General features: G+C 48.3%; 1 protein-coding gene across 1 annotated transcript; it reads right to left on the bottom strand.

Moving 5' to 3' along the window:
- Positions 1-3,498: 3,498 nt before the first annotated feature.
- On the bottom strand, positions 3,499-34,252 carry VDAC1 (voltage dependent anion channel 1). The gene is made up of 9 exons (XM_083181448.1): positions 34,104-34,252; positions 17,883-17,952; positions 16,417-16,466; positions 15,625-15,777; positions 15,473-15,525; positions 10,132-10,359; positions 9,520-9,670; positions 7,836-7,893; positions 3,499-4,503 (listed from the first exon to the last, which is right to left on the bottom strand). The coding sequence occupies exons 2-9, from the start codon at positions 17,947-17,949 to the stop codon at positions 4,412-4,414; spliced, it is 852 nt and encodes a 283-aa protein (XP_083037574.1). The 5' UTR covers positions 17,950-17,952; positions 34,104-34,252; the 3' UTR covers positions 3,499-4,411.
- Positions 34,253-55,944: the final 21,692 nt, after the last annotated feature.

Genomic DNA, 55,944 nt, shown 5'->3' with positions numbered 1-55,944 from the left:
GATTTATTCCAAAATGGAATACATTAGTTTTTTCCCTTCAAAATCCCACACACAATACCCTATAATGACAACATGAAAAAAGTTTTTTGGGAAGATTTTTTGCAAAATATTTTTAAAATCAAAAACTAAGAAAATCACATTCACATAAGTATTTTGCAGGACAAAATGAATTTATTTCATTTTAGAATAAGGCTGTAACAAAAAAAAAAGTGGAAAAAGTGAAGCGATGTGAATACTTTCCGAATGCACTGTGTGTGACCCTTTCGGTGGTATCTCCGGAAATTTTCTTGGACATACCACACTGCTAGTGCAGGCTCTCCCGGAAGATTTCCGGGCATAAAACGGACATCTAGGTGTGTGACAGTGGTGCACCATGTGGCAGCACCACCCACATGGCCGCCCCCAATCGCCAGAACACCTGAGTACCTGAATGTCTGAAAGCCTGGCGGGGGGAGGCTTAAGAGGGCCAATGGCAGCACCATGGGAGCAGGTGCAGCCACAGAAGAGCAGTGGTAACCCCTTCAGTGGTGAGTATTTCTGAGGCAGAACAACCCTGTCCTGGGAGGTTTGTCCTGCCCCAGAAAAATCGACCCCTGAAGGGGTTAAATTAAAACAGACTGCGCTAGAATAGACTGATGTTTTTTTTTATGATCAAAAGCTGCAGTAATTGGTAACAAATATTATACATGCGATTTGCAAAAGCGGTCCTCAAGGTACCCTAACATTCCAGTTTTAAAGAATTTCTATGCTTGGCCGGGTGCCGGACAGTTTCCCGACAGTCATTGCCCCGACATCGGGATCCCGACAGTCAAAACTTCGACACTCGGGGTCCCGACGGCCACACCCCCATAGAGGGAGAATAGAATAGGTGGCAAGCGTAGCAAGCCACCGTGCCCGCAGCGAGCCCGCAAGGGGCTTTTTTGAGCTTGCCCTGCAGTCTCAGCCAGTCGGGATCCCGACATCGGGCTAATGACTGTTGCTATACCACCTGCCGGGACCATATACCACACCCGCTTGGCCACAGGTGACTTAGGCCAGGTACACACCAGAACGATCCTGATTGTTAGTAGATCGTTAGCAGATTGTGTGATTTTCGCACGATCTGTTGGAGCACACAATCTGCTAAAATCTGCTAACGATCTGCATCCAATCTGATCCCAATCCGATCTGAGTCTGTATCCAGTTGAATGGATCTTTTACAGATCCTCACTGCAGCAGGTAGGATCTGTAAAACGACCAAACGACAGCGGGGACGCGCATCGGATTGGAATCGGATCGGAATTGGACCTAAACATGCCCAATCTACATACAATCTGCATCCAATCGGTCGGAATTGGATCCAGATTAATGGAATTGAGCCCTAATCGTTCTGGTGTGTACCCCCCCTTAATTAGTAACTCAGTCAATTTGATATAAACATCTGTCCTGAGCCATGGATATACATAAAAGCTGTGCCGTTTGGGTGCGTTTGTGTATATGCATACCCATTAGACATCACATTAAAACCACTGAGGAGTGAGGTGAATAGAATAAAACAGATAATCTTGTCACAGCGGCACCTGTTATAAACCAAAGTTATTAGACACTGACAGCAAACAGATCAACAGGATTTTATTGACGTCAATACTTGTAGGTCCACCAAGTGCTGTGATTACTGCAGACACCTTCTTGGCAAACTGTCCACAAGTTCCTAGATAACAGCAGGCAGCAGGATTTGCCGTTTCAAGTACAGTGAGCAACTGTGACATATTAAGGTCAAGTCATCCTAGAACACACCCATCACTCGTCCCAGAAGTTATCAGTGAGTTTAAGATCTGGACTCTGAGCTGGCCATTTGGGTTATCGAATTTACTGTATACCAGTCCAGCATCGCCTTGGAAACATAACAGGTGACATTGTCGTCCTGATAAAAACATTTGCTGTTCCGTAGAACTGTCACAATGTAGGGAGCACAGAGATATCGGGAACATCTCTATACTTCTCGGAGCACAGAGTTATCGGGAACATCTCTATACTTCTCGGAGCACAGAGTTATTGGGAACATCTCTACACTTCTCGGAGCACAGAGTTATTGGGAATATCTCTATACTTCTTGGAGCACAGAGTTATCTGGAACATCTCTATACTTCTTGGCGCACAGAGTTATTGGGAATATCTCTATACTTCTCGGAGCACAGAGTTATCGGGAACATCTCTATACTTCTCGGAGCACAGAGTTATCGGGAACATCTCTATACTTCTCGGAGCACAGAGTTATCGGGAACATCTCTATACTTCTCGGAGCACAGAGTTATCGGGAACATCTCTATACTTCTCGGAGCACAGAGTTATCGGGAACATCTCTATACTTCTCGGAGCACAGAGTTATCGGGAAAATCTCTATACTTCTCGGAGCACAGAGTTATCGGGAACATCTCTATACTTCTCGGAGCACAGAGTTATCGGGAACATCTCTATACTTCTCGGAGCACAGAGTTATTGGGAACATCTCTACACTTCTCGGAGCACAGAGTTATTGGGAATATCTCTATACTTCTTGGAGCACAGAGTTATCTGGAACATCTCTATACTTCTTGGAGCACAGAGTTATTGGGAATATCTCTATACTTCTCGGAGCACAGAGTTATCGGGAACATCTCTATACTTCTCGGAGCACAGAGTTATCGGGAACTTCTCTATACTTCTCGGAGCACAGAGTTATCGGGAACATCTCTATACTTCTCGGAGCACAGAGTTATCGGGAACTTCTCTATACTTCTCAGAGCACAGTGTTACGAGTGTACAGTCAGTTCTTGAAGTCTACATGTTGGCAGCAGGAAAAATGGGCAAGTGCAAGGATCTGAATAGCTTTGACAAGGACCAAATCTAGTTGGCTAGATTACTGGGTCAGAGCTTCTGCAAAACAGCAGGTCCTGTGGAGTATTCACAGGATGCAGTGGTTAGTACCTACCATAAGTGGTCCAAGGAAGCACAAGCCGTGAACAGGCAATGGGGTTATGTCCACCCAAGTCCTCATTGATGTGCGTTGGAAACAAAAAGGCTAGACCACCAGGTCCAATCCCACAGAAGAGCTACTGTATTCTGTAGTGTGAACTTCTGAAACCATTAATGTTGGCTGTGATAGGAAAGTGTCAAAGCTCACAGTGTATCAGTTTGCTGCAACTGGTCAGACTGCCAATGCTGACCCATGTCTATCAGTGAAAGTCCATGCAAAGGGCACATGATTGTCAAACCAGGACCATGGAAGAAGGCGGCTTGATTTAATAAATCACAATTTATTTTACATCATGTGGATGACGGGTGTGTGTCAGCAGGGGTGGTTTCAGAGAGGAGAGGACCATCCCCTCCAACATGTGGACATGGTGGAGTAGAGCGGTGGTGGAGTAGGGTTAGGAAAGGGTGGAGCCAAGATGGGGGCAGGGCCAGTCAGCAGGGGCAGTCTATGGTGACTCTGCATATGCCAGGTTCCTTCACCAGTAAATAATAACACAACGCACCGGAACTTTATTCTGGTTTTATTTTAGTTGACGTTGCATACAGCATATCAGGAAGTCTAGTTTCACAAGATGGAAGACACTACATGGATCGGTCACATTGCTAAAAATATTTTAGAAATGGTGCAGGAAAATAAAACGGGTTGAAGTCTTTTTTTTTGGTGAGTAATGTCTACAAGGTGACGTCACTGTGAGGGCTTGAGAAACAAAATGGCTTCCCTTGCATATATGGCTCTTTAAGCTTTCCTGTAGTGTTTCAGGGAAGGGGTTAACAATGTGCAAAATCGTAAGACGCAAAAAATACCTTAAGATGGTCTATGAGCAACATTTTGATGTCAGACAACTCTCCTGTAAGACTATAACAGTTCATGAAATACTTTGAGACCCTGTATGTGCTCTCAATGGTGGCGCACATGGGTGGAGCGAAGGACCGTAAAATCCTTAAATCACTTTAAATTTAGGATCATGACAAAGATATGCTGAGTAGTAGGCCTATATGCTGTTTGCTCGCTCTTGGAAAGAATTGAATACTCTAAAATATACAACTGCTTTTTTTTTCAATATTTTTTTAGAACTACTGTGGTAAAAAAAAATAAAAAATAAACAAAAAATAAAATAAAAAGGCAATTGTTACCTTCTTGACTAGCACGGTATAACATGAGCAGCTATGAAGTCCAAATTGATCCTGGAATAACAAGATCTGTTCCCTAAAGTTACTCTGTCTGGCATTCGAACGGTAAACTTTAAAGCTTAGCTGATCTTTCCATTTTTTTAATATTCCCTCATTGGAAACACTCGTCATTGACCCAGAAGGTTCTTTGCATCCAGGACACGGAACATAACAAAGGTACACTAGATTCGTAGGATATCTATGCTGCAGAACAACTGGACAATGAGTTGGTGCACAGCGAAACGCGTTATGCTTCAAATTCCAGTCCTAGACCCAGTTTGTGGCCTCCTGCGTTGATGTTCTTGCCATCGAGTAACGTAGATAATGTTAATTTGATACCTGGAAGACATAAATATGGTGTGAAAAAAGCGGGCTACACAGTGGGATGCCCTAGAGATTGTTCATACATGAGCTGGAGAATGGATGAAAGGTATGAAAATGTAAGTACGTACAGGAAGGGTGGCAGTTCGACCCTCGCCCTCCATGCAAAGGGGGTACCTGCTGCGCCGTCTGGGGAGCGGGCAGGGGGGTCCATGCCGGCTTCTGACAGGAGCCTGCAGTGGTGTCCTTGCTGCGCGGGTACCTGCGGCGCTGTGTATAAAGCTATCCACCAGGCTATGCGGAGGCGCGGGAAGCGCTGCCGGGTTTGAAAACACTGGCCGCACGCTGATTGGCTGAGATTCAGCCAATCAGCGTGCGGCCAGTGTTTTCAAAACAGAAGCGCTTCCCGCGCCTCCACATAGCGCTAGTTATTTCTTATTCATTGCAGGGACCCCCTGCTGCCGCCGCCAGATTTATACACAGTGCCGCAGGTACCCGCGCGGCAAGGACACCACTGCAGGCTCCTGTCAGACGCCAGCATGGACCCCCCTGCCCGCTCCCCAGACGGCACAACAGGTACCCCCCACCCCACGGCACCGGGGCGCCCCCACCTCGACTCGCCTGGGGCGCTCCTTGCACCGGACCTGAGTACGTTCAGACAATTATTAATAATCACATGGATTATTTCTTAAAGCATTAACAAAAATAAATATTTCTAAATGCCAGTAAAAGCAAGAAATAAACATTGTAATAAAGGCCATGATCTAAGTTTGCTCGTAATGAGGAAAATTCACAGCGGGGTCCAATGCTGCCGGTCTGCACAGGCGTATCGGCAGTGCAAATGCCTTCTGGGAGTATTACACTAAGCAAGGGGTTCACACACACACACAGCGCCGCAGACCAGAGCATGGGGACGCCAAGTGTTTCCTGGGCGTTCCCACAAAAATGGTGTGCACGCCCTGAAAACCGCTGGGCATCCACATGTGAACGCAGGCACGCCGAAGCCGCCTCGCCTGAACGGTCTGCGTCCAGGTGCTCGCAAATAAAAGTTTGTCTAGGCTGACTTGTACTTTCAAATCGAATGACTGTTCACCCAATCACTGGAGTGTGTACACGTCCATTCACATGCAAATGAGGCAGTATGTTTGCCGATGGGGGACAGCCAATCGCAAGCCCAGCGGGAGGAGTTACCCAGTTTACTAAGCAGCGAATTTACGCTGCATAATAAGCCAATGTGAATCAGGTCCAAAGTTATACTGTAAGCTGAAACGAGTCGGGTAAACTGTGGACAGCAAAAGGGGTCTTCCGGGTTACTGAATTTTGATACCAACATTTGACTTCTAGCTAAGCAGGTTTTGTGTTACCTTTTGTAACTTCTCTACATGTTGTACCTTACAATGACATCCAAGTGGTTTTACGCAACCAATGAAAATCTGTGCGCAGATTATTCACTGTTAATTAAATTGGAATTCAGAGTAAACTGGAAAAAAAAAGTACTTTGAACGGTCTAAATACCTCGGCTGGCCTAATGCACTGGGATAGTGCATTAGGCCACACATGGTGCGTTTTGCCCCTGCGATGCACATTATGTCGCACAGCACAAAAAGAATGCGCAGCCTGTACTTTTTGTACTAGATCGCATCCGTGATCATCGCTCCGTGTATGGGCATTTTAAGACTAATCTATGGAGTTCTTGCACCAGATAAGGGGTCATACAACTTCAATTATGTTTGGTCATGCTCCATAACATTATAGGTATTGCCCAACGGAGATGAATGTTTTTGTTGCATTCCAAATCGGAACGGCATTACGGCCACTAGCTCAACCCTATGAAGAACGACATACATTAGGCCGACAGGGCTTCGGCTGACATGGCTAAATTCACCAGGGTCGGAAGGCCAATACAAGCATTAGGCCGACAATGGGAAGGTCGACATGAGGTTTTCACGGATTTTGTTTTTGAGGTGCCAGGTTCCCGAATAGTGTGCCAAGCGAACTAAGGCACAGTGTCCGACGCATGACGAGCGCATTAATGCGGTACCCTTAGATGGTGTCCATGTCGACTATGTCAACATTTTGGGGGAAAAAAACATGTAAAAAAACCCTTATGTCGACCTAATGCTTGCGTCAATCTTCCGACTGTCAACCATAGCCCTGTCGACCTTCAATGGTCAACCTAATGTATGTCGACTTTCATTGAGTCAACCCTATGACCCATAGCCATCAGAATATGTATAAAACAGCCTACAGGTACGGCGTTCATTGGTCTTTATGGCATGACGCCGTCAAATTGGCCAGCAAATAAATATGGTTACTTTCGGCATATAGGGATCAACGGGTGCTGTCCTTATTGTATTTTCTGGAGGTAAATTCGGCTTGTGCTATGTCTGAGTTGCATGAAAAAAACCTTCAAAAATAAATGTACGTGACAAACGTCTTCAAACTAGGTGACTCTATTATAGTCATTTATGTCAAATCTAAAATGTTTGGATTATCTGTTATATTATTATATTTGTCGCACTTCAAAAGGGAATATGCCCCTGTCTGCCACACTACTAATCCTCCGAGTAGTACACCACACAACAGCGCCCATCCGACCCACTGAGCTGTCTTACCGGCATCTGGGCAGCTTAAAATAACCACCGCGCCGCTGCCCGGTTTATATTTAGCAACTATATTACGCTCCAGTGATCAGCTGATTGCTGGGATTTTGGCAGCTCTTAATGCCAGCGCATTGCCTCTTATTCAGCGGGATTCCAATATAAAACAACACCCCCCCCCCCCCCCCCCCACACTGATGCAGTCAAGCAACAGCTACCATTTAACTTCAATGCAGTAACATCTCTCAATCAAGGGAATACGACTCCTACACACAAAACAACTATATTATACTGTAAGTCGCTTGTCTGGCCTGGCAATAATTTGGAACGGTGTCAGACCCGGGACTTCGCTGGAATAGAGTATTATTAGCATATCGTGCCAATAATTGATCTTTATAGCTGTAGACAACTAGAAAAAAATCTTCTAAATGCTTTAATATTCCTTTCAATGATGAGTACAGGGGAATGTCATGCAGTCACAGGCTTGGGGGGGGGGTGAGGACCAATCTTTGGTAGTGAGTACCCCGATATATGATGACAAACACAACTGGTTTATGCCCCATCAATTGGCACCTTGGACATTAAGGGGTACATTTACTAAAACATTTATGCAACCAATAAAAACATTGTTCACAAACCTACGTGCACCACGGTAATTTGCTATACAATATAACATGTAACCAACGCTCCGCTTTTACCCGCGGACGCGGAGCATTTACGTCAGATAGTTTAGTCAGAAGGTGTCATTACCTGGCTTCAGCGCTTGAGTATATCCTAATCCAATGAGACTGGAGTTATTCACTTTCACCTGCAGAACAAAACCAAACGATGCAATAATTATCCAAAATATGCAAACTCTGGTTTGAAGACCAAGTACATTTACTACACACGGACATTCGGTAGAGTTGAGCGCGGATGCAGAAGGCCCTTTATACCCATTAAGCTCAATCACCTGCAGGAAATGTTATGATACTGGGACGTTATAACCCGGTACTGTCCAAGTTCTGGAACAATGGGAGGGATGTAATGAAGTCAGAGTTTGGCAGCAGTGAGGGATGCCTTGTAATACCCCTTTTACACCAAAAGGCCAGGTTACACCTGGGTTTTTAGACCCGGCTCCAACCTGGGAGCGACCAGCATAATACCGGGTGGGTGATGTCAGCAGAGGCGGATCTTGAGCCGTTGCTTGGAGATGACATCATCTCCAAGCACCTGGAAATCTGCTCATCTGGAGCCCCCGCAACACCTGCTGGGCTGTCCCCAACCTCCGTGCGTGAGGTGAATGTATGCCACACATAGGCATCCAATCACCTCCCGCCCTGGCTCAGCTGCTGTCTGTCCTCCTGACACTCCAAGTCAGGAGGTGTGGGGTCCCATCTGTGTTCAACCGGCAACATTTCCCGTATAGGATTGCTGGGTGTTTGGACCCAAGTGATTTTGAAGTGGCCCATTCTCACTGTGCCCCGGCAATAACCCGGGAAATGTGTCTGGTGTAAAAGGGGTATTTGTGATTGTCCCTTTAAAAAAACCACCAATAAGTATCCTGCATGGCCACCAAATTCGGACTTCATTACATCCTGCCTGATGTGACTGCTTCTAGATCAGTGGTAATCTAAAGGCCCCCCTTACATTAGTCTGACTTGTCCTAAGGACAAGTTCGACCTGATTGCAACACATGCAACTCCTGGGGAGCTGCAGGCGGAGTGAGCAGGGGAAGTAAGGCAGTAGGCGACACAAAAAGAGAGGTCTAAGCCCATCAGTGGCTGCCCATTCATTTGTACGGGCTTTTTTTTTTTTTTTTACGTGCGCCTGCTGCCTGGCTCCCCTGGTGTCCACCGCCGCCCCCCTGCTCCCTCCGCCCAACTCTCCAGCATCCCCCGACCGGCTCCAGGCTGCACATAAGATTCGGTAAATCTTATGCGCCAGTCCAACCTCACGACTCTGATCCGATGTGCACGGGACCGTGCATCGGGTTGGACGGGATGTCTACACATGTGATTTGGGCCGATTTTACGGATCGATTCATCCGAATCGGGTGAATTGTGCCCAAATGGCATAGTGTATGGTGGCATTAAGTGTGGATTCCCATGCAACAAAAGACTAATTTGGAAAATGTTGGCGCTATAGACTTAAATAGAAAAACAATGTAAGTCTCGCTCAAAATGCTGTCACCACTAATGTTAAGAGAACCATCACTGAAGTTTGAGTTAGTTTACAAAGGTTCAAGTCCAGAGCACGGGACCCCCCAAGTCTAGAACAACCCAACCCAACCTGTGAGATTATAAGCCTCACATAACAAGGATAGCGCCACTGTCCCAATTCACTTGGTTTTTATTTTTAGGAGCAAACAGCACATTTTTCTACATTCAGAAGCGACATATTGCGGTGTAAGATGTATAAGGTGCTTCAGTGTATAGAATTGCCTTTTACTTACAGAGAATGATGCGTCTGAATCGATCTGATATTTGGCTGCAATTCCAAAGCGTGTGTTGCTGTTTCCTGCGGTCCACGCCAGGTTGATGGCCGTCTCCAATTTATCATTTACCTTCTGGTATACGGAGCCTCCGAACTCTGTCCCGTCATTCCTGGGGCAACACAATACAAGGCAGTGAAGGAAAGGAAAACCTACTCTACTGTATATGTGAGTCTGCACGCACATGAAGCAGTGGGCTGTAACCACAAAGGTGACCTTATTCTCTACTGAAGTTTAACCTTTGCGGTTAAAGAGGGGATTTATCAAAGCATAGAGAGAGAACGAGGAGAGAAAGTACAAACCAATCAGCTCCTGGTATTTTTCAAACACATCCTGTACAATGACAGGTAATCGATGATTGGTTAGTACTTTATTTCTTTCCAAACCCGAGCAGCTCCTCTTCCCTGCCTGGGGTGTCGCTATCTGCTGTGGTGCTTATAGCACAGTCTGGTCTGCATATTAGCACTGAAATACAGACGAGACTTGTGCAACAAGCACCACAGAGTATGTACATTGCTTATTCATTTAAGTTCTCAAACACCTGGAAATGTATTTAGTATCTGTATTACTTACACGTTGGTGTGTAGCTGGAATTCATCTGTTTTATAACCCACAGCGAAGTTGCTCTGTGAGACCCGTGACTTGGTCGATTCGAAAGTCATTTGGTAGCCGGCTAGCCATCCCTCGTAGCCAAACACCGCCGCTCCTCGTATCGATTGACCGGCGATATCAAAGTCCATATCACAGCCCAAGTTAAGGTGTTCCCGCTTGAATGCGGTCTTAATTTTCGCATTTTTCTTTCTAAAATGTATAGGTAAAAAACACAGATCAGGCTGCTCCTTGGGGTACACAAAACAAAGCGAGTCCTGTAATGCACTGGCAGAAGGTCAGTTCGTGATGATGCCAATTTAACATCCATTCTGTAGAGGACTGTCTTCCAAGCTAACAATGGCCCTTATTCTGGTTCACTCGCAAAGGCAAGGAGGGGGGGGGGGGGGGGGCGATGTAACATGTGCAGAGAGAATTAGATTTGGGTGAGTTATTTTGTTTCTGTGCAGGGAAAATACTGACTGCTTTATTTTTACACTGCAATATAGATCTCACTTTGAAGTAAAACCCCACCCAAATCTAATTCTCTCTGCACAAGTTACATCTGCCCCACCTGCAGTGCACATGGTTTTGTCCATTTGAGAAGGAATTTGCCTTTGCGAGTGAACCAGAATAAACCCCTGTGTGTATTAGGAAAATATGAAATATGGCCAACAAAATGAAATGTCATTAGCGGCTGATAATTGGGCCCGAATGAAGTGAACTTCCCACCCCCACCAGACGCCTGATGCTGCAACAGTAGACTGCATGTGTGCACCAGAAAGATCTATTACCAGCAATGATCATCATGCTAAATATCACCAGACACACAGCTACTCCAAACTGGCACTGATAATAATGATGGGTGCAGTCATGTGCTCTGATAGGGGCAGTCCGCCTTCAAAGAGCTCATCACATGACTATGCATAGTTAAATCCCCACCCACAAAACAAGTGCAACTACGGCTAGCCGTTCCTGCAATTCTGCCTTGGCCCCATTGAGAGAATTCAAGAAAAATAAATGGATGACCAAGGCCAGTGATAAGACACGTCTGCCGACGGGGGTATGTACAAACATGTCTAGTGTTCAGAGAACAATCCCCCTCTAGATGATATAGTGGGGGATTCATCAAAGCTTGGAGTGAGATTTTTTGCACCAACCAATCAGCTCCTAACTTCCCACGTTACAAGCAACGTTTGAAAAATGAAAGGAGACGATTAGCTGGTACTTGATCTCTCTCCAATTTTTGATCAATCTCCTTCATTGTCAATTGCATTTATGTCAATTCCATTATTCATATTGAAAACATAGTCAACATCAGTCAACTCACGTCGACCTTTGCCTGCGTCAACCATTAACATGCTAACCTGTTGACGTTGACTTAGTCCATGTCAACCTTTTTTTTTTGTGTCGACCTAGTGCCTGACAAATTGCTGTCACCACACGAACAACAGGGTTTGTCTTTATAAATCTCCTGGACGCTCATCTCCGTACAGCTGTTGGCCCCAAATTTTGAACGGTCGTTGTTGCAGTCCTTCTGTTCCCCTACTTCACCTCCCTCGCTATCTGCAGTTGTCACCACAAATAAAGCCTAGCTCTGTGAGCAGCAGCAGCGAACACAATGCCAACATAAAATACCGGGCACACAGCCACACTGAGCTGGCGCATGACCACAAGGGTGCCCTTGCAGCACAACTGTGAAAGCCTCTTCCGGAGCGAGAAGAAGCAGATCAGGTGAGATAAAGGGACGGTCGCGGGTGTCAGCAGGTAACATTTCTAGGGGTGACCTTAATGGCGGTGCATAATACTTGTGCCTAACGTAGCCACACGCACTGTGCCTGCCACCAGCTACAATTTACTTTCTAAAATGGACAAGTAAAAGTTCTGCCATAGCAGCCAATCAGATTCGATCATTCATAGGTTCATAGGGTGTATCCAGAAAGCGGACAGCAGAAGTGCACCTGATCCAGCAAGGATCACTCCATCCAACCAGGAAATGGCACAGATCCACCACAAAGGACTTTGCCCTGGTCCTGGGCTGTTTTGTTCCTCATAAATGGGATCCACTTAGTATTTTACAATATACCACCCACCACACAGTGCTAGCAGCCAATGTGTGGGCTAAATAATATGTATACAGTGTAGATGGTAGTAGTACAGCTACAATTTTCCAAAAGCTGGAATCAGTTTCATACAGAGGCTTTTTAAGAGAGTAGGGGGCCTCCGCAGCTTCCTCCGGCCGGGCCCCCTTTCTGCTACCACCAGTACCGTGCTGGTCTGCGCATGTGCACATCTCAGAAAAATATGGCGCGGTGGCCATGTTTCTGGAGATTTCAGCAGCACTGAGGCCGGCATCGCGGGACTCTGGAAGGGAAGTATGAAAAAAAAAATGGGTGCGGTGTGGGCCCCCCCTGGTAATCAGGGGCCCGTGTGCACCATGCACACAGCACCCATTATAAATACACCACTGGTTTTATAATACTCAGACAATTGTATTTCTTAGAAACAAATTAATGCAACCTTAATGTTTACCTTAAACATTAAAATATTCAAATTATATATTATAATGTATATATATATATATATATACATATATACACACACATTATATTATATATATATATATATATATATATATATATATATATATATATATATATACACACACACACACACACACACACACACACACACTCCAAAATCCAGTAATCATCTAGTGTAGGCATGTCCTGTGGCCCTCCAGCTGTTGTGAAAACCACACATCCCAGCATGCCATGCCATCATTTTAGCATTCCCTAATAGCAAAACCTTGGCAAGGCATGATGGGACGTGTAGTCCCCACAACAGCTGGAGGGCCATAGTTTGAATCTAGTGCATACGCAATCTCAGGGGTAGATCTACTAAAGTGTGGGTTTATAGAAGCAGAGATGTTGCCCATAGCAACCTACCAGAATCTAGCTATTTCTTCTAGAACAGTGGTTCTCAACCTAAGTCCTCCAGACCCCCGCACAGTTCACGTCATCTAGGCACAGGGCAGGGGCACAGGTGCACTCATTACTCACTGACACATTTTAAAATATCCCACAGGTGGAGCTAATTATTTCACCTGTGATTCTGTGTGGAAACATGGAAAACGTGCACTGTGTGGGGGTCCTGAGGACCGAGTTTGAGAACCACTGTTCTAGAAGGTGCTAGATAAATCAGTATAATTTGATTGGTTGCTATGGGCAACTTCACTTCTATAATTCAGCACATTAGTGAAGATACCCATTACAGTTCTTATGATGCATATAAATACCATGATCAACCACAGTGGCCGCACACTGACAGCTCACACCGGAAGTGAAGATCTGAGCCGGAGGCACTAGCAATCTGAGTGCAGGGCTATGGAAAGCACAGAATCCTTACATGTGAGCAATTAAGCAGATGAGGCACACAACAGCAGAGACAAATTAAAAATGGGGCAGATGGGACTGCAGCTCCAGGCCTTCACATACCTCCCAACATTTTGCTTCAGCGATTCAGGACTTACCTGTGGCAGTTGGGAGTATGCTATCAATATGATTCTTAGGTAGAATATCCTAGGCCTGGGGTAGCCAACCCTAGTCCTCGAGAGCTACCAACAGTGCATGTTTTGCAGGTCTCCTCACAGAATCACAAGTGAGCTAATTAGCTCCATCTGTGTATCTTTTAAAATGTGTCAGTGATTAATGAGTGCAGCAGCTAGGTTGTCTGGAAAATGTGAACTGTTTGTAGCTCTCGAGGGCTAGGGTTGGCTACCACTGTCCTAGGCCATATAGAGGTTTTTTTTTTTTATTAGAAGTGTTTTTCTTAAGTGTTCTTATATTTATTTTGTCTTCATTCTAGCACCGTGCTCCTTGTGAAATCCTTGCAGTTCCTCCTTCCTGCCTGGGGTGTCGCTGTCTGCTGTGGTGTTTCTACAACAGTCTGGTTTCTATCTCAACATTGAGATGAAACCAGACTGTTCTTGAAGTACCACAGCAGACAGCGACACCCCTGGAAGAAAGGCGGAACTGCAAGGAGCAGGGTGCTAGAATGAAGACTATTTATTTATAAAAAAAATTGAAGACTTCTACAGGAATTAAACAGGAGGAAAACAGAAGACGAACAGTAAACCTAAAATCTACAACTATGGAACTACCAGCAATTCCCACTCTTATACGAGCGGCTTACATTGGGCCAGATGTAATAAGCTTTAAAAGTGATAAAATAGAGAGTGATAAACAGCCATCCAATCAGCTCCTACCTGCCATGTCACAGGCTGTGTTTGAAAAATGCCAGGTAGGAACTAATTGGTTGGTTGTTGATCGCTCTCCATTTGATCACTTTTGAAGCTTAGTGCATCTGGCCCAGTGTCAGTCAACCAAAATACTCTACCGCTGTAAAAATACTACTCTCCAATTCAAGCGGCTGCTTTCTCCACGTTCTGGAGGCTACTTGCTGGCCTCCCCCGCTTACACATTGCAGTGACATACAGTACCACCTTCTTCTCCATTACAGTTGTTTTTCATCATTTCACCTATGGCTTCTGCTCCCCACCCTGGACACTTTCCACAGTTGGACCTTGGTGACCTGGCCTTGAGTATCTCTCCACATGCCCGGCCACCCTAAAACCCTCACCCTTAATCCTAACACCAATTCCCAAACCCTCACCCTTAAGCATCTTGAGTCTTATTAGGGAAAGTGCGCTATAAAAATAAAATTATTACCATTATTACCAACCCAAAATACTAATTCTCTAAATCTAAGGGTATGGGTCATAGGGGTTGACCATTAAATCAAACCCCTAATCCAACTTTATCGCCTATCCCTAATAACCGCAACCTAAAGCAGCAGACTAGATGAGCCAAATGGTTCTTATCTCACCGGCAAATTCTAAGTACAGTAACATGACAGCATGCAAAACTGCATTTCTATGCTCCCAAAAAGATGCATTTGCTCTATTTTTACATGCATACGGCAACAGCGCAAGAGAATACACGTACACACAGTAATGGCCACACCCACATGGCCCTGACCACACCCACACAACACTGGCCACACCTCCGCCGCTTCTGACAACAGACCCTTGATCCTTTTCAGCCCCCCAGGCCCATACCCTTACAAACATTACCTCAAAATGAGGACAATAAAAGGCCTATACCCCAACGTTATGCCCAGAGACTACCTACTGCTATCAGAACGTTAAGCGATAATGACAAAAAATGTCAATAACATATAATCATTTCATGCGCTTATCAACCCAGCAAACACAGATCAGCAAACAAGACTCCTTGCGCAGACATGTAACACAATCACTTCTTACCCAGTGTTAGGAGAGAACGAAGAGTCAAAGGTCAGCTTCAGTCCTTTTGCAAGCTGAACAGAAAAGAGATTGGCCAGTTGCATTTACATTGTTGAGATACAGGCTGGTAATATGCGTTCGAGGTCTGCTAGGCCTCAACTAGGAGCCTTTACCTGATCTTCTACCGTGATCTCTGTGCCTAGTGTGTTATCCGTGTTCCACTTCTCTGTGAAGGTCAGGCCGTATTCCGACCATTTGTATTTGGTTTCCAGGCTGCCAGTGACCTTACTGGTCTCGGCATTCGCAGATCCGGAGCTTGTGAATTCCTGGAAAAAGAGAAAAAATGTAATGGTTATGAACTGACAGAAATAAACAGGTTTCATTACGTAACCTCCTAACTGACCCCCAATGAGGAGCTGCAGCCGCGATCTGTTGGGGACAGGGCCTATCAGATGTGGGCGGGTTTTGATCTAATGTGAGTGTTGCCGGGCTGATTGCTGTGACCTATTTATGTTTTTTTTTCTATTTTACTTTATCTAATCGATTCCCCATCCACCTTGGTCTCTGAATTGGTGGGCCAGATGCACTAAGCTTCAAAAATGAAAAAAAAAATCGGAACTAGCATATTGCCCTCATGGAAGACTATTGGGGGGGGGGGGGGGTATTCAATCTGGGATTCAGACTGTTGGAAAGTAAACAGTCGGAATCCCCGGCCATGTTCATTCCATTCGACATTAACTCAACAGTTGGTATTTTAAGTACTGACTGTCAAGTGTCGGAAAGTCCTCAAATCGGCAAAAACGGGCACAAATTGTAGAAAAACGGTCCTGAATTCACCCATTTCTGACAAAACAGATCCGACTTGTTTTAAAGTCCTATCAACAATAGATCTGGGGACACATCTATACATCCGCCCCACAATGGTTTCTAGTCCGGGATGAGACGGCTGCAGCGTCCACACTTACCAGTCCATTTTCAGATTTTGTTTTCAGATCAAGCTTGATGAAGCCAAAACCTGCAAAATAAAACATCCAATATATGAATGATTAGTAGAATAAAAATCTAAAATACTAACTAAACATAGCACAACACAGTCCTATATAATCACTTATTTCCGAGTAGTCAATAATGAATCTATGGTGGAACAGGGCTATACAGGGAACCACACACTCACATCACATATCAGCAGGATAATATACTACAGAATGGGACCAACGTTCTCCCTCTTCAACTGACTGCGAATAATAATAATAACAATCCGCTATTATAGCTTGTGAAACTACAAGTCCCATCATGCCTTGCCACAGTTTTGTTATTTGGGAATGATAAAACTGTGGCAAGGCATGCTGGGAGGTGTAGTTTCATAACAGCTGGAGGGCCACAGTTTGGACATGAATGCTCTAATCTCAATGGGTCATCTTAAGTGGCAAACACAGGGGTCTCTCTGATGAGAACCTAAGATACCAGAACAGGGAGAAGGTGCCCTTTACCAGGTGCAGTAGTGCCGCATACAATAATAATAAAGGTATAACGGACCGGGGAGTTCATGTGGACTCCTTTCACTTAGAAGCCTCACTGCCTGCTTTATATGAAATAAATTCCCCAAAAATAGGGTGGACGCAGATAACTCTGGTGCCAAATCTGAGGGTGTTTTCAGTAACACCTGCTGCCTCAATGTACTGGTTGCTATGGACAACTCCCCCACTCTTTAGAAGTGGGGATATGGTCATTAAGTTGATCCTAAATGCATTGGTTCGACCACTGAATGTCGACATAGCTAAGGTCAACAGGGTTGGAAGGCTGACACAATCATTAGGTCGACAATCGTAAGGTCAACAATCAAAAGGGGTCGACATGAGTTTTTCACAGGGTTTTTTTTTTTTCGCCGACAGGCGGTATTTCACGCCCTACCACTACGGTGTGATGGGCTAATAATATAGTGTACCGAGCCACTGTGACTGAAGCATGGCGAGGGGACATGGTACACTTTCATGTGTCTATGTCAACTTTGTCGACATTGGAGACAAAAAATGTGGAAAACTTGTCAACCTTCCAATTGTGGACCTAATGATTGGGTTGACCTTTCAACCCTGTAAACATTAGACATGTCGATCTATTTCACGCGTCGACCTTCAGTGGTCAACCCAAGGCCCCATACCCTTAGAAGTCTTGTTACATATTACCCATACATACTGTATAGTATATATTATATATAGTTAGTATTTTGCATTGGCAGCGGAATAACATATTGCTGATTGGGAGGATAAACAGTAATGCAGCACTGCATGTACAGACTAGGGATGTAGGGACAGCGACGCTGGTTTCCATGGAGACCCTTGCACAGCGCATCAGCCCAATCTGTCACCTGGCTTCCTGCCCCCCTCGCATCCATACCACCTCTGTGCCAGCCGCCTGCTGCCAGCTCACTCACCGTATCCTTTGGTGAAAACATCCCGGGCAGATTTTCCTAGATCAGCATAAGTCGGAGGTATTGCCATTTTCTACGGATAGAAGAGGAAAACACATTTAAAATCGCAAACATTAGTTTAAATAAAAAAAATAGACAGAGGGAGAGGTATCAAACCATGGAGAGAGATGAAGTGGAGAGAGATAAAGTATCGGCCAATCAGCTATCGATAGTACCAAACTATGTGATGGATAACCATCCATAGTTTTAGCTAGATGGTCATCCATTTTCTTTGACTGAGTGGCCCTTGGGCCAATCAGAACATAGGGGGGCGGGTCTTTGTGGGTTGTATTGGGGGGCAGAGCTATGTTATGCTCCCGGCACCTTGGGGGAAAAAAATGGAACAAAAAACATTGTTTGCTGTGCCATCGATGGAAGGAAACCATCTGTTTGATGGCAAAAGTATTCATCAGCCATAACCCATCGATTATTTAAAATCATCGATAGTTGATGGCCATCCCTAGCTGGTACTATCTCTACCTCCACAGACTCTTTAGTTTTGTTCCTATCAACTTTTGAAGTTAAAATATACACAAATACTACACATTATTATTCCCTTTCCCCACACCACAACACAGCAGCAGTATAAAGGCTGCTGCCTTGGCTGAGGAGAGCTTGCACTGGGTATATTTTCCTGGCAGAGAACACATTACGAAGTCACATATACAGGACTGATGCAATGAACCACAGGTTAATGGAAATGAAGATGAATCACAGTCAGAGCTACTCTCTCTCCAAGCAGACCTTCATGCAATGGCTTGCTCCACACACAAGGGCTTCTGGGTAATCAGCCATTTTACACGTCAGTCAGTGCTTAGCATACCTGTCACATGAATATATATGTGCATTACAATTTGATGCAATAATAGGCTATGACCGCTCTTTGTATAAATCCACAGCTGCCATAAACAATAAAACAAATTTGAATATTCTTTCTGTTCTTTAATTTAATTTACTTTGACTCCCTTCATCCCTCGATAGACCCCCTCCCTTACTGGCGTATACCTAATCTAGCTTAGTGCGGCATATGCTGAAAGCACAGGCCATCGGAACTCAGGATATAATGCCACATGTCAGGACACCGGCATGTCAAGGAATATTATAGGATTTGTCCTTGGATATATTCCTATTTTTCAGTGCTGTAACAACAGTGTGGTACAAGGCCCAATATATTTTTTTCCAAGGAAAGAGATGCCTTCTGTATTGGTATATCTGCTACAAAGCGGGTTTTATCGCCATCAGTTATTGGCATCTTGGCCTGCCAGATGTATTAAGAATGCAAAATATATCCGATGACACTAATGGCATATGTATTAACATACGATTCGTATCACTAAGGGCAGCTCTTGCAAAAAGAGCAGCCGGGTGATAGGGTATCCGTGGGTCCCTCTCACTGCAGACGGATGCAGGGACTCCCGGGCTCCTCCTCCCTGCACCCGGAAGAGGAAGTTGTGGTTGCTATGGAGGAGGAGGTCACTGGGTCCGGGCAGTACACCTGGAGGCTGTCTGAACAGCAGGTAAGGGAGGCCAGTGCGGACGATGTCGGGGTCACGGTAAGAAGCCCATAGGCTTTTATAAGGTATGGCCTCGGTGGTGAAAACTTGGCGGCCAGCCAAGGATACATTTGAAAGCGGTAAAAAACACCAAAGGGGTATTTTACTGCACTTTTCGTTCAATACATGCCGGGCTGAGGGGTATTGTAGATGGGCTGTTGCTATGGGCAACCAATCAGATTATATTATCCTCCAGAACAGCGGTGGCCAACCAGTGGCTCTTGAGCCAAAAGTGGCTCTTACTCTGTTGTGATGTGGCTCCAACACTGTCAGTCTGCCTTCTCTGACAGGTGCACAGCTGGTCAGAAGAGGCTTCACTATCTGGGAGGGGCATGATTCACTCTGCTCCATGCTCAATGGGGAGAGGCGGAGCTCAGGGCATCCACATGGAGGATGTGGTCTCAAGGTGAGAACTGTGTGGTGGTGGTGATAGTGGTAGGGAGCTACCTACAGAGCTGGGGCAGGGTGGAATGACACATGAAGTAGCTGTAGTGAATAATGGGGGTTATTCTGATTCACTCGGAAAGGCACAGTCACTCTCCAATGGACAAAACCATATGAACTGCAGGTGGGGCAGATGTAACATGTGCAGAGAGAGTTAGATTTGGGTGGGGGGGGGGGGGTGTACTTCAAACTGATATCTATATTGCAGTGTAAAAATAAAGCAGCCAGTATTTACTCTGCACAGAAACAATAAAACACCCAGATCTAACTCCCTCTCTGCACATGTTACATCAGCCCCACCTGCAGTGCATATGGTTTTGTCCATTAGAGAGTGATTGTGCCTTTCCGAGTGAATCAGAATAACCCCCTATGTGATTCGGACGTTTTCAGTGTATTGTGGGAGTTGTTCTGTTCCATGATCGCTGCTGGGGATTTAGCAGAGCCCTCAGTCCTCAGATAGCTGCCACCCAGACAGAGCAAAATCCCGCCCTGTGCCAGCCTGCGAGTAGCTAGTGAGAATCATGCCGACTTGCGTCTAGCTGCAAATCCATTCACAACTCACTCAACATCGAACGATTATCCAAGTATGAGAGTAACCCAGAACCGTCCCTGCCAGTGCGATAGAATCAGGCTGATCAGGGACAAACCTGATGTCACAGACCATTCCTGAAAAGCTAGGGCACGCCTACATTTTCCTGACACTCCCCGAAAATGGTCAGGTGACACACAAATGCCAGCTTCCTACCAATCATCTTGCGAAGCGGCCAGCGATCAGAAAAGCGCTGTTTTTTTTTTTTTTTTTTTTTGCTGAATGGCTATGATCCATTTGCCTGCGCAGTTCAATTATCGCCCATTGTGCGAATTCGCACAGCAGGTCTCAAGCCAGATCCACATAAAATACACATAAACACTTTCTGTGGTTCTAGATTTCAAAAAGTATTTGATGTGGATCTGGCTTGTGTCAGTGTATTTATTTGATGGTGCTTGCATGAAAATGGGGCATGGCCTTGTACCAGCTAGGTTACACCCCATTTTTGTGGCCGCGCATCATATCGGCTCTTTAACTACAGATACTACATACTACTACTCTTTAACTACAGATAACTACAGAGGCTCTTTGTCTCAGACTGGATGGCCACCCCTGTTCTCAAAGGTGCTAAATAAAGAAGTAGAATCTGATTGGTTGCTATGGGCAATAGAACTCCCATCTTAGTAAACACACTCCTGTAGATCACCTGTACCACACCCGTTGATACACGCACACCTCTCAGTACACAAAACGATTGGTATAATGGCCATTTATATTAGAGATGAGCGCCGGGGCCAAAGATTTGGATTCGTCGCCGGGATTTGGATTTGTCAAGCACCGGTGAAAAGATTTGGATTTTGGTACTTGTTTCCTAGCACGGCGCTCACGATTTTCAATCATATGGCAACTTATGCATTGTATCGCATCGCATGCCATATAGCCGCATGCGATGCGATTTTAAATTGTATAAGCACCCTAATGGGTGCTTACAATGTTAAATGCACCCCCACGCCACCCCCATTATGAACGCCAACCCGAAGCGTGGAGAGCGCATCGTTACGCGTCCTCCGACCTTTTCATACCCCCACTATCCATGTCGGCGTGGATTTGTTTTTAGATAGTGTGGCGAGCACAGTGAGCCCGAAGTGTGGCTAGCCCCGCGAGGGGACGCGTATTACTTTACATGTATTCCGCGTCCGCTCGCCACGCTTCGGGCTCGCCACACTATCTAAAATCAACTCCACGCCGACGTGGATAGTGTCGGCGTGGAGTTGATTTTAGAAATCGTATACCATTGTATATGGCATACAATGCGATGGTATACAATTTTAAATTGTATAACATCGGGTGCCATCGCATACCATTGTAACGCTTATGGTATACGATGCGATGGGCGCCGTGCTAGGAAACAAGTACCTGGATTTTTTTCAAGAATGGTCAAAAAAACATCTAAAACCCGGTATTTTTTGCGTGTTTTTTTTTTTGTCACTAGAGTAATATTAACCTCAATAACATTAATTTCACTTTACAGCTCACAAGGTTGTTTTCATTCAATTTAGGCTAAGAGGTCTGCAGCAAGCCGGCTGGTTATTAACACACAGAACTTCTGACAGTATCAGTATGGTGTATTGGGGTGCAGTACACACAATAAAGAGTAAAATTGTTTAACATTTTTACTGTTATTTTTTTGTAATGCGCCGCTTGTATAACACTGCGTGGATGCAGAACAATCACACACGGAACTTATGGTGTAAACTATTAGGGTGCAGTACACACCAATAAAAAAAAAATAGCAGCAAAATTGATCTTTATATTGTATTTTTTTGTTATGGGCGGGGCTTGTATAACACTGCGTGGACCGTGGAGGCAGAACAATCACACACGGAACTTGTTCTGACAGTAGTATATGGTGTATTGCAGTGCAGCACACCACACCACAATGAAAAAAAAGAAAAATAAATTAAAAGCTGACTGACAGCCTGCCTAACACATGAGTCGACCAGTACAATATATAAGCATATAACCCAGCACAAACCCCTCTGCTCTACACTGCACAACACCCCTCTGCTCTACATTACACAATCCCATCTGCACAGCACAACACCCCTCTGCACTGCACAAGTACAACACCCCTCTGCAATGCACCCCTCTGCACAGCAACGTACAGGCCCCAGACCCCTGAACAGCAGAGCTGTGCGCAGCTTGTGGAAGCATGTTTTGAAATGGTGCTGAATTCTCGGGACGCCAAGCTTTAATAGACTCGCCAGATGGTCGCGTTGGGCCACGCTCGAGTTTCGGAAAAAAGCCAGAAACTCGCAAGCACGGCTCGCAGAACGTGGAGCCGGCTGTGTTCGGAGCTGTTCGGATACCGCTCATCTCTAATTTATACAGCCTGAACAGCCCTTGCCTCTATGATCATCATACACAGGAAGAAGGCCCAGTCATTCATGTCATATTATTCATGTAATATTTAAAGAAAAAAAATTGCCCTTTCCACAGGGAATTAAATGGACATATATATGAATATGACAGCATGCCTCAGGCCATGAGATCATGGTCACAAGTACTCACAAACCAGCATCCACGGACTACACCCATTCCCAGTGATGCCAGCCATACCATTCCCACAGGCCACTCACGTATCTGTTTTCAGGACAGTTGGCAGAAATAGATTCATTTATCTACAGTTACACTGGACAAAACTGTGCTGAACGGGTGCGGTATAGAAGATCTACACCAGAGCTGGCCTCAAACAGTCCTCAACATCTACCAACAGTTCACATTTCCCAGACCACCTAGCTGGTGCACAGGTGTAATCATTACTAACTGTCACATGTCCCGGACCACCTAGCTGGTGCACAGGTGTAGTCATTACTAACTGTCAAGTTTCCTAGTCCACCTAGCTGGTGCACAGGTGTAGCCATTACTAACGGTTACATTCCCCAGACGACCTACCTGGTGTTAAGGTGTAGTCATTACTAACTGTCACATTTGTAGACCACCTAGCTGGTGCACAGCTGTAGTCATTACTAACTGTCACATTCCCCAGATCACCTAGCTGGTGCACAGGTGTAGTCATTACTAATGGTCACATTTCCCAGACCTCCTAGCTGGTGCACAGGTGTAGTTATTACTAACGGTCACATGTCCCAGACCTCCTAGCTGGAGCCCTGGTGTAGTCATTACTCACTGTCACATTTCCCAAACCACCTAGCTGGTGCACAGCTGTAGTCATTACTGTCACATTCCCCAGATCACCTAGCTGGTGCACAGGTGTAGTCATTACTAATGGTCACATTTCCCAGATCACCTAGCTGGTGCACTGGTGTAGGCATTACTAATGGTCACATTTCCCAGACCTCCTAGCTGGTGCACAGGTGTAGTTATTACTAACGGTCACATGTCCCAGACCTCCTAGCTGGAGCACTGGTGTAGTCATTACTAATGGTCACATTCCCCAGATCACCTAGCTGGTGCACAGGTGTAGTCATTACTAATAGTCACATTTCCCAGACCTCCTAGCTGGTGCACAGGTGTAGTCATTACTAACTGTCACATTCCCCAGACCTCCTAGCTGGTGCACAGATGTAGTCATTACTAACTGTCACATTCCCCAGACCTCCTAGCTGGTGCACAGATGTAGTCATTACTAACTGTCACATTTCCCAGACCTCCTAGCTGGTGCACAGGTGCAGTTATTACAGTCACATTTTTAAACATGTGCTGCATTAATTCCTAACAGACATTTTATATATTCACAGGTTGTCCGGAAAACATGGACTGTAAGTAGATGGCCAGCCGTGATCTACACTATCCCAATAGACAGTCATTACATCGACTCCATATGGCTGACATTCATTAGGTCAACAGGGTAAAAAGAACATGACCAAAGTCATGCCAATGCTTTCACCATATATACCTTAAGCACCAACTACCTTCTATCTGCTGACCTACTGACAATATCCACCATATTGGATTGACTCGTTGGCCTAGACACTGGATTCCCTCTTGCTGATGTCCTTCAAAAGTATGGAGTCATTGTCTAGGGTTATATCACTCTGTATGTTCACTAACCAATAAACATATGAAACGTATATAGTCGCTGAAATATACACAATATCCAACCAACGGCGGGACATTCCAAGATATTACAGGTCGACACCATGAAGGTCAACATACATCACGTTGACCACTAAAGGTAGACAGGGCTTAGGTGGACACGTGAAATAGGTTGACAGGTCTAAAGTCGACAGGGTCGAAAGGTCACCAGCATTAGCTTGACAATGGGAAGGTCGACAGTCAAAATGTCGACATGAGGTTGTTGGTTTTTTTTGCCGACTTGTGCCAGTAAGAGGCATTTCACAAACTACCATCAAACCACCGCAGCCATGAAACGGAACGCGGAACACTTATACGTTATCCATGTCGATTGTACTCATGTCAACCTTTTGGCTGTCGACCTAATGATTGTGTCGACCTGCCGACCCGGTCAACCTATTTCATGTGTCGACGTTTAGTGGTCGACCTTCATACAGTCGGGAGATTAAAGTCACATCTGCGTACACCTGCACTGCATCATGGGCCATAGAGATAACGTAGCCTATCACATGGGAAAGCCCTACACCGGGTTCTATGCCCAGAACACAGCAGGTACATGCACTGCACTAGGGGATACAGAATAAGTAAGCATTTGTTGGGCTCTCTGGCCCTAAGCAGTGTTCTCCATCAGTGTCACGGCCGCTGGCGCAATGGAGTTAATTTTAACAGCTTTGCTGTTGCTGTCACTCAGCGGCCCGAGGACAGCTGTGCTAGACTCAGACACTGGTTCCCAATGTGCGATTCCTGAAGAACACTGGGTAATGTCAAGGTCTCAGTAGTAATCGTGGGCAAGACAATACTGAATTACTACATTGCAAATGGTATTGAAGGGAAAGTATGCCTTTTTGCAGATGACACAAAGTTATGCAACAGAGTAGGCACACCAGGAGGGGTAAATCAAATGACTGATGATCGAAGTAAACTTGAGAATTGGTCAAGAGCATGGCAACTACAGTTTAATGCTAAAAAATGCAAAATTATGCACTTGGGACTCAAAAACCCAAAGGCTCAATATAGTATCAAGGGTACTATAATGGAAACTACTGAGGAGGAAAGAGATCTAGGAGCCACTATTTCAAGTGACTTAAAGGCAGGAAAGCAATGAGGAAGGCTAGTCAGATGCTTGGTTGCATAGGGAGAGGAATCAGTAGCAGAAAAAAAGACATAATAATGCCACTTTATAGGTCATTGGTTCCTCATCTGGAACACTGTGTCCAGTTCTGAAAGCCATATCTTCAGAAGGATATACATAAATTAGAGACTGTACAAAGAAGGGCAACTAAAATATTGCATGGCCTACATCGCAAAACTTACCTGGATAGACTAAAAGATCTTAACATGTATGGTACTTGTTTCCTAGCACGGCCACAATCGCGGGCATCGTGTACCTTTAAGTTAAGGTACACGATGCACGCGATGGACCCGATTTCCTTTGAAATCAGGTCCATTTTGCCGGCAAAGGGAAAATTGCGGGCATCGCGTCTGTCGCGACCATTAACATTGGCCCCAACGCGATGCCCGCGATTTTGCCATAGGCTTCAATGTTAAGCGTATACCTGTGAAGTTATATGCGTCCCCTTGCGGGGCTCGCTACGCTCGCCACGCTTCGGGCTCGGTGGCTCACTGCGCTCGCCACACTTTATATTCTCAACTCCACGCCGACAAGGATAGTAGGGGAATGAAAAGGTCGGAGGACGCGCACCGCTGCGCTCGCCACGCTTCGGGTTGGCGTCAATCGTGGGGTGGGGTTTACGGTGTAAAATTGGGGGTCTAGGGAATATTTTACATTGAATCCAACGTAAAATCGGGTCCCAGGGACCCTATTCACATTTCATTCAATTAAAAAAATCGGGTCGGTCGCATCGCATGCGATGCGACCGACGCGATTTTTCCGACACGACCACCCCGATGGAAATCGGTGTGGCCGTGCTAGGAAACAAGTACCACATGTATAGTTTGGAGCAGAGAAGGAAAAGGTTTTAACATAGTACAGGAGGGAAATTTTCTTTAAAGGAAAAGAAGTAATAGAACCCGAGGACATGCACTGAAACTGGAGGGAGGTAGGTTCAGGGGAAATGTTAGAAAAAATAACTTCACAGAAAGGGTAGTGGATAAGTGGAATAGCCTCCCATCAGAGGTGGTGGAGACTAATGCTGGCCACACATCAGACCAACTTTCCTCCAACCATCCAACTAGTTGGTTGGATGGAATAAAAACCTGGTACTGGATAGGAGCAAATGTAATTTGTAATTAGGTCAGGGGTTCCCAAACTGTGCGCCTAGGCTCCCTGGGGTGCCTTGGAGCACTTGCAGGGGTGCCTCAGTTTGGTGGTCCAGAACCTATTCAAATTATTTATGGTCAATGTAATAGGCAAAATCAGTGCTTGTGGCTTCCAGTTCTAAAATATGTGGATAAATAGAAGTGAATGTACATAACTGGACCTAAGAATGACATATAAGCACAACATATTTAATTTAATATTGTTTTCTGAAATTCTCAGTAGCAAACTTTGCACCTAGGGGTGCCGTGACAAATATTCTGATAATCTAGGGTGCCGTGATGCAAAAAAGTTTGGGAACCACTTAATTAGGTCATTTTTTTCCCAAATCTGAAAATGGACAACAACTGTCACTCAGACAATGTACTGTAGTTGGATCTATTTGATTTATACAATTTAACTGAATGTTTTTATCCATTCTCCTGAGTTTGTGAGAAAATTGGCATTTTGCCCCCATACAGTACCAGATTTTCGGTCCAACCAACCAACTGGTTGGAGGAAAGTTGGTCTGATGTGTGGCCAGCATTAGAAAGTAGAACAATTTAAACATGCTTGGGATAGGCATATGAATATCCGGTACTCTTTACCTAGAACGGCGCCCGTCGCGGGTACATTTATGTGTGGCCGCGACGCGACCGACGCGATGCCCGCGATTTCCCATTGAAACCCATGTTAAACATGGAAATCGTGTCGGTCGCGTCGCGGCCGGCCATAAATGTACCCGCGATGCCCGCGACGCGATGCTCCCGATTTCCCATAGGAATCAATGTTAAAAGGCGCGATGGACCCGATTTTACTGTTAAATGGCTCAATCCACCCGATTTGGCCATAGGAATCAATGTTAAATGGGCCACAGAGCCCATTAACCCTTAAATGCCCCCCCAAATTTTTAACGCCACCCCACGATCCACGCCAACCCGAAGCGTGGCGAGCGCAGCGAGCCCGCGAGGGGCGGCGGTACGCGTCCTCCGACCTTTTCATGCCCTACTATCCACTAGGGCGTGGTGTGAGAATATAATAGTGTGGCGAGCGCAGCGAGCCACCGAGCCCGAAGCGTGGCGAGCGCAGCGTGCCCCGCGAGGGGACGCGGATACCTTCACAGTTATGCGCGTCCCCTCGCGGGCTTCACAGGTGTCCGTGGCGACGCGGACACCTGTGAAGCCCGCGAGGGGACGCGTCTACCTGTGAAGGTATCCGCGTCCGCTCGCCACGCTTCGGGCACGGTGGCTCGCTGCGCTCGCCACACTATTATATTCTCACACCACGCCCTAGTGGATAGTAGGGCATGAAAAGGTCGGAGGACGCGTACCGCCGCCCCTCGCGGGCTCGCTGCGCTCGCCACGCTTCGGGTTGGCGTGGATCGTGGGGTGGTGTTAAAAATTTGGGGGGACATTTAAGGGTTAATTTGGCCTATTTGGCCCCAAATCGGGTCCATTGAGGCATTTAATAGTAAAATCGCGGTCAATCTGCCGTTTTAACATTGTTCCCTATGGGAAAATCGCGGTGATCGCGGTCATCGCGGGCATCCCGATTTACCCGCGATGCCCGCGATCACCGCGATTTTTACCCCCGACGCCCGCGATTTCAATCGCGGGCGCCGTTCTAGGTAAAGAGTACCGAATATCCTAAGAAATAAGGATTAAAAAGGGTTGAGATTACCTGAAGGATAAAAAAGGGGCAGACTAGATGGGCCAAATGGTTCTTATCTGCCGTCAAATTCTATGTTACTAAGGGGCCGGATTCAATTCAGTTTGGCTATTTTACAGTGATTCTGCATGTTCAATAGAGATGTCCCAGAACTTAAAAGCAGGTGCCATGTTCCCGGAGACCTGTAGACAAACCGCTAAAGAGGGAGGCGACATCACGGACACACACCCCCAGCACCGGAGGTGCATACACACTTACCGATGCAATGTCCTGATTTGTGTTGCATAAACAGATTACAGAGGATGTCACTGACGACGCACAGGAGTGCACATTGTCAGCGCACACTAGATATGATGATTTTGTGGTTTCGACCCATTGGAATCTGCAAAATCATTCATATTATCATCTACTGCAGCGATTGAGAACCTTGGACCTCCAGATGTTGCTGAACTTCATATCCCAGCGTACCCTGCAACAGACTAAGCATGGCCAAAGAGCAAAACTGTAGCAGGGCATGCTGGGATGTGTAGTTCAACAGCTGGTGGGCCAAAAGTTCTTCATCACTGGTCTAGTGTGTACCCAGCATTAGGAGTTGGATGGCGAATACTTTCTCCACTTTACCATTCTCCATGGTAGGTACATCTCCCCCTAAATGAGATGAAACCCATAATGACCCATTTTTAAACAGTATATAACAACTTAATACTGTAACCTATATCTAAATTCTTTATAAAACAGTCATTATTCCTACGACACACACAAACACACACACACACACACACACACACACACACTAGTTCCTTCTGTGTGGGTAATGGTTATGTGGAATTAATTCATTTGATTTAATGATGCAACAGCCCTGCCAGAGATCCATTACAGAAATCATGTCGCCTAGATTTGATGTCCCCCACAGACCTGCCGTTATCCCATGGTCCCATTTATCACAACTGCGCTCGCCACGCTTCGGGTTGGCGTGGATCGTGGGGTGGTGTTAAAAATTTGGGGGGACATTTAAGGGTTAATTTGGCCTATTTGGCCCCAAATCGGGTCCATTGAGGCATTTAATAGTAAAATCGCGGTCAATCTGCCGTTTTAACATTGTTCCCTATGGGAAAATCGCGGTGATCGCGGTCATCGCGGGCATCCCGATTTACCCGCGATGCCCGCGATCACCGCGATTTTTACCCCCGACGCCCGCGATTTCAATCGCGGGCGCCGTTCTAGGTAAAGAGTACCGAATATCCTAAGAAATAAGGATTAAAAAGGGTTGAGATTACCTGAAGGATAAAAAAGGGGCAGACTAGATGGGCCAAATGGTTCTTATCTGCCGTCAAATTCTATGTTACTAAGGGGCCGGATTCAATTCAGTTTGGCTATTTTACAGTGATTCTGCATGTTCAATAGAGATGTCCCAGAACTTAAAAGCAGGTGCCATGTTCCCGGAGACCTGTAGACAAACCGCTAAAGAGGGAGGCGACATCACGGACACACACCCCCAGCACCGGAGGTGCATACACACTTACCGATGCAATGTCCTGATTTGTGTTGCATAAACAGATTACAGAGGATGTCACTGACGACGCACAGGAGTGCACATTGTCAGCGCACACTAGATATGATGATTTTGTGGTTTCGACCCATTGGAATCTGCAAAATCATTCATATTATCATCTACTGCAGCGATTGAGAACCTTGGACCTCCAGATGTTGCTGAACTTCATATCCCAGCGTACCCTGCAACAGACTAAGCATGGCCAAAGAGCAAAACTGTAGCAGGGCATGCTGGGATGTGTAGTTCAACAGCTGGTGGGCCAAAAGTTCTTCATCACTGGTCTAGTGTGTACCCAGCATTAGGAGTTGGATGGCGAATACTTTCTCCACTTTACCATTCTCCATGGTAGGTACATCTCCCCCTAAATGAGATGAAACCCATAATGACCCATTTTTAAACAGTATATAACAACTTAATACTGTAACCTATATCTAAATTCTTTATAAAACAGTCATTATTCCTACGACACACACAAACACACACACACACACACACACACACACACACACACTAGTTCCTTCTGTGTGGGTAATGGTTATGTGGAATTAATTCATTTGATTTAATGATGCAACAGCCCTGCCAGAGATCCATTACAGAAATCATGTCGCCTAGATTTGATGTCCCCCACAGACCTGCCGTTATCCCATGGTCCCATTTATCACAACTGCAATACTACAGATGCCACTTACAGCACTAACACGCTCACAACTGCTGCCAAGAACAAGGAGGAACTTAACTCGTTTCCGAAACAGACAGGAGATATTCGTGGCTGTTTAGACTGTACAGAGAAAACGTCAGGATACTGCCACACATACTAACATGGTGATACATACTAACAAAGACACAGGAGGCACTGTACCCGATTGGCAATTCAAGCTTAAATCAAAACAAATCTAACGTGCATTGTGAGTATGTTTGGTCCCGTTTGTAAATCCATAGCAAATCGGTCTGTTTTTTTTTAATATGCGACTAAAGAGGAAGCTGTTGAACATATGTGGAAATGGACAGTACACACCTCCTGATAGACCCCGCCCAACGTTCCCAATGGCCGCTGTAATATGTTCCCACTGATAAAGTTTTCAACAGCACTGGAAAAGAAACAAGTGTAATTGCTCCAGCCAATCAGCTCTTAACTGTCCTGTTTTTAAAGAATGGCAGTTAGGGCACTATTAATCAATCATGAGTTTTAAATAGCTAAAACTATGATAACTGGGCCATTTAAAACTTATTTTGTGTGATTAATGGTACTCCTAACTGTCTTTCTAAACAAAACAGGACAGTTAAGAGCTGATTGGCTGGGACCATATTTATCATAAGTTTGAGTTTTAAATAGCTAAAGCTCAATGAGAAATGGGCCCCTGAGCTTTCTGAAAATCATATTGCTATTACCTCAGAAACAGAATGAAGTCTTCATGTTGAAAATCAAAAGGTTGATGCCATAAAGTTAATGATCCCCTCCCCCCTGTCTGAACATGTAGAGATGAGGGAGGACCGCGCCAACAGCACGGCCCCCTGCTCCCCCCACCATTGCCTCCTCCCTGCCGGCATAGGTCCCCTATGTATCTGGATCCCCACTGCAGCCAATATCAGCATTGGCTAGTGTGTATGGGGCTAAAGCATCTAAATCCGTGCTTGACAAATCCCGGGGGGCCAGGTCACCATGAAAATGGTGGGGTCATGCATTTACATGAGGGACAGTGATTGGCGATTTATAAAGTCTGTCCACCGGCCGGTATCACAAGGGAACTGAAAACTAATTGATCAGAAAAAAAAAAAATCCGACTTCCCCACATAATTAGCACACTGCAACTATAATTGTCTGCAGTGTTATCCCAAAGAGTGGTCTGTTCACTTAGCATTCATCAGTATAGTCTTCATTCTAGCACCCTGCTCCTTGAAAAATCCTTGCAGTTCCTCCTTCCTGCCTGGGGGGGCACTCTCTGCTGTGGTGCTTCTAGCACAGCCTGGTCTGTATCTTAGTGCTGAAATACAGAGCACAAGTGCTAGAAGAACCACACCAGACACCCAGAATAGAATGAACACTATTGAACTAGTTACCAGATGCCCAAAATAACAGCAACATCAGTGTGCTTAAAAGCAGAAGCACTGCTGGCACAGATGTTGATGAACTACACATCCCAGCATGCCTTGCATCAGTTTCAGCATGGCCACTTAGAAAAACTAATGCAAAGCATCCTGGGATGTGTAGTTCATCGACATCTGGAGGGCCGGTGTTGCCCAGCCCTGATCTAGGGGCTGCTGGTGTGCACAACACTTTAATTCCCCCCATAGAGTTGAGGAACAGGGTTATCCATTTATTATATAAGATAGGTACTTACGCGCCTGTTGTGCAGAGCTATGGAATATGTTGCTTTATAAATAAATACTGTAAATAAGTATTATGGTCATCACGACTTAACTAGTTCACGGCGTACTCCAGAAGGAACGCAATGTGACCGGGCCCAGGTATAAATTCTGCCCTCATCTTTTACGAGTGTCATTGCAAGTCACATGACAGGGAAAACATATGCGCACCAGTTTAATCTGGTACTGGTGTGAACCGCAGTCACCGCAGGCAACGCCTGCACAATACTTAGAGCATCCAATGGGTTCTACCTGTATGCTTAATGGTCAAAACCTATGTTAATCTAGCCCTAAGGGCCAGATGTATCAAGCTTCAAAAAGTGATATAGAACCAGCCCCTAACTGTCACGCTACAGGCTGGTCTTAAAGATAACAGTTAGGATCTGACTGACTGGTTGTTTATCACTCTCCACTTTATCAAATTTTGAAGCTTGATACATCTCTCCCTGGATGAGATCCTAGAATTTTAAAAGGCAGAATTGGGCAGGATTTCCCTTAGAATATGGCTGCCACCTGCTAGTAACGTAGCGTCACATAATATATCATTCCGGCCTAGGTGCGCTCCTATAGACACGTGGAAAGCCACCGTGGTATCCCAGGAAATCTACGCTGCTTGTAGACTTGGGAAAGCTATCCCTTTACGTAGTGTTCTTGCACCGCCTGCTTAAGGTCACTTCCTTGCCTCAAGGGACTGATGCCAACGGAGAGGTTGTCCTTCATACTCAGGGTCAAACGACACCTTATAGTAGGGGACACGACAAATGCCACCCCCCATGCAGATGATGAATGGAACCAGATGTAGATCATTGCATAGAGCAGGATTATTGCTTGTGTGTGGTTCACAACCCTATTTGAATAGATTTAACCACCGTGCAGCCAGTAAATACCACTACATAGGACACAACCACTAGAATCCCAATACCAACAGATTGACCTTGAACATGCATCCCAACGGCCTGCCCCTAATATGTAATACTGATGTAACAGAATGAGGGGCCTCTATAGCACTGGACAGGAGCAATGCAATGTGGTGAAGACATCTGTCAAGGTGAAAGGGGCCAACTGCAGAATGCACACAGGATTGTGTAAGAATGCATTAGGGATACCACAGCACATGGCCTTCATTGTAAAGGTCACACGATAGATAGATAGATAGATAGATAGATAGATAGATAGATAGATAGATAGATAGATAGATAGATAGATAGACCGACCATTACAGTCAGAAGCAAATGCATACAGATTGATGTATAATTAGAAGCTTACAGCCTGCCCTGGATACAGTGACAATCTCATACACACCAAATTATATATATATATATATGCCGAGAGGATTAATCCATGCAGACAATGGCTTGCTCTCTCCCATACATTGCAGACAGTGTGATCAGGCCCCAGCCCTGCAATGTAGGGTGTGATTTATTATATAACGCGCACACAGTGCTACTACTGGCCCGGCTGCATTACTATGGCCATTAGCATTACTACAATCCCACACCCAGCAGCGCCATGCACATTAAATATACAAAGGTCGCAGGGCAGAGCCGGCCTTCTCTATCCCTGCAAGGTCTGGATGGTGCAGATAAGAGATCAGCACAGCAGGCCTGTATATATGTGAGTATAGAGAGAGACTGCAGCTTGGCCCTGGCAGAGGAGGCTGCTGATCCTCCATCAGGTGGGGCTTGGCAGTATAGAAAGCAATTCCAGAGCTGTACTTTACCTTTCTGTACCAGAGGCTGCGGTCTGTGCTGCTCTCTAAGATGAGGCTGACAGTCCGGGAGGAGGAGGAGGGGGCGGGGCGCTGGGTGTGTAGAGGGGGGCGTGGGAAGCCTGGGAGAGGGGCCGTGACGTCAGCAGCACACCCTCTGCAACCTGATAGTGAATCAGAGGCTGTGCTGTGCCCTGAATGGGTGCATGCAGATTACAGGGAGTGCTGCTGCTGCTGCTGGGGAGGGAATGTCATACAACTGTTTACGGTACATTACAACAGCCAAATGCAGCTAATAAAACACACTGGCATAGCTAATACAATGCTCATAGGTTTTATTTATTTAGTTAGGTCAATAAATACAGACACACACTGCACTAACAATGAATATTGATGCAAATGTCACAAAGGGAAACAAATTCAGTTCTCACCTCTCTCTCTCTCTCTCTCTCTCTCTCTCTCTCTCTCTCTCTCTCTCTCATTCTCTCTCATTCTCTCTCCTTCTCCTCTCCTCTTCTCATTCTCCCTCTTCTCTGGCCCTCTCCTCTTCTCCCTCTACACCACCTCTCTGGGCACCCTCATCAGCTCCTATGGTTTTCATTACCACCTTTATGCTGATGATACCCTAATCTATCTCTCCTCCCCCGACCTATCCTCATCACTCCTGTCCAAGGTCTCCGAATGCCTCACGGCCATCTCAGCCTGGATGACCCAACGCTTCCTGAAACTAAACATGGCTAAAACTGAACTAATCTTCCATCCCCTGAACATCCCCTCTTCTCCCACTATCTCCATCAGCATTGGTGAAACCGAGATCACGTCCACCGACCAAACGCACTGCCTCGGTGTCATCATTGACTCCTCCCTCTCTTTCACCCCCCACATTCGTGCTCTCTCACAGTCTTGCCGCTTTCACCTACGCAACATCTCACGCATCAGACCATTCCTCTCCACTGACGCGACCAAAATTCTCATTCACTCTCTTGTCATCTCCCGCCTTGACTACTGCAACATCCTTCTCTCTGGGCTACCTCTCACCCTTCTCGCACCTCTCTCGCATCCATTCTTAACGCTGCTGCTAGGCTCATCTTCCTCTCCCGCCGCTCTACCTCCGCCTCCCCCCTTTGTCTATCTCTTCACTGGCTCCCCATTCCTTTCCGAGTTCTCTTTAAACTCCTCACCACCACCTACAAGGCTCTTTCCTCCTCCACCGCTCCTTACCTCTCTTCACTGATCTCTATCCACACTCCCTCCCGTCCTCTTCGCTCCATCGCTGACTGACCTCTCACCTAATCACCTCCTCCCACTCCCGTGTCCAAGACTTCTCTCGCGCTGCCCCCCTGCACTGGAACAACCTCCCGCCACCCATCAGGCTTTCTGATTCCCTTACCTCCTTCAAGCGCTCCCTCAAAACCCACTTTTTTCGACTAGCCTATCCCTCCTCCTAATCTCTTTTGATTCTCCTATCCTGCCTCCGTTCCCCTCCGTTAATACTTATCCTATTGTTTTTTCGTTCGTCCACCCACCTATTTTTTAGTATGTTAACTCTTATGAGTAGGGTCCTCCTGCCTCACGTACTCACCCTACCTCTTTACCTCACCTGTGCTCCTGTCCTGTTCTTTCCTTCCTCTACTTCATCTTCAGTCTCCTCGACAATTTTGACACCTACTTCTGAACTGATGCTTATTTTAGTTCTACCAGCTATACCCCTATTCATACTGCATTTTTCAACACACCCTGTACGTTACCTTGTAATTTGTTTTTTGTTTGCTATGTACGGCGCTGCGGACACTTTGCGGCGCCTTATAAATAAACGTACTACTACTACTACTACTTTTCTTCCTTCTATTTCTCTCTCTCTCTCATCTCCATCCACTCTCTCCCTCTCATTCTCTCTCCCCTTCTCCCTCTCCCCCATCCCAAACCCTCTCCCCTTCTCTCTACCTCTCCCCCATCTCTCACTCCCTCTCTACCTCTCCACCATCTCTCTCTACCTCTCCTCCTTCTCCCTCTCTACATCTCCTCCATCTCTCTCTCTGCCTCTCCCCCTTCTCCCTCTCTACCATCTCTCACCCTCTCCCTCTCTCCTTATCTCTACATCTCCCCCATCTCTCCTTCTCTCTTCATCTCACCCCATCTTTCACCCTCTCCTTCTCTCTTCATCTCACCCATCTCTCGCTGCCTCTCCCCCTTCTCCCTCTCTGCATCTACCCCATCTCTCACCCGCTCCTTCTCTTTACATCTCCCCCATCTCTCTCTGCCTCTCCCTCTTCTCCCTCTCTACCCCTCCTCCATGTCTCACCCTCTCCTTCTCTCTGTATCTCCCCCCATCTCTCAACCTCTCCTGCTCTCTACATCTCCCCTATCTTTCACCCTCTCCTTCTCTCTACTTTTCCCACCATCTCTCTCTACCTCTCCCCTTCTCCCTCTCCCCCATCTCTCACCCTCTCCTTCTTCACTCTGCATCTCCCCTATCTCTCACCCTCTCTTTACATCTCCCCCCATCTCTCTCTGCCTCTCCCCCTTCTCCCTCTCTACCCCTCCCCCATATCTCACCCTCTCCTTCTCTCTGCATCTCCCCCATCTCTCACCCTCTCCTACTCTCTACATCTCCCCATCTCTCACCCTCTCATTCTCTCTACTTCTCCCACCATCTCTCTCTAACTCTCCCCCTTCTCCCTCTCTACCTCTCCCCCATCTCTCACCCTCTCCTTCTCTCTGCATCTCCCCCATCTCTCACATTCTCCTTCTCTTTACATCTCACCCCATCTCTCACCCTCTCCCTCTCTCCTTCTCTCTACATCTCCCCCATCTCTCACCCTCTCTTTCTCTCTACTTCTCCCATCATCTCTCTCTACCTCTCCCCCTTCTCCCTCTCTACATCTCCCCCATCTGTCTCTACCTCTCCTCATTCTCCCTCTCTACATCTCCCCCCATTTCTCTCTGCCTCTCCCCCTTGTCCCTCTCTACCTCTCCTCCATCTCTCACCCTCTCCTTCTCTCTGCATATCCCCCCATTTCTCACCCTCTCCTTCTCTCTACATCTCCCCCCATCTCTCTGCCTCTCCCCCTTCTCCCTCTATACCTGTCCCCCATCTCTCACCCTCTCCTTATCTCTGTATCTCCCCTCATCTCTCACCCTCTCCTTCTCTCTACATCTCCCCCCATCTCTCACCCTCTCCTTCTCTCTACATCTCCCCCATCTCTCACCCTCTCCTTCTCTCTACATCTCCCCCCATCTCTCACCCTCTCCTCTCTGCATCTCCCCCATCTCTCACCCTCTCCTTCTCTCTACATCTACGCCATCTCTCACCCTCTCCTTCTCTCTACTTCTCCCACCATCTCTCATCCTCTCCTTCTCCCCCCTATCTCTCTCTACCTCCCCCCTTCTCCCTCTCCCCCATCTTTCTCTGCCTCTCCCCCTTCTCCCTCTCTACCTCTCCCCCCATCTCTCACATTCTCCTCCTCTCTACATCTCCCCCATCTCTCACCCTCTCCTTCTCTCTACTTCTCCCACCATCTCTCACCCTCTCATTCTCCCCCCCATCTCTCTCTACCTCTCCCCCTTCTCCCTCTCTACCTCTCCCCCATCTTTCTCTGCCTCTCCCCCTTCTCCCTCTCTACCTCTCCCCCCATCTCTCACATTCTCCTCCTCTCTACATCTCCCCCATCTCTCACCCTCTCCTTCTCTCTACTTCTCCCACCATCTCTCACCCTCTCATTCTCCCCCCATCTCTCTCTACCTCTCCCCCTTCTCCCTCTCTACCTCTCCCCCATCTTTCTCTGCCTCTCCCCCTTCTCCCTCTCTACCTCTCCCCCCATCTCTCACCTTCTCCTCCTCTCTACATCTCCTCCCATCTCTCTTCCGCTCCCTCTCTTCAGGGCTGCCATCAAAAATTGTGGGGCCCAGGACTGACGAATTAGGCAGGGCCCCCCTTCTCTTTCTAGAATAGGGAATGACCATTGTTGCCATTGCCATAGATGACAATAGTGCAACTTACCATCGATAATTTTAAACTATGCAACGGACGACCATCGAAATTTTTACCTATCGATGGTCATCCATTTTATTTTGACTGACTGGCCTGTGGGCCAATCAAAAGATGGAAGCAGGGCTTCATGGGTGCCATGAAGGCGGAGTGTTCCGGCACTAAAAAAAAAACAAAAAACATTGCTTTTGCTGTGCCATCGATAGAGGGAAATCATCTTGTTCTCCCTCATTAATGGTAACAGTATTCGACATCCGCCATAAACCCTCAATGATTTTGAATCATCGATGGTCGATGGCCATCCCTATTCTAGAACACCTGGATTGCCTGGTGAGACCTGTGGTATCGGCAGCACTGGCCGCACTTCTCTGTCTCTACATTGCGTCAAGGGAAATGTGATCTTTGTTTATGAAAATTATACTTTATAAACGTCAGTAATGGGCCCCCTTTCTGTCTGGCCCCGCAACTGGAGTCCACATAGCCCCCCTCTGATGACTGCCCTGCCTCCCTCCTTCCTCCATCCCCACCCTCCCCCTCTCTCTCCCTCCCTCTCTCTATCTCCGTCACCCTTCTCTCTCCCCCTCTCTCCCCTCCCCTTTTCTCTCTCGGACCATGATAGGTGAAGACTGGAGGCTATGTGCTCCCAGACAGGGGGTGAGTATGCAGGATAGCTGGTGGGGAGACACTGTGGGAAGTTATGTTTTGTTGTTTACTTAAGTGGGGGCCTTAGTGCATTTGCCTAGGGCCCACAGCGCTGTGAAGACAGTCCTGGTGGCAGAAGGACAGTGAGACCCCCCCCCCGATCCTGAAGCCCTTAGGCAGCTGCCTAGTGATAGAGCCGCCCCTGCCTTCCACCAAAGAACCACAATTCCTCCACTCATCCATAAGGCACTCCCCCAATATTCAGCTTCCCCCGATCACAGGGTGACTGTACCACATTACAGCAGTGTATATGGAGTGGAGTACGGATGGATGACCTAGAATGTGTGATGCGGTGGATATAATGTGTCCAATGGTATACACCAGTGATTCCCAGACTTTCTTGAATCACGGCGCCCTAGAGTGTGAGCATTTTTTCATGGCAGCCTTAGCCCAAAAGTTTCTTATTGATAGATTTTAAAATAGATATTAAAGTAAATTGTGCCATCTATAATATAACCCGCCTAGGGGGGTTATTTTGGTTCACTCTTTCTGACAAAACCCTTCTTAGATGGACAAAACCAAGTGCACTGCAGGTGGGGCAGATGTAACATGTGCAGAGAGAATTAGATTTGGGTGAGTTATTTTGTTTCTGTGCAGGGTAAATACTGACTGCTTTATTTTTACACTGCAATACAGATCTCACTTTGAGGTAAAACCCCACCCAAATCTAATTCTCTCTGCACAAGTTAAATCTGCCCCACCTGCAGTGCACATGGTTTTGTCCATCTAAGAAGGATTTTGTCAGAAAGAGTGAACTAGAATAAGGCCCTAGGTGTCAGTCTAGCAGTTGTGCAGCAGCAATGAGGGAAGGCCCCACAAACAGATCACCGCAAGCATATCACACCCCTGACATACAGGTGTGAGCCACCCAAACATAACATGTTTAGTGTTGTTGCCTATAGCAACCAATCAGATTCTGTCCAATCATTTTCTAGGATGCAATAGAGAAATGATAGACAAAAAAAGAACTGGGGGGAGCTTCTGTTTACTTTTGAGTTATACCTTGGGGCGCCAACAGGTCGACCGGGCCCCAGTAATATGAAGGGGGGGGGGGTCTCTCCCCACTGCCCGGCTCCCTGCAACGGGGGAGGGGGGATCGGGACCTTGGCCATTATTATGTAAGGGCTACTGAGGGGATAACTTAGCCACATGTGAGTGTATCACAGACAGCTGTGACTCATCTCTTCCCAGGGACTTGGGTAACGCTATCTGTGCGCGGAGCAATCAATGAGTCTGACAGAGAGATGTCAAACTTCACGGCACCTGTTGGCCGATATCACGGTCACATCCAAGGCATGTGATCAGTGACCTGGACTCTGTGCTGTATAATTAAGGCTGCCAGTTGCTGCACCATCTAATAATAACAAGGTGTCATGAGCAGAATGCACCAATCAGCTCCTGCAGGAGACTCAGAGACGTCACACCGCAGGCTTCCCATGGAGCAGACATTGCATGTCATTAGGACAATCCGTCGTCCTTGAACTTTGCACTGAACACATGTAGTTCTTTATGCTGCCTATGGCTACGTGGCCGCAGGCATCTCTCATGGTTCTTTGGTTTTCAGAACGGCAGCATAATGACCATGTGTTCTGAATGTCAACATTCACAATGTCAACATGTGCATGATGTCGACATTGAACAGCCATAATGGCTACACCTACACCCATGGGTGGTTTCACAGAGGAGCGGGCCCATGTGCAGGGTCTGTGCAGCCCTCCCTCTCTACAGCACAGTAGACTCTGGCATTGTGCATGTGCAGGTCTCCGGAAACATGGCGACCGTCATGTTCCTGGTGACACATTTATACTGTGTACAGTATGTGTGGCAGCCATTTTCCATGTGAATTTTGCTACAGCACCGATGTGGGACACCGGAGAGGTAAGTAATTGAACATGGGTAGCCCCTACCTCCCAACATCATGTCCCAATTGAAACAGGGGTGTGGCTGCAGCAAAAGGGGCATGGCCTCATGGGATGACACTCCTGTGGGCCATGCCTCCCACTTGCCTTCACTATGGGGGCAGGCCTATAGCTCTGTGAGCTGCTGGTATACCCCCGGGTGTGGTATAGGGTTCCGGCAGTCGGGATCACGACAGTCATTATGTGGCACTCTAGAATTGGGGTACCTTATGCCCCGGAACGCCATGGATGGGCAGCCTGCCCTTTATCAAGATGGTGGCCAGGGACTCGGGGCTCAGCAGTAGCCCATTTGAACGAGGGACCACTTTGATTGGTGGCTCAGCAGGGCGCGAGATGGCGGGGGCCGGCCTAGCCTGTTGCCAGGCAGAAGATAATGTTACAAGTGGCGCGGGGCTGGAAGAAAGGAGGAGCGGAGTGCGAGAAAGGAGGGGTCGGAGAGGACATCGAGGCAGAAGGGGTCTCCACGTGGGGAGCGCGACAGCAGAGCGGGAGGCTGAGACGTACCTACCCGGAGCGCAGTGAAGCTGAAGCGGGACGGAGGTGCGGCATCGTGACAGCTAGCCGGCAACGCAGAGAGGAGAGAGAGCGAGAGCGGCGCGTGTCCGACTGCAGAGGACGCCGGCGGTGATTGACAGGACCTGACGGCGTGGGAGAATCGCAGCAGCACGCCGCCCAGCACCGAGCACAGCCGCAGGGTCCATCGCCAGCACTGAAGACGCCCAGGAACTGCAGCATCGCGACCAGCAGGCGCTGGCATCCTGTAGGAGAACTCAGGTACCTGGTGCCCCACAGCGATCCCTGACCCCTTGGGCAGCATCCCTGCTAAAAGTACAGCCACTATACTCACAGGCTCTGCCGAGTGCCCTATCCTGCCCCAGGAACTGTGTATCAGTGCCCTATCCTGCCCCAGGAACTGTGTATCAGTGTCCCAAGGCTACCCAAGAAACCGCCTGCCCAGGGCCGCTTCCCCCATCCGGAGCCCCTTTCTACCAAGGCCTGCACTGCCGTGTAGTGACGCATTGCCCCTTTCCTCACGTGAAGATACCCACACACACACCAGCGGGACATTTAAGTAAGAGCCTGGCCACCCTACAGTGAGAGAGACAGAGTGTTTTCCTAGGACCTTGTTTTAATGGAAAGTTAAGCCTCCAGTGTTCCAGGGACTTTCTGTTGTGGATCACAGGACCCCTATTAGTTTTTGACTTATCCACGGTGCACCTAGGCCAACGGGTACCCTACTACTTTAATGAACTGCGCAGTTCAGGGACTCAGTATCTTTTGACCTATGGACCTCTGTTACTGTTTGTGCTAGTGTACAGTGTTACAGTTTTATAGAAATTGATTTGCAAACCCTTGTTTTCTTTTATGTGGGATCCTCACGTTCCGCCGCGCACAGATTGCTGGCGGTATTGTTGAAACAAAGTATTGTGTGAGTTGTGGCCTACGGGTATTATAGTTGGCCCCATTGCGCACAATATTTCTACTGTAGAACATTTCCTATTACTCTAGCAATACTTGACAACTGTAGTGTACAGATTGTGTACCTGTTATTGATCTTCTGTTTTATTGTTATTACATTGATAAATTCTTCTGTGATAGCGGTGATTTTGCACTTCATAGCAATATAAATAAAATATTCTGATCACCGCCCTAGCGAGTGCTGGCCGATTTGTGGGGTTGTTTTGAGGTATTGCTTTTCCCCGGGGAGCTTTGTCCCTCCACCCTCCGAACTGCAGGCGAGTGAAGTCGGCAAGACCCAGCAGAGCAGTGCCAGACGAGGAGTCCGGAGTCTCAGGTACCGGCCACATACACCTACCCGTGATTGGGTCCTATCACACTTGGCGTCACGAACAGGATTCAATGATGTCGGACTCGGACCAATCGGAGGCACCCACATCAACCAGAAGGAGGAGACGACTTCCTGCATCACCTGGGGAAGGAAATCCAGCGGCACCAATCACCATGCCATACTACTTTGGCGCACCCTGGGTACCGACGTACTCGGGAAACAACACCCCAGGGACGCACACGCTGAAGGAATTCAAAAACCGGATACTTTCCATGACGCAGCTGTACCGGCTCGGCAACAAACAAGCGGTAGAAATATTGGTGGGGCAACTGAGAGGCCCAGCGCTACGGCAAGTAAGGACGTGGGAGGCCAACGAAAAAGAAACGGCAGAACAAATCTTTGAAAAACTGCGGGAGATCTTTGAATCAAAGACGATAGCCGATTTGAAGAGCCGCCTGTATTCAAGAAAACAGCGACCGAACGAGCCTCTGCGGGAATACGCGCTAAGCTTACAGGAAGCCATGAAGGCCATACAGCTGAGGGAAAAGACACCGAAGGAACTGGTGGATGAAACATTGACCAACCTCTTCATCGAAGGAGCGAGAGAGGAGGCAGTCAAGTCGCAATTGCGCATGTGGAAACGGCAACAACCGGACAGCTCCTTCGCCAAATTTAAAGAGACCGCCCTACAGATCCTGGGCATGAACCAGAGTGGCCGGGATGAAGATGAGGACTCGACGGAAGGAGAAGCCTGCTACCAGGCCCCAAAAGGGCAAATCACAGACACCCTATACCCGAACAGGGCCGTTACCCAACAGGCACAAGCCCCCGCGGAACCAAGCCCGCTCGAAGTGCTGACTCGCCAGATGTCCGAACTAACGAATAATGTGACGCGCATGTCGAAAAAAATAGAAGACTTAGACAGAAACCAAGGCAGAAGTCGACAAGGGGAATGGCGGCAAGACCGTGGCCCGAGGAATCGCCCAAGATGGGAAGTCACCCGCGAGTCCGGCCGAAGATCATCTGATCAATTCGACCAGCAGGGGCGACCAATCTGCCGAAGGTGCCGGCTGAGCGGACACATTGAGAGAAATTGCCCAGAAACGACTTTAAACGAGGGGACCCCGAGGCAAGGGACCGACCCTCGGGAAGAGATTCACTAACCGGTCCGGCACCACCAGCAGAATGGTGGCCCCGGTACGTCGGGGAGTGCCCCCACCTGAGCATCAGGGTGAACGGGGTACAGCTGACAGCCCTGTTGGACACAGGGTCACAGGTGTCCACCATCAGGATCGCAGACTTCCTACAGCACTGGGCACAGAAAGACATCGTGTCTCCCCCCGCAACCTGGTTACACCTACTAGCCAGCAACGGCCAGCCCATCACCTTCCAAGGATATTTTGAAACTGATGTACAAGTGGGAAAAGCCACCCTGGACCAACAGGGGTTCCTAGTCACCACTAACTCCAATGAATACCTACCGCCGGTAATACTGGGCATGAACGTGCTAAGAAATTGCCCGGGTGAAGTAGTAGAAGCATTACGGTGGGAAATGAGAACAGCCCCCCCCCCAAGAGAGGAAGGCTTTGCAGCAAACAGTGCGACTGATCACGGGTCAGCAGAAGTTCATCAACGAACAAGGAGAAGTGGGAAAGGCCCGAATCGCAGACCGCCGCCCGATTCTCCTGCGACCAAACTCAGAGCAAGTCGTCTGGTGCAAGGCCAGGACGGGCCCAGGAGGCAGGGACTACGAAGCCCTGGTAGAACCCTGCGATTCCGACGGTCGACAGCCATTCGCGGTTGCCAGAACCCTGGCGAAGGTGGTCCAAGGGAGAGTACCCGTGAGGCTGCTGAATCCACACCCATGCGCAGTCAAACTATACAAGTACTGTCAAGTGGCCAGGATTAGCTGGGTGGACTTCCAGGACATCTTGGGGCAAAGCGCCACGGCGGCTCAACAAGGGGTGATGGAAGGAGAGAGGGACGACAGCGAACCCCCCTGGCACGCAGCCATACAGATCGGAGATGGGGACACTCCGGCCGAAAAGCGAGAGGGGGTCTTCCGCGTTGTGGAACGGAATGCTGCCGCGTTCAGCCAACACCCGAGCGACTTCGGCAAAGCCGAAAAGGTATACCACCATATCCCTACAGGATCAGCTCCCCCGGTCAAAGAAAGGCACCGACCCCTCCCACCAGCCATGTACCAGCCCGTCCGGAACATGATCACCGAAATGAAGGAGGCTGGTGTCATCAAAGAAAGCCATAGCCCCTGGGCGGCCCCCCTTGTGATCATCAAAAAGAAGGACGGTAGTCTACGCTTCTGCGTGGATTACCGCAAACTGAACGCCATAACACACAAGGACGCCTACCCGCTCCCTAGGATCGAGGAATCGCTCATGGCCCTGAAAACGGCGGAATACTTCTCGACCCTTGACCTGACCAGCGGGTACTGGCAGGTCCAGATGGCCCCAGAAGATAGAGAGAAGACGGCCTTCACGACGCCAATGGGCCTGTTCGAGTTCGACAGGATGCCCTTCAGACTCTGTAACGCCCCCGCCACGTTCCAGCGTGTGATGGAGCACTGCCTTGGGCAGCACAACTTTGAGATGGTGCTCCTCTATCTAGACGACGTGATAATCTTCTCAAAGAGCTATGACGACCACCTGCGGCACCTGGTCTTCAAACGACTGATACAGAGCGGTTTGAAGCTGAAGCCCAGCAAATGTCACCTGCTAAAGCCCAGAGTACAGTACCTCGGACATGTTGTTAGCGCGGAAGGCGTGATGCCCGATCCAGAGAAAATCACTGTCGTCAAAGACTGGCCAGCGCCCAAGACCGTCAGGGAGGTCCGCAGTTACCTGGGGTTCGTGGGCTACTACCGAAGATTCATTGAGAATTTTGCAAAGGTAGCGTCCCCCCTGCATGAGTTGTTGAGAGGCCAGTCGGGCCAGGAACGAAGGGGGTCGGCCTCCGTCGCCTGGGGAGAAGACCAGCAGCAGGCTTTCGACCAACTGAAAAGATCCCTGATAGACGCCCCATTATTGGCCTACCCCGATTACGACAAGCCGTTTCAGCTTTACACGGATGCCAGCAACCGCGGGCTCGGTGCTGTGCTCTCCCAGACCCAGAATGGGCGTGAACGTGTGATAGCATATGCCAGCAGAGGCCTTCGCAAGACCGAAAGGAACTGTGAAAACTATAGTGCTTTCAAGCTAGAGATGCTTGCCCTGGTGTGGGCCGTGACGGAAAAATTCAAGCACTACCTCGCTGCCACCCCGTTTGTGGTCATGACTGACAACAACCCGCTAGTCCACTTGCAAAATGCCAAACTTGGGGCCCTGGAACAGCGGTGGATGTCGCGCCTCGCTAACTACAGGTATACGACAAATTACCGCAGCGGCAAGGCCAACGCTAATGCCGATGCTCTCTCCAGATTGCCTATCATCGACGCCCCTGAAGAGGAAGGGGACCCGAGCGAAGAGGTGGAGATGCCCTCCTTCGAGACGTACAAAACAAGGAACGTGGTCACCTCCGACCCCCTGTCCGTCACAGAGCCACGTCTCCAGAGAGGTGGGCTGCTAGACACCCCTACAGTCGACTGGGGGAAGATTCAACGCCAAGACCCAGTATTGAAAGAGCTCCTGGTGCTACTACGCCAACGCCGTCAGCTAGACAGGCACCAACGCAAAGACGCTGACCCTGAGCTTGTGAAGCTGCTGAGGCACCGCGACAGATTTCGTGAAGAGGAAGGTATCCTGATTCGGGACAGCGTAGATCCCGGCACGCACCACCCCGTGGTTCAAATAATTGTCCCCAGAGGACAGGCCCCAGTGCTCCTGACTGCATACCACGACAAGTCCGGCCATTTCGGGGTGCAGAAGACTGAAGCCATACTGCGCACCCGATATTTCTGGGTGGGTATGCGGGAGGATGTGGAGACATGGTGCCGAGACTGCGTCCCCTGCAGCTTAAAGAGGTCCCCTGACGCTTCCCAGAGGGATCCCTTGCACTCCATCACCACCCAACGCCCGTTACAGATCGTGGCCCTCGACCACGTCAAGCTCGAACCCAGCTCCAGTGGCCACCAATATGCCTTGACCATCACCGACCACTACAGTAAATTCCTGGTGGTCGTTCCAGTCCGAGATCTCACCGCCAGGACCACCGCGGAGCAATTCCTCAAGCATTTCGCCCGACCCTATGGCTACCCCGACTGCATTCTCACGGACCAGGGGCCCGCCTTCGAGTCCCAACTCTTCCACGAGCTATGCTCCTACTACGGCTGCCGAAAGATCCGGACGACAGCTTACCACCCCCAGGGGAACGGACTCTGCGAACGAGCTAACCAGACCATCATCGGCATGCTCCGCAGCCTGTCCGCTGAAGATCGAAATAAGTGGCCGACCTTGCTTCCAGAACTGGCGTACCTCTATAATAACGCCGAACATTGCTCCACCGGCTTCACTCCGTACTACCTAATGTTTGGCCGTAAGGGCAGGCTTCCACAAGATTTGGAACTATCCCCGATGGAGGGCCCCCCAATCCGGCCTCAGACCAACTGGGTCTGTGAACATCAGCAGAGGATTGATGCCGCTCGAGAAATCGTTACACAACGAATGGAGGGCGCCCAGCGCCGGCAAGGTAGGGACTACAACTCTGGCAACCGACCCGTGCCACTGAAGGTTGGGGATCCTGTATGGAAGAAGCGGAACCACCGTTCGAGTAAACTCGACGCCATGTGGGAGGCGGAACCGTACACTGTCGTGAGGACCCCCACAGATGATCGCCACACCTACGAGATCCAGAAGACCCCCGAGGGGCCCATCAGCGTGGTGTCAAGGGACCAGCTCAAACTCTGCACTGCCGAAGTCTCAACAGCACCGAGAGTCTCGCCTGAGGTGGAGGGGCAGGGGACCTGGGGGGGCATGCCTTGGGATAACCCTACTGATCTGTTAGTTTTCATGAGTGCTCCAGTACCTTTCCTTCCACGGGAGCCCCCTGTTCCGGTGGCTAGCCACCCTGTAGCAGAAGAGCACTCACCGGTGCTGGACCACGGTGCCCCTGAGGTGCCTCAGCCCGCGATCTGGACGCGCAGGTCAGAACGCACGACCAAGGGTGTCCCACCCTTGAGGTATAGACAGTAAAGTGCCTATCTTTATCGGTCATTGAAAGTTTTCTTTTGTTGTGTGTGTTTGGACTGTTTCCATTTGAATGTACAGTTGTTTGCCTTGCCATGGACATTTGTGGTACTGAACGTGCTGTTTAGTAACCCAGAGACTATTAGACCTCCGCTATAATGCCCGCGGACTGGCATTCTTCAAGCGGGGAAGCATGTGGCACTCTAGAATTGGGGTACCTTATGCCCCGGAACGCCATGGATGGGCAGCCTGCCCTTTATCAAGATGGTGGCCAGGGACTCGGGGCTCAGCAGTAGCCCATTTGAACGAGGGACCACTTTGATTGGTGGCTCAGCAGGGCGCGAGATGGCGGGGGCCAGCCTAGCCTGTTGCCAGGCAGAAGATAATGTTACAAGTGGCGCGGGGCTGGAAGAAAGGAGGAGCGGAGTGCGAGAAAGGAGGGGTCGGAGAGGACATCGAGGCAGAAGGGGTCTCCACGTGGGGAGCGCGACAGCAGAGCGGGAGGCTGAGACGTACCTACCCGGAGCGCAGTGAAGCTGAAGCGGGACGGAGGTGCGGCATCGTGACAGCTAGCCGGCAACGCAGAGAGGAGAGAGAGCGAGAGCGGCGCGTGTCCGACTGCAGAGGACGCCGGCGGTGATTGACAGGACCTGACGGCGTGGGAGAATCGCAGCAGCACGCCGCCCAGCACCGAGCACAGCCGCAGGGTCCATCGCCAGCACTGAAGACGCCCAGGAACTGCAGCATCGCGACCAGCAGGCGCTGGCATCCTGTAGGAGAACTCAGGTACCTGGTGCCCCACAGCGATCCCTGACCCCTTGGGCAGCGTCCCTGCTAAAAGTACAGCCACTATACTCACAGGCTCTGCCGAGTGCCCTATCCTGCCCCAGGAACTGTGTATCAGTGCCCTATCCTGCCCCAGGAACTGTGTATCAGTGTCCCAAGGCTACCCAAGAAACCGCCTGCCCAGGGCCGCTTCCCCCATCCGGAGCCCCTTTCTACCAAGGCCTGCACTGCCGTGTAGTGACGCATTGCCCCTTTCCTCACGTGAAGATACCCACACACACACCAGCGGGACATTTAAGTAAGAGCCTGGCCACCCTACAGTGAGAGAGACAGAGTGTTTTCCTAGGACCTTGTTTTAATGGAAAGTTAAGCCTCCAGTGTTCCAGGGACTTTCTGTTGTGGATCACAGGACCCCTATTAGTTTTTGACTTATCCACGGTGCACCTAGGCCAACGGGTACCCTACTACTTTAATGAACTGCGCAGTTCAGGGACTCAGTATCTTTTGACCTATGGACCTCTGTTACTGTTTGTGCTAGTGTACAGTGTTACAGTTTTATAGAAATTGATTTGCAAACCCTTGTTTTCTTTTATGTGGGATCCTCACGTTCCGCCGCGCACAGATTGCTGGCGGTATTGTTGAAACAAAGTATTGTGTGAGTTGTGGCCTACGGGTATTATAGTTGGCCCCATTGCGCACAATATTTCTACTGTAGAACATTTCCTATTACTCTAGCAATACTTGACAACTGTAGTGTACAGATTGTGTACCTGTTATTGATCTTCTGTTTTATTGTTATTACATTGATAAATTCTTCTGTGATAGCGGTGATTTTGCACTTCATAGCAATATAAATAAAATATTCTGATCACCGCCCTAGCGAGTGCTGGCCGATTTGTGGGGTTGTTTTGAGGTATTGCTTTTCCCCGGGGAGCTTTGTCCCTCCACCCTCCGAACTGCAGGCGAGTGAAGTCGGCAAGACCCAGCAGAGCAGTGCCAGACGAGGAGTCCGGAGTCTCAGGTACCGGCCACATACACCTACCCGTGATTGGGTCCTATCACACTTAGCCCGATGTCGGGATCCCGACTAGCCGGACCCAGACAGCATGGCGAGCTCAACAAAGCCCCTTGCGGGCTCGCTGCACTCGCCAAGCTGCGGGCTCGATGGCTCGCCACCTATTCTATTCTCCCTCTACGGGGGTCGTGGACCCTCATGAGGGTGAATTGTCGGGGGCCACCAGAAACCAGTCAGTCTGTGTTTTAAGAGTCGGTATCCCGACGTCGGGTAAATGACTGTGGGGATCCCGACTGTAGGGACCCCATCCGGCACCCATACCACCAGTCCCTCTGTCTTGCATGAACAGATGCTGTGCTCGGGGGTTCTCCCAACAGCCCGCGGGACTGTTGCTTAAAAAAGGAATTCTTTACCATCACCATGTCTACCTCTGACAGAGAGTGTAAACAGTGACAAAGATCTCTACCTCAAGGTCATCATTCTGGATGATCATGGTGGTAGTTGGGGTTATAGGTCCTCAGAACCCACACCCCCCTCCCCCCCCAGGATGCGCCACTGGAAAAGGTGTGTATCCACACAGTAAGAACAGCCACTGCAAATGTGTTCCCTCTGCCTTTATCTTTTATTTCAATAATATCACTCCATAAATCAAAATCTCCTAGAGTACTGCACTTAACCCTTTGAGTTGCAAGTGAATTTGTCGTAGGTGTGAAAATTGACAAGAATACTCTCTTTTTTCATCATAATGATCTGTAATTCTGTAATGTTTTCCTTATATAGGAAATATAATCTTTTTTGTTTTTTTGCACACCGGTTTTTATTTGAATCTATATAACAAATTTGAGGGGTGCTGGGATTTTTAGGGTTATTGTTAGCATTATGGTTAGAAGAATTAGGATTAGCGCTAGGTTTAAGGACAGAATTACATGTGAACAATGTCAACATTACATTAGAGTCGACATAATAAACATGTCGACATGTCCAATCCATACTTGCCTACTTTTGAAAACTAGTTTCAGGGAGATTATGGTTGGTAGTAGAATTTTGCACAGTGCCCCTTTGAGGGGACTCGTCATCCTCCACCCAAAGCGCGTGTCTAGCTCCATATACTGTATGGAGAGATTGTGAAAAGAGATTGTGAATGTGGCACCTAGAAGCGTGGGTGCGTACTGCTACATCTGAGAGGAATCTTTAAAAATTAGTTATATGCAAATGTAGATGATCCCCAAAGCAGTTTGTATTATTTGTAAGAGCTACTATACTTGGTAAAGTGCTGGGAAATGGTGCTGAGGATTAATGTAACTCAGGGTTGCCTACCCTCCCAGAATGGCCGGGAGTCTCCCGAAAATCGGGTCCCCCTCCCCGCCCCCCGGAAGGGTGGTCAACCCTCCCCAACCCTCCCGGACCCCCGCTGCGCCCCCAATCGCGGCATATAAATGCCGCAATCCACGGGTCTCAGAGGAGGGGGCGGAGCTAAAATGTCAAAATCCACATCATTTTAGCCCCGCCCCCTCCACGGAGATACGCAAATTCACCTGTTTACTATAATGGGGGCGGGGCTTAGTGACGTTACGCTCAAGCCCCGCCCCCCGAGCAGCTGCTAAAACTCTACTCTCCGGGCTTCTCCCGGAGAGGAGAATATTAATGTCGGCAACCTTGATGTAACTGTATCTGTCTCTCATTCCTTTTCCCCCCAAAATGTAACAGTGTAATGTGGACTAGGTGACATGAGGGATATTGCTAGACTAATGAGGGAGAGAGGGAGATTTCTGCTATTTCAGGGAGTCTCCTGCAGAATGCAGGAGGGTAGGCAACTATGGTCCAATCTTAACGTGTGGCTTTGCAGAATGTCAGAGCCGAATTTCCCATTAGGCACGTGAGGCACGTGCCTAGGGGCGGCACATGTTTGGGGGCGGCACCTGGATGCCTGTGATAGTACTGTCAGCCCAAAATGTACCAATAACTGCAAAATATCCACTGTACTGTACTATATTCCAGTGTAAATGGATAGGACATGCAGATACTGCCCCTGTAACTGTCCTACTTAGTAAATATGTATACATAATAAAAGAACATGTCACAGTTAGTGGCTTTATTTATAAATCCATTATATTGGCTATTATCAAATGAGGGCTTATAAGTAAACAATAAAAATAATAGACGGGGTGGGGGGCGGTGTTATTGTTGTGCCTAGGGCGCCGTCATCCCAAAATCCGCCCCTGCAGAATGTATATTATGACCAGGGCCACCGAGAGGGAAGGGGAGCGGGTACTAATTACCCCTGGGCAGCAGCACACAAATACAGCAGGTTCAGCATGAGCATGAGAGCTCATGCTGAGCCTGCTGTCAGCACAGCACATGCTGTAGGTGTGTGCTGCTGCTGCTGCTGAAGTGGTGGGGGAATAATAACAACCCCCCCCCCCCCTCCACTTTCACTCTCCCCGCAATAATTGTGGGGGCATGGCCTAATAGCGGGAGGTGGACATGCTTCCCATGATTAGGCCACGCCTCACAATTTTACTGGGGACCAGCATACCTCCCGGCTGCCCTGCTTAGGACACACCGTATTGATTATTTCTGTAGATCTATTCATTTTGGAAAGCTGCAGTATCAGTATCGGCCAGCAGATGTCAGAAAACAGCTAAGAATATGTCAGACCAAAGTATCAGATACTGCCACAGCAGAGCAATATTTTCCAAATTGTACCAGCTTTCACTCTGTGGGGACCATTTACCATTGAATACGTGCAGCTAAACGGGTGTTTACGGGGGTTAGTCACAAATATTAAGTACCTCCTGAATGTATCTAGGAAGGACCGCAGCAGGAATCTCAGATACTCTCTCTCCAAGGTTTAAAAAATGTCCCTGTCATTATGTCCGCGTTCCTGTGCTGTCTCTTGGTTCCCTATACGCCCCACGTGACGGCCACCTGCACTATAATTGGTCAGAATTTCCAGTGGTTCACGATAGAGCAGCGGCAATTCACTACTGTGAATGAGGAGAGACCAGTGCCATCCGATAATCGGTATTCTACTTAGCGAGGAAATCCTGCTCCTTTTTTGGATCACTAGGCATTCCCAAGGTGATTGACAGGAAGCTGGCGTTTGGGGGTGGTAACAGGTCGTATCATGGGCGTGTTGAAAAAATGCAGAGGTGTGTTTTTGGGGGAGGGTGTGTGACATCAGCTCCGGCCTCGATCAGGCTGATTCCATCGCAGCTGCCTCAAAGATTTGATACATTTCACCCTAAGGGTCAGATGCGCTAAGCTTCAAAAGTGATACAATGGAGAGTGATAAACAACCAACCAATCAGCTCCTACCTGACATTTTTCAAACACAGTATGTGACATGTCAGGCAGGAGCTGATTGGCTGGCTGTTTATCACTCTCCATTGTATCACTTTTGAAGCTTAGTGCATCCCTAAATATTTAAAATGGTCTAATTTATACACAAACAGAGAGAAAGGGAAACGGCTCAGTAGTATAGTGCCATAGGAGCAGGGCCGGCGCCACCACTAGGCAGCTTTAGGCATTTGCCTAGGGCGCCGGCCACTGGAGGGCGGTACTGAGCTGCCTGCAGCCACCCATCATGCGAGGAGCAGCAGCAGCAGCGCCGCTCCTGGAAGGAAAGTACCAGGCCAGCAGGGAGCAGGTGAGCGTACGCCACCCCCCTTTCCCCGCCTGGAGCCCGCACCCACCCGCCCGTGGATATGAACATCTGCACCCGCACCCACTTGCCCGTGGATATGTACGGCGGGGAGCGGCCCCCCACAGCGGTCAGCGTGCAGCGTCCGCAACCCCCCCGGAGCACGTCGGCGGGTGATAATGCCCCCGGTCAGCGGCAATCTGAGGATAGCGCCCGCACCCCCCATTGGAGCACGTCGGTAGCTTCTGATCGGCTGGTGATGATCCCCCGGTCAGCGGCAATCTGAGGATAGCGCCCGCACCCCCCATTGGAGCACGGCGCCCGCTGCCTGCCCCCCCTACCCTCGCTGGTCAGCCGCAGCGCTGCCCGCTGCCCAGTGCCCACTGCCTGCCCCCCCCAGCTTGTCAAAGTTAATCTGCCCCATTCTATAATTAAGGTAAGGGGGGCGCATTTGGGTTTGTTTGCCTGGGGTGCCTGGAATTCTTGCACCGGCCCTGCATAGGAGGCCTCAGAAGGCATTTTATACTATTACATTCTTGCCGACTTTTTCAAACTCCACTCTGGAGTTTGAAGAAGTCAATATTAAATATTAAGTTAATATTAAGAACTCCCATCTTACTAAATTCCCCCCTTAGGGATCTTTGTGCTAAGCCTTGGAGAGAGATAAAGTGGGGAAGATAAACCACCAAGACAGCTCCTAACGGTACATTTTAAAACACAGCCAGTAGCATGACAGTTAGGGGCTGGTACTTTATCCCCATCCACTTTATCTCTCTCCAGACCTTAGTACATAGACCCTCTAATCTGCAGCAAATATACATGTTATATTTGTGCATCTCCCACCAGAGCGGATAAGGCAGCACAGGTGGCAGCACACCATGCGGGACGCCAGGAGAAGCACAGACCGTTGCTGCAGGTGCCTCAAAGCCTCACCACAGAAATCTTATTGTTCTTAAAGCACCGCAGTTATCTCAAGATCATACTGAGAAACAACAATAGCAGATGTACCCTAATTATCACCTCTCTTATATAGCAATGAAGTCTATGCTACAGATGTAGCAGGGCTCATCTTTGCAGGGAGACACTCGTGCGACCCGTGGCAACGGAGTCTGGTGGGGGTACCCGCTGCTTCCCCCGTCATCGGCACCGGTCCCCCTCGCCACCATGACACCCCCCCCCCCCGAACTGGGCAGCGTCTCCTTGAAGCGGAGATGGGCAGGGAGACGCTGCCCAGCCGCCGTGATACTGGGACGCCGTCCCAGTCTCTATCACCGGCGCTTGCCAGTGCAAGGGATCTGGCGAGTGCCGGCCAAGGATGAGCGGCGCTACATCTGTATATACCATGGATCACATTGAGCCTAATTCAGACCCGATCGGAAAGGGCCCCGTTCCAATGGTGGTGGGGTTTGAGCATGCAAATGTGTGTTTCTGGGCATGCGCAAACCCCAGGAGCAGACGACTACGGCGTGTTTTACGCTTGCCGAGCCGTTCGCTCCAGAGGGGGCAGGCCGGGGCGGACACCAGGCCGGAGCAGGGGAACACCAAGAGTTTTATGGGCATCCTCATGAAAACACTGGGCATTCCCCCGGGAATGCAGGTGGGCCCAGTGGTGTAACTACAAGTTGGTCACCCCCCCGCCACTAAAATATGTGCTCCCACCTTACCGCTGCATCTGCCACCTGATCCTCTTGTCTGCGTCCCGGCGAGGCGCTCCTCCGTATTAGAATGTCACTTGCAAAATGGCCGCCGCCTTACAGCAGACTGTTATTTAGGATGCAAGAGGAGGTCGCCGCCTCCTCTAGCATCCTTAATAACCGTCTGCTGTGAGGGGGGCGGCCATTTTGAAAGTGACATTCTAACAGACGCCGGAAGCAACACAACTGCAGACACAGGAAGCCCTGCCCAAACTTACCTTGTGCCTCCAAGCCACCGCGGGGTCTACGCTGGTTAGCGAACGGGTCTGAATCAGGCACATTGTTTCTTAAATGACATTGGTTCCATCTTGAAGGATTATTATTAAAGTTCTAATAAGGGATCTGTAGCAATGAGCGATTTGTTCGTAATTACCCTACAGAAGGCGCTGCCTTTGCTGGGTGAATGTATCAATAAATGTATGTATGTTCCCAGTCCTACCTCATACGGTTCTTATTCTTACGCAAATGAAGCTCTCTTCTTGGATGCAAATGAAGCTCTCTTCTTGGATGCAAATGAAGCTCTCTTCTTGAAAGCAAATGGCGCATGCCTGTCCAATCCTTTGGCGTATCCAACACAGATCAGGACAAGAACTGGGCAGCAGCAAGGCCACACCCCACTATCCATGGTCACGCCCTCTTTCAGTGACGCACACCTGATACTATGACAGAGTTATTGTACAGCCGCCGTGCATCCCTGACCAAGTCCCTAAAGCTGGCCATACACCAGAACGACCACGATCTGAGTCACGATTTCCCTTGAACTCCATGGCAGCTTCCCAGACACAGGATAGATCTTTTGTGTGCCATTTCACATTAGATCTATCGGAAGATCTGCAACTCCCAGCATACTCGTCCTTCAGATTATGTGTGCAGTATATAAGATCATATGATCCATCTTACAACCTGTGGGGCCGTGAATCGCATCATTTTCATAGGACGGTGTGCACAAAAACACAAACTGCATCGTACGAGCATCTGGGCCTCAAATCGTTCTGATGCATGGCCAGCTTAACTGTGTGGAGTTTGTATATTCTCCTGCGGTTGCGATAGTTTCCCCTGAGTACTACAGTTTCCTTGCACACTACAAGAATATACTGGTAGGTTACCTGGCTCCTGATAAAAATGAACCGTAGTGTGTGTGCCCCTGGAATAGGGAATTAAGGGATAGATGTATGAAGC

This window comes from Crinia signifera, chromosome 4, assembly GCF_055691185.1.
Source record: "Crinia signifera chromosome 4, ASM5569118v1, whole genome shotgun sequence".
Taxonomy (NCBI): Eukaryota; Metazoa; Chordata; class Amphibia; order Anura; family Myobatrachidae; genus Crinia; species Crinia signifera.
Note: the sequence above shows the minus strand (reverse complement) of the source record. Positions and strands in the feature narration are given on the sequence as shown.

Bases quoted from the DNA above. Each gene is read 5' to 3' on its own strand.
- VDAC1 (XM_083181448.1), bottom strand. From the start codon at position 17,949: ATGGCAATACCTCCGACTTATGCTGATCTAGGAAAATCTGCCCGGGAT. The intron at 16,467-17,882 runs GTGAGTGAGCTG...TTTATTTTGCAG, and splicing joins TGTTTTCACCAAAGGATACG to GTTTTGGCTTCATCAAGCTT. The intron at 9,671-10,131 runs GTAAGTAATACA...GTGTTGCCCCAG, and splicing joins TTCCAGCTACACACCAACGT to GAATGACGGGACAGAGTTCG.